This window comes from Cavia porcellus, unplaced genomic scaffold (genome assembly GCF_034190915.1).
Source record: "Cavia porcellus strain 051 isolate PalLab524CR breed Dunkin Hartley unplaced genomic scaffold, mCavPor4.1 scaffold_18, whole genome shotgun sequence".
Lineage (NCBI taxonomy): Eukaryota > Metazoa > Chordata > Mammalia > Rodentia > Caviidae > Cavia > Cavia porcellus.
Window position 1 is genome coordinate 21278399 of NW_026947501.1, and position 72089 is coordinate 21350487.

A 72089-nucleotide genomic window follows, 5' to 3' on the forward strand; every position below is an offset into this window, starting at 1 on the left:
AGGGAACATTGAGAGAGAAGACGTACAGAGAGAACAGAATAATAAACCAATTGTTCCGCCTTAGTATCTGAGCATCTCAAAAGGCGACTGTCCCACTGATATTAGCTGGATGAAAGAAATAAAGAAACATTCCCACCAGTCATGCAGTATAAAGCACTTCTTACACTTTGTCTCTCTTAGAGTAACACTAATCCCTTGTGGAACTAGCACATTGCTTTCTGTACAAACCAGACACTCAGAACATTAAATTATATTTTATGTAGAAAGGTTTCAAGTGATGTCTTTCTGGATTAGATATACTTTGGATAGTAGCAATAATGCTATATTTCTTACGTTGGAAGTAAGAGGGTCAAGGCAAATATGAACAGCCTGTTTATTTCATGTCTCATTCTTTGTGTTTAAATTCCTCATTAAATTTGAATAATTGGGGCTGGGGATTTAGCTCAGCCGCATAAGCGCCTGCCTTGCAAGCAGGCAATCGTGAGTTCGATCCCCGGTATCGATTAAAAAGCAAAACAACAACAACAAAAAATTTGAATAATTATGAACATATGTAGCAAAAAAAAGTGGGGTGAAACAGGAATCTTTTTAGTCAAAAGAGGTATTTGTGATGCAACTCAAGAGCTATAAGGATTTGAGAAATGGCTCATTTCCACATGACACTCAGATTTTTGTGATGGAGAAATAACATAACTTCTCAGGATTTCAGTGTCTTCTCTATAACGTAACACATTTGGCCCAAATAATCTCTAAGGTCAAATAGATAATCACTTTTAAAGTTTCTATTGAATTATTCACTTATTTAATTGAGATCATAGCATATGAAACACACGTATATATCGATGTATGTCAGGAAGTAGGAAGTGTTGTAAAGGGAATATATGGAGAGATGGTAGAGAAGTCCTCAGACCTACTAAAGAAACATAGTCTTAGAGGTGATCTAAATGTGGGCACAAACTAAACATTTTAATTAAAAAATCCAAAGTACCCAAAAATCTGAAACTTTATATGGGTGTCTACAATATCCTGCAAGTGAAAAATTCACACCTGACCTCATGTGGCAAGTCTCTCTCAAAACACAGGCACACTAAAATTATTGTGTCAAATTGCCTTCAAGCTATGTGCATGAGGTACACATACAATGTCATGAATTTTCTGCTTAGATATGGGTCCCATGATATCTCATTACATATACACAAATATTCCAAATTCTGAAAAAATCCCAAATCTGAAACTCTTCTGGCCTCAAGTATTTGGGATAAGAGATGCTCAATCTGTGCTTCTAAAGATTTGATATTGAGGGGCTGGAGGTTTAGTTCAGTGACGCAAGTGCCTGCCTGGCAAGTGTTCTTGCTATGGATAGACCCTGTTCACAACCCTGACATAAAATCTTGGTGGTCTTGAGTTCAATTCGCAGTATAAATAAAAAAAAAAGACTTGATATTGGACACAAATGAGAAAAATCTCATGTGGTTTTCCTTGAGTTCATACTTTCTATAGAGATTTTCCTATTCAAACATATCACTAGTTTGATTTCAATCATCTGTTAATTTTCATGTATTTTAAAAGTGCAGTATAATTTACATATAATAAAATATGCAGATCTTAATGGTCAGGTTGAATACTGACTTACACAGTTACCTGTGTAATCATCACACAAAACAGTATTTAGAACATTTCTATCGTTCAAAAAGCCTCATGGTTCTTCTTTCTAATCATCTGTTATGCCCCATTATTCATAATAATTTGTGCAACAACAATTTGTACTGCCGAGAAGTATCTCGTTGTGCAGATCATGTGATTTTTAAACAGGAGTTCTGCATCTATAAGTCTTAAAACTATGAATCAGAATTGTTGCTTAAAGAGATGCATAGAACTGCAGAAGAATTTATGTGTACTGAGACCTCATTGCTTGATTACCTATCAATTTTTTGTTTAGTGACACACTCGTGTGTGTGTGTGTGTGTATGTGTGTGTGTGCACATGTGTGCACTTCTTCCTGCCTCTGAGTAGGCAGACCTGACCTTTGACAATAGGATATCCTACTCTTGATAGCATCTTAGTCATCAAATTCGCCCTTCAGACACTGGGCTATCAGTTTCAGTTTCCTGAACTTGGGTACCAGAGCCACACTACTGTTTCCACTACTGCTAATTCAATGTCTTACACGTATCTTGGCCAACCGTTCCCTCGCAGAGTTTCTGCTCAGAGGGAGCAGGACGCTTATCTTCTCTGTCCAGGTTTTAATACCTAGCCAGGCAGCAGAGACTCCACAGGAGCAGGTGAGGTGCCCGGGATCCTCCTCTAACGCACTGCTCTTTTCTTGTGCTCAGACTTGCTAGTTTGAGGATAAAGACAAGCAGCACTGGGTCGCTGAGGACAGAAGGAAAAGTGAAAAGCTTATATTGAAACTTGTCTTTAAGAGGGAATTCATCTTCCTTTTGATCAATGACATGGTTCTTAATTGTCAACTCAACTGGCTTAAAGATGTCTGTGTTAATAAATCCCACTTTGGTATGTGTCTGAGTGTGTCACAAGGACCTGACCTGAGGTGGTATATCTGGTCCTTGGTTCCTTCCTCTTAATCCCTTACGCTCTGCTTCCTAGATGCCACGAGTCGAGTGGTTTTCTTTGCCAGGCTCTCCATCAAGGTGGTTCTATGCCAGAGCCAGCCAACCACGGCTGAAATCTCTGAAATCATAAGCTAAATAAACTTCTCTTTCTTCATGTTCAAATATCAGGTATTTTGTCCCAGCAATGCAAAAATGACTAATTCATTTACTGAGCAGAGTAAGCCTGGGTTATCCAGGGAGCTGACTATGACAGGAAAAACACATCTTCCAGGTGTTTCCAGGGTGCGAACTTCTAAATATGTATACAGTTTTATGAAATGAAGAAATAAATGCCTTCTTAGAAAGGTAGAAGTTGCATTATGAATAATGTCCAGCCGGCGATGTGTAGGTGGGGTTTGAAGGTATTCTTTGGCCTCTCTGGTGCACTGAAACGGTGTGTGACTGCCAGGAGAGGGATGGGGACTAGTCAGTGGCCCTGGGCTGTCACCACTTGTTTTTTACATACTGTTAATTCATATAACAGTTTTGCTTTATTTGTTTTTTTCAGACAGTGATCCTCAGGAGCAAAGAGGAAAGTATCAGTACAACCAAGCCGTGGTGTGGAGCCCTGATCTGTGTAAAATCACGCGTCTATCTGGCTGCTTTTTGTTTTCCTGTCTTACAAAGATTCTTTCTTCTCTTCTGAAGCAAAACATTCAGTGAATAAATGTAATTTAATTTATTTATATAATGAAATTATGTTACAGTGAGAAGTGTATAAGCTAGAGTAACATCTATCAAAATGGATATATCTAAAAATGATGGAATAAAAATTTTCGCAAATTGCATATGTATAATAGATATGATGTATGCAAAACAAAGATATGCAAAGATTTTAATACTTTGTTTCAGAAAATTTATATATGTATAAAAGTAGAGAAAAATACTTCAAGGTGCTAACTTCCAAATTCAGAATCAGGATTCTTTCTAGTAGGAGCTGGAGAGAACGTATTTTAGAGTAATATGTGGCTGAGGATTTAGCTCAGTGGTATAAGCACCTGCCTGGCAAGCGCGAGGTTGTGTTCGATCTCCGATACCAAAAACAAAAACAAAAACAAAAACAGAAACCCAGGAATATGTAAGGGACCACATCTATGCAGTTAGATTTAATTTTTAAAATATGAGTGATGACACCAAATGTATTATTTATCTTGTTATCCATTTATTTTATGGATTCAAAACATTCTATAATAAATAAAATAAAAAATAATAAAATAATTGGCTTCATTCTCTAAACCATTAAATTTTAAAATTTCAATAAATTAATTTTCATCAGTTGCCAAATTTTAGACGGAAAAGGCGATATTTTATAATTTCAAAACTTCGAAACTCAGTGAATTGCTTTTAGCAGGTGAAGCTTGATTAGAGTTTGACTCAAACAAATTCACAGCATTATGTTCACCTGATTGATGATGAGAAATACAAGATTTTACATAAATGCTGCTGTAACTCTGCCCTTTTTCTCAAGTAACTCCATGACTCGTGTATTAATTTGCAAAGTAATTATTGATGCTGTTAAACCTATTGCTATCTATTGCTGTTACACTGATCGGAACAGGTAGGGATGGAAAAAAATTTTATTTATTAAATGTGGAATACAAAATTAAGAGTAGAACAAAATTAAAAAGCCCATGGTGAATTGTAACTAGTTTCCAAGAATGAAATGCAGCAAAATCTGATGGCCATAAACCCGCTAGGAGCCCAGCACCAGACTGGGTGGGTGGGGTGGCCTTGACGCAGGCCTGAAGGGAGTGGCGCAAGCTAGCTTTGGGTCAGGGCCTGCTGTAGCTGAAATCAAACCTCTCAGAGTCAGCCTGGGCTCAAGCTGGATTCTCCTCCCTTGGATTCCTAAATTCCTTTATCTCAAATCCTGTGAGAGAGCCTAATATCCCACGAAAATCTGTAAAAGCTGCTCTGGCCCAGGGGCCCAACTGACAAGGCCCAGATCAGTGGAAACTCACATCCAGCATGTGTGAGGGTGCAAGAGGCACCTGGGAGACTGGAGATGTAAGAGCAGAGGAAGAGAAATGATGGGATTTCCTTTTCACCTAAGGAGAGGGATAGCAGAACTGAGCGAAATCTGTGAGGAAATTTGTATTAGGGATAAACAAATGAGTTCTGTGCCCGCCTCTTTACGTGTCCTCAGTGCCATGTTTATTTCTCTTTTTTGATTACCAGGTAGTGCTGTCCTCAGTCTCCTGGGGCATACGTTCTTCCCATGCAGCACAAACTACCCCTCAGGGCTTAAAGACAGGTGGATGACAGACGATCGACGTGTGCACCTCTTAATCAAGCTGCCGTATGGCTCACCTAAAAAGCTATTTAAAAAACACATCTAGCGGATCCTGGCAGCCTCCAATCGCACATCTTATTTACTCCGACTTTCACTTTTGAAAAATTTGAAGGGAATTCTTATGCCAGCTATGACAGAAGAAGGAGAACTAAAATTTTTTCTAAACAAGGAGAGGATATTTTATTTTAAATATAGTTGCTGATTTTATTAGCTGCCATCTTGACCTTCTAGCCAACTTCAGGGTTGTTAGCATGGAAAAAAGGAACACTGGATTGGCTAGAATGCTTTTCCAAAGGTGCTTTTTGGTGGTTCTTTATTTGTGGGATGATGATGACTATTGATTGTGATGGCTTTACAGCTAACGGGAAGGGCTACAGCACATTTCCCTGTAGTTTATCTTTGGGTTCCTACCAGATGTCTGGTCATAGGCTGAGTTCTTTCTTTCCAACCCAAGAGAGAAAAAAATCACATTTAAAACATGTATTTCCACATATCTAGAAGAGATACTGTGGAGAACATCAACACAAATCAATACTGTTCTGGTTTTGACTTTTGCTGAAATTTTTCTTCAGGAGAAGTGATTTGATAGTGAAATATGATGGCTATTAGTTGATAAAATTCCACAAAGAGACTGCATCCACAGATTAGCAACAAACAAAAAGCCTTATTTATCAAATTTCCAAGTAAGTTCCATTCTGGGTGGAGATGTGTGTCCTTTGGGGACTTCTCTGTCACATATTGTTCTCTGCCATATATTGCTGTCTGTTACAAAGTGCTCTCTCAGACCCATTCCTACCACCAGAAGTGATCCTAGCTACTGTTGGGTGGACCCCTTGGCTCCTGTGAAATGTTTAGCCATTCGTCCTCCATCAAAGCCCAGGAACTCTCATTTAAAGGAACAAAACTCTCATTATAAGGAACAAAATGAAAGAACTATTGGTTCATTACTCACTATTCTTTCTGTTGTAAAATTAGTTTTTTGCTGAGCTGTTCATAGTGATAAGATGCCACACTAACATGCTAGATTTCTACCTTCGTGGAATTACATATAAAGCTTTTTTTTTTTTTTTTTTTTTTTTGGTACTGGGGATCAAACTCTCAACCTTGTGGTTGTATCACTGAGTCAAATCCCTAGCTCCTGTATAAAACATCTTATTGAGTACTTCCAAGTCAAACATGCCCTGAGCTATTCATCCAGTTTTACAAAGATCTGCTGAGACCCAGACCAGAGTGATCTATTCAGTTTAAAACCTTTCCTTACCTTTGAAAGATAAAATTTATTGATTTTATACAATTTATAATAACTTCTTCTAGAGAACTTGATTTGTGTCTAGATCTTATTTTTTGTTGTTATTGTTTATTTTGCAGTAGTGGAAATTAAATCCAGGGTCTTCCTACTGAGTTGTATTCCCAGCTCTTTTCAGAGACTTTTCTTTGTTTCTTATTACATAAATATTGGATTAGCTAAGTAATCCTCAGACACAGTGAGGTTTTAATTTTTGATGTTACCAGACTTGAAAGTGTAACAATAAAATGTGTGAATGTTACCCTTAAGCCCTGCAGTAGATTCAAGGCCAGGTAAATTGCTACTCTGTGATATGAAAGGGAAGTCTAGGTACTAGTTGGAAAATGTGTATGACATAAGCCCTGACTGGGGTTGGGTTCTTGGAGGGCAAAACACCCCACTGCGCTTAGTGAGACATTTTAACCCGAGATTTATACAACCTGACATTGACATTCATTTAGCTCAAATTACAAATGAAGTAATTCACTCTTTAATGAACTGTACCCTGCATGACATATTGGCTGTGCAAGCTGACAATCATTGCTTTAAAACAGGACTAGGTTACATTTACTTTTGCCATTGAAAACAGGTTATCAGTTAATAAACTTAGAACAAGGCCTGCTGACCTGTTATTCTTCAGAAGTATTTTATTGGAGTATTGGAGAAGCATGTGCTAAAATTAACTATTGTTAGTGGCAAGAAAGAGTGAAAAAGTACATTGACTCATTGTTCAAAAGAAGACTGAACTTTCACAAGTTCTCCAGCTTCTCATTTTGAAAAATTTCAAGCCTACAGAAAAAATAGAAAATAGAGTATTGTGAACATCTGTGTGTGTTCTACTTAGGTTCACCGATTGCGACAATTTTGTCCCATTTAGGGTTTCTCATCTCATATATATATACAGCCATAAAGTAAGTTACAAATATCATGATACTTCACTTCTAAATACTTTAGGGTGAATCCCTTAAAAACTAAAATGTTATCCTATATAGTATAGCTAAAATAGCATTACCGTAACCTAAGAAAATTAGCAATTCATGTAGCCTAACACACAGTCCAAATTTTGATTTTCCCAATTGTTATTTATGTGTGTCTCAAAAGTTCTTTTATTTTGGTACCAGGAATTGAACTCACCACCTCACATTTGCCAAGCAAGCACATATGCCGCTAAGCTAAATTTCTAACCCTCAAAGTTATTTTTTTAAAAGACAGAATGAAATTAACATTTGCAATTTGCATTTGTACAGAGTGTATGAAGAGGGGAAATGGAAGCACGGGAACTTTGATTTGTAGAGATCTGAAAGGGCTCCTGACAAAGTGAGTTTCGACTTGTCCCAAAGTATTCCTAGTAAATTTCATTTATAACATATACAATCAACATTAGTGGTCATTTTTTTCCTAAAAGCTTGTTTTTTTTTTGAGACAGGGTCATGCTTTGTGGTTCAGGCTGGTCCTAAACTGTTCATGAAGCCAAAGTTGACCTCAATCTTGTGGCAATTCTTCTGCCTCAGCCTCCCAAGTGCTGAGACTACAGGCGTGTGCCACCATGTGCAGCTCCTAAGTTATTTTGATCTCTTTATTATTTTACTATATTTAAATTGGTGGGCAGGTAGAAAATGCTATTACCCCACAATAAATTTTAAGACTTCAATCTCATAGACCTATTGTGTGATTTATTCTATTTTCAAAATAAATATAGAATTAAAACTTCAATCTAGAGGGTTCATCCCAGCTTCACTCAGAAGAGAATCATAAACTTTCTTGTTTAAAGCAAAAGTTTTTGAGCAGTGTTTAAAATGAATGATAATTTTTTAAAAAACTGATTCTTCTTCTAATTTAGAATTTTACTTAGTCTCTTAAAAGTAAAATGTTATAATTAAAAATGGAAAGGAAAAATGAGTTTCAAAAAACATTTCCTGGAGAATGCATACTGGTTTTATGACTGCTGTGGACATGTGGAGATCAAGTTTAAGCGAATATGCTTGAATTCAGTGTAGCAAATGTCCTTCTCATCCGTAATTATCCATGTTTAAGGTGCTCTGAAGTGGCTGTATAATTGCTTTGGAGTTGTATTTAAAGGACATATTGAGAAACTGCATTTCATGAACTAAGTTTGCAGGCGTCTTATGTACTCAATTTTATATCATCATATTTTCATTAGCAGTGTGAAAGCAATTGCAGAAAGTAGAGAACTGTGACCTCTTATGTTCATTTTGCAGAGCACAGTAATTTTTTCTTTAAAAAGAAGCAAAACAATATTATCCTCTCTACATTAATTCATAAAAGGCTTATAATCAATGCAATATGTTTGAAAACAAAGTTGAAAATTTCTTTGTATTGGTGAATGCTATTGAATTTTACAATTAGCTAGAAGTTTTTCTCCATTCCTTTTTTAAAAATTTTACTTAAAGGGAATAAAATGGAACAGTAAAATGAAACAAAACAAAGCAGTGACAGGCCAGTAGGAAATCCACAATCCTTACTGGATAACATATTGTTATCCTCTAAGTAGTTGCTCAGACTACGGGCCCCAGGTTTGCACAGTCACTCGAACAACACAAATGTCAGGTTGCTTCTTTCCTGCTTCAGTTACTGTCTCAGCCTGCGTGGAATGCTGTTGCTCATGGGGTGTAAAGGGGTTCCTTGCTGATTCTTTCCGGCCGGCACAGAGGGAGGCCACACAGCTTCTGTGCAGGTTCTGCCCGCCACCCCGGCCCACAGGTCTCCACCAGCCTACTCCTGGGGTGGACTGCATGCTTCCTCGCTGCGTCTCCCTGTCTGACAGGGCTGCCACTCCTGGTTTTACTTTTGTTAGATTCCTAAATCATCTCTCTCCGTGAGCTTCAAGTCTCAGTTCAGATCCTTCCTGTGCCCATGGGACCCACCTCCCTCCTCCTTCTCTTCCTCATGTATTCTAGGGTCTGGACATCAAAACTTGGAGAGGTTCTTTCTCTGCGGCTCACTGCCCCACCATTTTCCTGGAAGTCTCTCTCTATTCATTTTGATAAAAGATTTATTTCTTCACTTCTGAGACACACTTTATACCTTTTATCACCTGAATCAAGGAGTATCCTAAAAGAAATGTCATGTAATATTTAAAATTCAAAGTATTTTTGGTTTTCTTAGTGTTATAGAGAAAGTGGTGATTCTTACAATTGATGGCTTCTTAGTTTTAAGGATGCATAATGCTAAACAATACAATGTTATCTTGTACTACAATATACTATTTCCATGAGCAATTTATAAAAAAACACTGTAGTTTCTTATGAGTGCTCCGGAACTAAATATTTGTCTGATTAAGAAATTAGATATGTATGTTCAAAGAGATTAAAACATAGAAGATAGATGACCTCTTGATAAATCAACAAACATTGAGCTAGACTTATTAAAATACTGGTGGCTGATTACCAAAGTGCCTTTTAAAGAAATATAATTTAATGTTTTTAATCTAGTAAGTCATTCGTATTTCTTATTTTTGCCTGATTTATTTAGAGGTCAGCTTTCCAGAATAGCTGCATTTAGGGTGTCAAACCAGTTCTACTATTATGTGGAATAATACTTTCAAATCCCAGGTAATGTGGATTTCATCATGGAAGTCAGTCTGAGAGAATTTTTTTCTGCAGAATAATAAGCCATTTTGTTACTGAGAGCAATCTTAATATTAGAAGAAATAGTTCACAGATCATTTTGAAGATACCAAAGTTTTGTAGTTACAATTTCTTTGCATTCAAGGATGTTGAAACTAGCTGCATTCACCTCTTTCAAAATCTGTAGTGGCTACAGTATAGTAATTGCTGCTACACTCTGACTAAGTCTGGATATTCTTAATGCTGTTACAGAAAGTGCTTTCCTGACCTCAGGAGGCCTCCGGAACGGGTGCAAGGTGCCTTCTGTGCACACACACATATCCTGATAACTGTACACACTTCTCATGCAATTTAGGGTTATTTTGGTCTGTTTAGGAAAATTCTGTTTGATATAAACCCTTTCAGTGTTGCATGTAGTATCACTAACGATGGGCAAAATAAATACATGCCCCAGTGAGCCAGCTGAACTGGGTTGCAACTCTTAAACAGCCATTCAGCATATGCAAAGAACCTTATTTACTTCTTGTAAAACAGACTTGTCTGCACAATTTTCTGTAATGAACCCAAGGTCCTCTTAGAAGAAAACGTTTTTCCTCAGACTCCTGAATACCGTGCCTGTACATGAGGTAATTCACTTGGGAAGAGGATTAGGATCTTTGCTCATTTAATTTTTCAGTACCTTTTCTTGACATAGATCTGTATATATAAGAAATGCACACACATGATAAGCTCACTGAGTTTTCACTAAGAAGGTCCCTGCATGAGCAGCATCCTAATACAGGAGCCAGGACATTTTCAACTCTCTTGTCCATCCCCTCGTGTCCCTTCAATCAACCACTCCAGCCGGAGCTTCAATACTTCACTCACTGTAATCTCAGCAAGTGAATTTGTTGGATATTTTGCCTAGCACCGTTAATTAACTCTTCTTTATTCTCAGACATGACTGAAATATAGGAAGGGTGACATCTTCACGCTTCTTTTTTCTTGTTATTATGGGGTTGGTAGGTGTGGTAAGTTTCATGGAAAACTCTTGGGCGATGCAAATGTGAATTTTCACCTTCATGAATTCGTAGTGACTGACACTTCATACCCCATTTTCAGAAAGCGACTAAGGAGAAGAAATAAAACAGGATCCCGGAAGGGGCAACACTCAAAAGGGTTGTGAGAGGGGCCAAGAGTGTTGCCCTGCTGGAAGTACACAGTTGTGTTGATACAGGCATTGTATTTCCATGGTGGAAAGCTGGGAGTTTCTGAGTCAAATTAAGCAGAGATTTAACTGCAGGAAATGCTGCAGAAATCTATAGCCAGAAAGAAAGCTCAAATAATTAACTCTATAAATGTCAAAAGGTAAAGTGGACCTCCTTCTGTATCCACGAATCTTATAGTTTATATGAGCCCCCAAATGTGATCAGCGCTGTGACCAGAATTGCCCTGTGAAATAGTTTGAGTTTCCTTTCTTGATATTGATGGATAGCAAGGAGTGAAGAGAGGCAGAGAGAGAGGGGAGGTCAGTACGTCCCAGCCCCCGATGCTGATGGGTTGGCATGAAAGGAAATGGCCTGGAACCATCAACTCCTTTTCAAGGGGTTGTCAACTCAAACTTTAGAAAAATAATTCGAGAGATGTTAATGTTTGACTCCAAGGCTTTCATTTGTGTATGGCACAGAAGTGGGGGTGGGGTACGCTATGTCACCGAAATCTGTAGCTAATGCCCTTATTTCTGAGACTGTATCCCTGCCTGTATGATTTAGCATGACAACCAGATTATATTTATATAATTAATTAATGTTTGCTTGACCACTTTTATCCAATTTCTTTCCATAGCACATAAAAGAGAACCTAACATAAATTTTTCTTTCAAAACAATTGACTTAGCAACTGCTGACCTTCTGTTCTGTCATTCCAAGGATTGATTGGATATTGTTGAATTGTTTCATTCTACAGTAATTAAACATAAAATTAATTATGCTAGTAACCCATTATTTCTCTGAACCAAGGACTAAGTCATTTGTTTTCGCTCGGTTACTCTGAGGATCTGCCGTTAGATGAACAGGGGAAAGAAAATAATATTGTTGTAAACAGAAAGTAAGTATTTTAAAACCAAAAACGTAATCTGAAAGCTTCTAATTTCCATATGCATAGCATATTGAATTTGTTAATGTAATTTAGGTCATAAATTTTTTTACCTTGTGATATGGTCATTTAAATATTTTCTCAGGTGGCTAATCATTTAGAAAACATGTCAAAGCAGAATATATGTTAAGAAAGAGAGATAGATGAGTAAAACTGTACGCTTCAGTAAAGCCATCATGAATCTCTAATTTGTGATTTGGTTTGCTGCTCACTCAAAATGAAATTTACTTCATAAGTCATTTTCTTTGTTAGTTTTGGATAGAAAATGCTTAGGATTACCCTGATATTATGAGCCCTGAATCTGGAACTGAGAGGCATACCAGTCTGACAGGACTAAATTATCAAAATGCATGTGCTGATAGAAACCAAAATAGGTTTTGCAGTTTTCATTAGTGCAGGTCATATTAATTTAATTAACATGATTGAAGATAACATCATTGGATGAAGCAGTAAAGAACTAGGCTCAGCCTATCACTCACCCAGAGGCTGTAAAATGTGCACCTGACAAATGGGTGTGCAATCTCAGATTTTATACATCTGAATCTGCCTTTTACTAGAGTCTTCTCTATGACTTTAGGATATGTTGTTGCCATTGAATGAAATTTTTGATGCTCTTAAAGCTTCATAGTCTTGATCAATATCTTAAATATTGAGCCAATTCTTGAATTATAGTTATACTTTGTGTAGTTTGGATGGAAAGCTATTTTTTTGGTTATAATTTTGTTGTTGATTTTTTCTAAGAATTCCATTTCTTTTTAGTTAAGACTGTGAGTTTCAATATCTCACTCTTCTGGCCATGCAGGTGAATGCAGGGACCAGGAGAACTCATAAATGTTTCTTTTCACCATGTGTCTAATTGGAAATAATAAAGAAACATGCCTGTCATGGAGAAGTTGCCTACCCAGTGTCCATTCTTTCTTTTTCCCTTATGAGAAAAGTCTTATCATTGTTGTTTTTCTTTCTAAGTGGCAGTGATTCCAGTCGGAAATATTATAACCATCTTGCTGAAGTTAAATATGACTGTGTTCTCCAATCCTGACCAAGCTTATACAAGTAGAAGTTTAAGATATGGTGCTTGGCAAGCTATCATCTTTCTAATAAAAGGATCAGACTTGATGAGTGGCTTTTGCCCTTCCTCCTTTCCCTTCTTCTACTTGAAACTTGTATACCATGGGCTGGTCTCAAGTCTACTAGGAAGTGTGGAACAGGAAATGAAATATTACCAGCTCAAGAAGTTATCTCATCATTGGTCTCCTCAATTTCTGCTGTTAGAAAAATAAAAATTATAGTTATTTTTGCTATGAGAAGAATAAGTTCTTGTCGTATTCAGTGGATGCAACTCTAAAGGCTATAATCCTTTTCCTGGTTAAGGTGGCTTTGTAGAAGTGTCAGCCTGAGAAATGAAATCAATCCACAAAAAAAAAAAAAAAGAGTCAGAAGATCAGTAAAATCGTTTGATTTTGTGCGCAGAATTTCTATACCTTGAGTTGCATTATAGGAGGCAGTGTAACCCTCATCTGCCAAAGTATCTCACAGGTAGTTTCTATCACTTGCAAATAAAAATATCCAAAAACTAGTACTTAAAAGAGGAGACCCACGTTACCGATCTGACAGAAGAGTGTGCTGGTTTAGAGGTTCTGTAGTGTTGCCTGGAATTGTTGAACTCTGTTTGTTATATAAAAAGGTGAGTAGATTAGAAGACTAACTTTAAGTGATTCCTTGTGCAAGAGAATGGGCTGGGAGGAACAGTATGTAATACATAATGCATTTATGAGAGAGTTGTACTTAAGAAATTTCCCATAAACACCTGTTTCTAGAAACTAACAACAACATTAAGAATGAGGTTGTAGCACAAGTAGGAATGTGCTACAGATATGGTCACACAATCTGTATCAATATAGGAAGGCGATGTGTGTGCATGGAAAGAAATGAAACAAGCTTTTCATGAGGATTAAATGGCTTCTAACCATTGAATTTTAGATCTGAAGACTTTCATCTTTGAATACTCAAAACCATCATCATAATAACAATAATTATGGATAACTACAAATTATGAACTCTGCTAAGTATTTTACATGCATTATCCCACTTTATCCTCACTGATGCTTTGAGATGCATAATCATAATTCCATTTATTCCCATTTTATACTTAGTTTAGTTTCTGTAGTTATGATCTGAGGAATTTCCAATTTGAAAAGAGTTGAGGCTTGGTATTTGCCTTTTTTTTGTAATAGAGCAGAGAAATTTGGATGTCAGAATCCGTATCTTGATTCCAAAGATATTTCTCTATTCTCACTCTGCATAGTGAAAGAAATGATACATTTTAAAGGAAAGGTTGATTGAGAGTTATTTGTGTAATTGTATCCAAAACAATTTATTTATTAATACACCAGTACAGAAGAGGCTTTTTCTATTTTAGGGAAAAGTAGATATTCAGAGGTACTCTCTAAAGTCAAGGTGCATGGAAGAACCTTGATATGGAAGAAGGTTTGAGATACTCAAAATCTGTGTATACAAGCACAAAACTATCCTAGTAATATTGATTTAGAGTTAAGAATCCATCAAAATGGCTTCTGTCTGGACCATCTTTTGCCTTCTGGACTGTGTTGTGAAGCACCAGAAAAGCCAACATTTGTTGACTCCCTTTCATGCAGCGGACATTGGACTAAGTCTTCATCACACCACAACTCGTTTAGTTGCTGAGGCAGCCCAGGCATGCAGGTGTAACTGTTTCCACAGTACAAAGGGGGAAGAGCGACTGCAACTGTGAACCCAGAGCTCTCAGCTGCTAGAGTCCAAGCCCCTGCAGAGGGTGGAAGCGGAGCATATCTATTTTGCAAATTGCATGATGGAAACCATGGAAAAGTTCGTACGAAGGGAAATCATCAGCTATACATTGTGTCTAGTCTTGTTTTCTAAATTGGAGCTAGCTGAGAATAAATCTTCTAATCTGAAGAAAATTCATTGTGTTGGCTACATGACTCCTTCTTACTTTCCGAAGCTGTTCTCTGGAATGCTAGACCTATCCTGAAAGCAAACATTGGGTAAGTTTTACTGCGCTGATGCATGGGCTTTTTCCTCAAAGCAGACTGATGTAAACTATTGATTTGATGCTTTTTAAGGACAGTCTGTGGAGAATAAGAAAACAAGATTCCCTGCTTGATCTCTTCTACTTTGAGTAAAGGTGTAAATGAAATTATTTTAGTTCCTTGTGAGTCTAAAACCCTGCAGGGAGGGAAAACAAAAAAAAATCTCTTATCCCTTGGAAGAGAGAACATAGACAGGTAAAATTTAGTTACTCCATCTTACTACCAGAAGTAGAATGGATTTGGGCCCAATCACAAATAACTGGTATCTCTTATGCTAACTCTATATTTTTTTCTTCCATTTAAATAAGAGCTGGAAATTCTTACAACCCCTCAGAGAGACAGATAACAAAAACTTCCTTTTAGTAACCCTGTAAGCCCATCTCAGTGTTTAATAACCCTTTGGTAAGGACATTCTCCCCTCTAGAGAAAACTTAAATCATCTTGCTACAGGTTAATTCCATTTCCTCTCTTCTCTCTAGTGAGGAGAAAGAACAGCTGCTCACCATCTTCCCAGAGTAGAATTGAACACACCTGAACCAAGAGCTATCCAATCACTGTCAGATCCACATTATTCAAGCAAAATAGCATTGGTACGTCAGTAGCTCTCAAGTGGTTCTCTTAAGAGAAGGATCAACATCCTCGAGGACCCTCTCAGAAATGCAAATTCTCAGACAAGTTTGGACTTGCAGAATCAAAAATTCTGGAGTTGGGTCAAGCCATTAGTGTTTCATGAAGCTTTGCAGATGATTTTCATACTTCCTAACGTTTGAGAACTACTGGTATTGCAGATATCTCATCAGATATGGGTGATTATTACTAACTGTCCTAATAATCCATGCATTCCTATGCTGGTACACAGCTCTGTGTAAGAGAATGTGTGGATTTGTGTATTACTTAATGTGAGCTTTCTTTGGTTATTAGGTGCATATACATTTCTGTGTAATTGAAATCTAATAGAAACAATGAAGTTATCTGGGCAAGTATTCAGAGCTGGCAGCTTGGCTGTGTTTACCTGCCGTTATGTAATAAGTGAGGGTTTTTTGTTTATTTTGTTTTGGTACCAGGGATCAAACGCACGACCTCACGCTTGCCAGGCAGGATGCACTTAGAAGTCTAAGCTATATGCCCAACCCCTGTAATAAGTGTTTAAGTTATAAAAATGGAACAGGAGGAAGAGAAAGTAATGAAAAAAGAAAAATTTTTCAACAGACAACCACTTTTAACTCTTTTTTTTTTAGATCTCTTAGGCTTCCTAAGCAAAAAAAAAAAAAAAAAGCATATATTTTCCTAAATGAAATTATACTCTGCCTTATGGCCTTGAAACCTGTATTTCCTAATTAAGAGCATCTATTAATGCCAGCAACTGATATACATAATTAACAGAAAAATTTTAATAGCTGTATAATAAATTATCTATTAATGAATCTGTGGTTTATTCTCAGGTTTTTTTTAAAAACTATTATAGAAAACTTAAGCTCCATTAATTCTTGAGTGGTCCAGGACCTTACTGTTTTATTTTACAAACTTCACAAAGAATTTGAAAGCTAGATGTTAACTGAACTTTTAATTTATTAACAAGCATTTACTTTTTACGGTTTATTTTAGCTACTATTTTGGTTTATGATTAAACATGACTGGAGAAAACTTTAAAAAACTTATATGGTGTTTTCTACAGAGAGAGAGTGCCGTTATTATTAAAGAATGTATAAAGGGAGTTTAATTGATTCATTAATTTATACTTAAGTTGATTCATTGGTACATTTTCCTTGATTGGCTGTGACTGCAACCATGTCTTTTTAGAAAGACCTAGGAACAGTTCTGCTCCAGTAATATGACAAAATAAGTGAGCACAAGAACTGCATAATGTTTGGCTTTAGCCTCATGACTGGAGAATGGATTTCAGTGGTAGAATAACCACACAGAAGAATTATAGCCCAAGGAAGGTTTTGTTCATTACAAACATTTTGAATATTGTAACTGTGCAATGACAGTACTTGTGCAATTGGTAGCACCCCATTTTAAACCTTATCCTTGGCAGAAATTTACATGCACAGTACCATGACCAGCAGGAGCTAAGCTGCCATTATCCCATACACCATCTGCACCTTCCTCTAAGTCTTCTGTAGTGCAAGACTTCTTTTTTTTTTTTTTTTTTTTTTTTTTCACTCAAGCTTGGCTTTGGGGATCTTGATTCTAATAAAGGGAGATTAATGTCTTGAAATTTACCCAGACTCCTTACCTTGAGTCTTGATTTGTCACAGATGGCATTGCTGAGGGAACATACTCGTCTTCTTATCCCTCCTGGTTATTAAGAGGTACAATTGACAAATTGTATAAATTTAAGATGTGCAATGTAATGAGTCAATGTACACCCATTTCAGGCTCCAGCCCTACATTTGAAGATTCTGAGATGATACAGTCAATCATACAAAAATGTTTTCCAATATTTTAACACAGATATACATTAGCCAGCAAGGAATTTTTGGAAACCATTTGCTTTTGGACATGAATCATATCTATACTGTTCACCACTGTATAATAGCAACTAGCACTGGGGTTGGCACTGGGCTTAGAATAGGCAGGGAGTCTGGGAATGTTTCTTGAAAGAGTGAATGAAGAAAAACATTTTTATGACTATTTCCACTGGGGCAACTAAGAATGGAGATACTGGTTTAAATGACAGCTGAGAAACACATGAAGAAGCATGTAAAATTTTCTATAGAAACTTTCCAAGCACATTTACCCAGAAGTCTATTTTATTTACTGCTTAAAATGAGCAGGTCAACTAATGAAAAGATGATGTAAAAAATATTTGCCTTGGGATACCGACTTAGATCTTTCATCTATCCTAAAACATAATATTTATTTGCTGAAGTTCAAATTTTAGTAATACATATTTGCCAAGGTAGATGTAATACAAATCTCTAAAAGTACAGTGTACAAAATAACTTGCCTCGTAGAAAAATCAAGATTTCACAAAGAACGAAAGATTGGCTATGAACTATATCATTATATTTCAAATCCTTTGAACTACTACTAAATATATATTTTTCTTTTCTTTTCTTTTTTTTTTTTTTTTTTTTTGTTGTTGTTTTTGGTCTTTTTCCTTTTTTATCGGTACCGGGGATCGAACTCATGACTGCCTGCTTGCAAAGCAGGCGCTTATGCCGCTGAGCTAAATCCCCAGCCCCTAAATATATATTTTTCATATATTACACTTAATGGTAATTTTTGTCTTGCTTATTCCTCGTTAATTTGAGCAGAAAGACTCCTTCAGCCACATCACTTCTTTCTTCCCATGTCAGCTTAACGCTCACAATGATTTTTCTTTGAAAGGAGTTGAAAAAAATCTAATTTTTTTTTTTTTTTTTTTTTGTCTTTTTATCGGTGCCAGGGATCGAACTCATGATTGCCTGCTAGCAAGGCAGGTGCTTATGTGGCTGAGCTAAATCCCCAGCCCCCAAAATCTAATTTTTAACCCAAGTTGGAATAGTATAAACTTTAAAAACTCAAACATTGACAATATATATTCAATGTCAGGTAGTGTTACATTCTCTAAATCTTATTTCATATTCATATAAAATAGGTACAATCTTTTTCCTCATTTTGCTGATGAAGTTACAAAGCACAGAAAGGTTAAGCAATTTTTCCACATTCACACAGGAAACAGGAAACTGTAGACTGACACACAGATCACTTCCCTGTATTTCATGCTCTTATATTACTATCATGAAGACTTTCTGGATTATTGAACAATTTAGCTCATCCAAATCCATTGCTTCCAATCTTTGGAGTGAAAAGATTCATTCCTGCAGGTTTATGTGTTAGTACCTATGACACTCACCCAGCTTTTGTACCTTTTTAAAATTAAAAATTGCAAATTTAAAAATCTGGTATTTAAGACTGAGGATGCAGGGGCTGGGGATTTAGCTCAGCGGCATAAGCGCCTGCCTTGCAAGCAGGCAGTCATGAGTTCGATCCCTGGTACCGATAAAAAAAAAAAAAAAAAAAAAAAAAAAAAAAAAAAAAAAAAGACGGAGGATGCAGCTCTGTTAGTAGAGCACTTGACTTGCTTGTGTGAGACTCCAGGAGACAGCTGCTGAATTACCAATAAAGGCTTTTACTAGACTCAGGATGTCTGTGTACAGTTAGAAAGTAAAAATGCTAACAAGAAAAATGAAGAGAATGATAATACTCAGTACAGCACAGATGGCTATTTTGATAGATGTCAGGGAAACTTTGCTGTCAGATTTTTCATAATCTTTACGAGGCTTTATTCTGATTTCACAGAGATACTTATATACTAAAAAAGACCAATATTAGTAGGGAAGGAGGTTTTACTCTGACTTTCAATAGGTTCGGGGGAAATTGTGGAAGTGTGGAACCTATTCCATTGGGATAGATCTTTAATTTGGCATCAGTTGAATAGAAGTTTTAGAGTAAAGAAGAAGAGTTTTCTGATTTTATTTATTTATATATTACGAAAAAAAGATAGCCACCCTGAGTTTCAGCTTCCTTAAACCAGAACTTCATGTGACAATTGCCCGAGAAATCTTCCCAAGGAAAAAATCCTTCCAATACAATTTCCAACTAAAAATTTTAAAGAAGGCTATTACAATGTGTTGAAATAATGAGAAATGCATTTTGAGGCTAAGACTTTGTGTAATTCAACTTGTAGAGTTCAACATTTTGCAAGCTAAAGCAACAAAAAATTAGAGTTTTTCAACTCTATCCCATAGAAATAACTGAAAAATAACAAATGATGGATAAGCTTTTTATCCTTAATATTTAATGAATATATGCAAATATGAAAAATATTTTCCAATTATTTATTGTTTTGCTACCTGTTAGCAAAAATTGCTCTGACAGTTTCATTCATAGATTATTTTTACTTCCATCTGTTACTTTAATAAAAAAATTTAAAATCCTTCCCCATATCTTTGGCTTTCAATTTAGAATTTACAAGTACTGTAAACAAGTAGTAAAAACCTATTTATTAAAATTTATGACACAAGCTTTTGTATGCATCTGACCTTCAAGGTTATGTGAAAAGGGTCCAGTGAATTCCTTTTTAAATTAAGTTGATAAGAAATAAAAATGTCTAGAGACCGATTTGGGCCAAGTCACCGGAATTTCTGATTTGATAATGTTCTTTTGAAGAATGAACGCTGGGGAGATACACATTTAAATGAGGAGTAGGTGGTCAGCTAGAGGGATGGGGGTAGGTGGAGTAGAAGATCTACAAAAAGAGACCATGGTGCTCTACCATGCTGCTGGTGTTTTCAGATTAAGATGGGGGATTAAAGAATTTTACTCAGCAATTTGAGATGCTTTGTTAGAGACTGAGGAGATTTGAGCTGCTTTGTTCTCAAACCACATGTTAGTGAAAAAGCAAACAGGCACTTAATCCTGACAGACAACAGAACTTGACATCAATTTGCCCCTTGGGAGGTGACCAGGAGTTCTCTGTGACGGGTTAAAATGACCAGCTCTTGTTCTCATGGAGTCTAATACCAACATTCCGTCCCAACTTGTGCTTCTCAGCAGTGTGGCCATAACTTAGACAGTTGACCTGGCCAAGAATTTTGAGCTATTAGGGACTCTTAGAGTCTTTCTTAAAAACAAAATTAAAAGCCTTTTAAATGCAAATAGCCTACAAGGTGCCAAATATTTAAATAGATTTCAACCAGGTCCAATATTTTGGTCACTCAGTCTTGAAATGAAATATAGAAATGGTTGAGTTTTTTTTGCTTTTGAGAATAATGGATGGTTTCCTCTAACAATAAAATCACAGGGCAACATATCAATTTTGAAGCCTGTGTGGGTTTGTGAAATAAACATCAATTCTTATGTAGATATTTGAGGAAGGTTCTACTGAATAACCAGTTATATTTTAAGGTCATGTCCTTCAAAGTTACTGAAGTGGGACAAAAGCAAACAAAATGAATAGGAAAGAAACTAATGGCTTCTTGAATTGGATTTTATACAATAGTAAACTCGAGAGTACAGTTATGTAGTCTGGCACTTAGGCTGATAATTGTGATGTAAACTTTCCCATCTTGAGTTTGTGCCACCCTGAATACACTGACCTACAGTGTACTTTCAGAAGCCTATTGCTTTGCTCAATGTTGGCATGTATAAGGAAACTATTTCAAAAATCAGACTAGACGCAGCAAATTTATGAGGCATATTTTAAAGCAAATCTTCTTACATTTTAAAGATTTTCTGATTAAATATTTAGCTAATCAATAGCTTCTATACTGTGTTCTGATTCAAAAAGCATACTTTACAAAGTTTCCATCATAAGGAGTAGGTTGCCTTGCTTTTGTACTGTTTTAAGAAAAAACAAACATTTACGTGATCTGAAGAGAAATCAAAGTATATGTAAACACAACTCAAAATCAAGCCATTCTGTGCTCTTCCTAGATCTATCTCCCTGTCACACAACTTAGGAAAACTTGCTTCTTCCTACCTTTGCTATAGGTGTTTTTCTCCATCTTGCTATGAACTCAACCGTTGCTTCTTAAATAACCCTAAAGTGACTCAGATAATCTTCCTTTATTTAGGATTATTTAGGATTGCTGAAATCCTTTGTATACTTCAACAACACCATGCTTGTTTTCAAACAAGCATGCACATATGCTAGTAGAATATCTTTTTTCAGAACACTAACATCATTTCACATTTCCAAAAAGACACAGTTGTCTTTGAGTTTGGGACTTTTTTAGAGGGGAAACTGTCTTTGCATTGTCTACTAGAATAAACTTAAAAACATTTTGTATATGCTTAGTTGCCAATTCTCAAGGCCAGAGACTATTTCCAATATTTTGACTTTCCTTAATTACAACAAAAAGCAGTAGGGATATATCTGAATTCAAAATATTGTTAAGAATGATTTTATTCATTGTATTTAAAACAGTCTGTGTTAACCTTTAGATGACTTTCGAGTTGTGTTGTTGCTCTCTGCTTTTATGAAGGTTTATCAGGCATATTATAAGGATCAAATACAGGGTGAACTAAAATCAGAAACACAGTATTCATTCATTTAACTCCGGTACAGTAGAGCAAATTCAGGGTGACTCAAGGGACACAATGTCTTGTAAAACATATGTACTTAATATAAGGGTCATAAAACTTATTAAATTAAAAAGCTAGGTTAAAAATAGGGAGAAAATTTATGCTGCTGTCTAAAATAGCAATAATTTCCCCTTGGCCTTTCCCTTTCTGAGTAATATGGATCTGGTCAGAAGGGGAAAAAAAAAGTCAATTTATAAAATCTTCATTTTTTAGGACCAAATGCAAATCTCCTTTAAACGCACCACGCATTTTAACAGGCAAGTGATATGGCTGAAAACAGAATTGCAAGAAGATAAGATGCAAATCTCTGAAAAGTATACTTATATCCAGGTTTCAAGGGTATAGGTGGCATTAAAATTGAGCTCAAACAATAAATCCCATTTGTATTAGCAGGTGCCAAGAAAGAATCGCTCAAATAATATGAAAATTAGGAAAAAATCATAGGGCAGGAAGTGTAGCTAGGTGGTATCTTCCTTGCAAGTCCAAGGCCTTGAGTTTGAGCCCCATGACTCCAGGGAACAAAGATAAAAAAATAAAAAAAATATCTTTTAAGTTGAACTGGGTACAGAACAGCAGTGAAGTGCACAGGGGCATGAAATGTCAGAAATTCATCACTGTTTATTCAAAACACTGTGATTCTTCCCTGAACAAAATCTTTCAACCTTGTTCACGCAAAGTTTGGGTTGTAACAAAATCTATGGAAACCAGGAAATTCAAAGTCAAGACTGACCTGTGTGCCTCACGGTGGTGCCTGTGGACCACACTGATGTGGGAAATGACACATTCCCCTCACAAAAACCTTCAAGAAGTTTGAAAATAATGTGACCTTCACTTTTTTTTAGTACTTTTATGTCTTTTAAATATATTTAGCTAAAATAGATTGTTTGCTTGAAAATTTATTCTCAATGTAATTGGTATTTTCCTAGTTCATGTTCCTAGGTATATTGGCTTAGGAATTTGAAACCAAAACACATATAAGTTTTCTTTTTTCTACTGAATTCACACAAGTTTTGTTTAGAATTTTATCTTACATGAATTTTTAAGGCTGCTGAGAATGGTCATTTTGTCTGTTTATTCTCCTATCAATTCCTCTCATTTCTTTGGTGTTTTTTTATTATAGGAAATTAAGCCCTGCAGACCTCCCCTTGCCATGTGGTTTCTACAAAGTTTTATCAAAGGGAGACACTGGCCGGGGATGATGAGGAAGCCTGGACTATACAATCTCCCTGTGGCTTGTTTTGGAGGTGATGTTGACTCTCTCTGTGTTTTCTCTGAGGCCCCAAACTGTTCTCTTCTTGTCTTTCCAGTAGAGCATGTGGTGGCTTCTTGCTATTGCCAAACTCTTGGTGACTCACCATCCCTATCAAGTTTCAGTTCTTCTGTCACCTTTCTAACTAGTTTCCTTGTTTAATTTCCTGTTGAGCTATCTGATAGTGATTTCATTTTCCTACCTTGTCCCTGATTAAAGGGTCAGTTGCATTTTTTTCTGTGTGCTATTAAGTCCAAAGATAAAATATTATGTTGGAGTTGTTCACTAGGTTTTCTTTTTCCATTGGCCATTGGGTGGGTTTCTGGGTCATAAGTAGTCCTTTGGTGTTTGGTTCTCTTTCTAGAAAAAGAGAAGCCAGTAGGTTGGAAGATGAATTGAGGAAGGTGCACCCAAAGCATTTATAGAATGGAAATTTTGGGGATACAAGAAGAGTTGCCTCGAAGGAGCAGTGTGGATATACTGCTGACCTTGGTTAGTTCCATGAGCTAGGTAACAAGACCCTCTATGACCACGGGGGGAAACACTGCTAAAAACCACATTATCCATTTCCCTTTAATCCTTTATGTAAAAAAATCTGTAACTAAATAGACTGCTAGAATAGGCATAACTTCATCTAGACTAAGGTAGGAAATGCACACATACACACTCAGCAGTGCTGCTAACTTCATGGGCTGCTGTCTAGTATCAGTTTATCTGAAAGATCTCTAAATGCTGGGTGGGGAGAATAGAATGTGATGGGACCCCAAATCTCAGCCCAGATAGCTTTGCCATCCAATGTATAATCTTTAAGTTTGGCTTTTACTGTGTGAGAACTTTCTGCCTGGTTTGCCCGTATCAGGTGGGTCTGATCCAAACAACACCACAACCATCGTCAGTGGGCAGGATGTGGCGCTTGGTGGATGAGCCATTTTTGCTTGTAGCCTGAGCCTATGGGCAGCCTTTCATCCAACACACCCCTAGTGCTCTGAGCCCTGTGTTCACCAGGCTTTCGGCAGGGCTTGGGAAACATGAAAATATAAGGTTCCTTTTTAAAAGTTTTTCTTTTGAACCTGCCAATTTTATGAAATTTAAGCACCCTGTTCATTGTGTAATTATAGATGAAATATTAGAGAAGTGGGTTAATTATACGTCATGAATTCAAGCCCAATTAAAGTAGCATCTGTGGTGAATGTAAGGATATTTTCTTTAGCTAATAAGAAATACTTTCCAAACAACAGAAAAGAAAATCATTAAATTGGATATGCTGTAGAGATTATAAATATCCTATTAGCATATAAAATGAGGATTAACCTTATTTAACCACTACACACCAGATCATCAAAAGTTGTGTAGAACCCCTGTAATGTTGCTGTAATCCATTTTGCAAAACAAGAATAAAAATTCCACTATCAATAAATACACCTCACTGGTTGATATCCCCATCTAAATTAAACTAGTAGAGAACCCAAGTATTCTGTTAGTGGCTGAAGAAAATATCAAAGATACTTTTACCTACTCACGGCGATGTTATGGTTGATTCAGAGTTGCATCATCCTAGAAGCTAGAAAGGCACATTTCCCGGGCTAGGAAAATTAGCCTACTTCACAATAAATAAAATATGCAATGGATTTCAGCTACGGCCACAGTCATTAACTGATTACAAATACCAAAGGTTTTTTCCAAAGTGAAAATATTTGTGCTTGCGTCATAGTAACACTATTGCTTCCAGAATTGGCAGACTATGAATCCAGAGATATTTGTCTTTTAATCCCAGGAATAGGACGTTCCTTTGGAAGATACGCGGGACCATTATTTTGCAATAACCAGATCCGAGCAGAGCAACTTCTTTGGTTCGGCAACAACAAAGGGGTTTGGAACTCTCCAAATTCAAGTTTCAGCTTATTAAAAACATTGATTATATGCAGTAACAAAGAGTGCAAAATAGCAAAGTTGAAACAATTTTATACATTATGTCCAATAGATTGTGGTCATTTGCAGCTGAGGGATGAAACCAGTTAACAAAAATGAGTGATTCAAGAGAACATGTTAGTTAAAAACTGAGCGAATGAACTGAAATCAATCTTTTCCCATTTTTCTTTATTGCCTGTTTCTTTCCCTTTTCTCCTCTCTTTTTTCTTTCTCCTTTCTTTTCTCCTTCCCTTTCTCCCTTCCAAAGGGTTCTCATTTATATCCCTTCCAAAAAGTTGAAGGCTGTTTTCCTTTCCTTCTTTTGAAAATTATAGTTATGCATCCCACAAGTAAAAATTGATAAAGATTAAAATATAGCTATTGCAAATTCCTGCTTCTAATTTAATACATTTACTTTTTAAAGCAACATGTATTCCTCTTTTTTAGTGGAGTGCATGCTCTTTCTTTGCCTAGTCACTTCACTAGAAAACAAGTTTAGCCAAAATCTGAAAACTCAAATGAAATTTGAAAAACATTAAGAAAAAATGACAGGTAGCCAGCCTGGGGTGGGAGATTCAGACTGTCCACACCTACAGAGAGAGAGTGCATCCAGGAATCCATACTGATGGGGGAAATTTCTGTCTGGGAAGTGAGAATTAATGAATCATCAAGGGCATGAACTAAAATGTGACCTGATCACATTGGAAATTTATGTTTCGATATCTCAGTTCATAGGATGCAAGATGTGGGCTGTGCAGAATTAAACACAGGGTGCTCCTTATTTTGTCAAAGGGACTGAAGTTGCTGAGGCAAGAAACTTTTCTTTTGGTTAAGTGTCATTGCATACTGCTTAAATTTTGGTCCAGGTTCCTTTATTCTGAAAGCCTGTGTGTGTGTGTGTGTGTGTGTGTGTGTGTGTGTGTGTGTGTGTGTCTTTTATGATTTCTGTATTCTATGAGCAATATGATGTGAATACATTGTAATAACCATAATTTTTGCCCTTATTGAACAAGCCAACAGTTAAGGGTTCCACCTTTTATTTTTATTCTCTTTAAATTCAGTTAAAAGACATCCTTGCCTTTCAGGAGCCATATTCACACTTGAAGATCTAGCTGAATTAAAAAAGACAATCCTTTGCCTTTGAGTTTGGATGAGCTTGTAGATTTGCCATGACAATATCGCTTTAAACAGAGTTTTCCCCTTGCCTTTCAGTCTAGCTTGCATAGCAATTTAATCTTGCTTCAGAACTGTTACATTCTGGGTAAAAGGTTTGGTTGTGACATGGGATCATTTTGGCTTCAGAAAAGCTGTAAGACAGTACCTAGAAGGGAAAAAAAAAAAAGTCTTTATTGAGAAGATCAAAAGGATATAAAGGCAAAACTGTCTTGCACAGAAACAGAATTGGGGACCAGGTCTCCGGTGTTTTATTTGTATTTCCTCCCTGCTTCTAAGCTCCAAGAGTTTTTCCCTATTAGACAGAGGACTTTGTTAAACTGTAAAGGAGTATTACTCCAAGCACTCTGTGGAAATATATTCTCCCCCTTCCTCCCCCATAGCCCATACATTATTTCTGCTTAGTTATAGTGGCTCACATTTCCCGTAACTATCAGAGAGAAGTTAATTCAACTCACACCACATCACTTCACAATTGTGCAGCTCTCTTAATCAACCTTTGTATCAGCCACAAATGTGCAGTATGACCTAATTTGAAAATGTCTTAAAGTGCTGACTCAAACTGTTAGTGAATAAAGGCTAGTCATTACCATTATGACACTAATGTGATGCAAAATAAAATTGAGTTGCATCAGCTGAACATTAGTTTGCAAAAATATTAGCCATTGAATCCATTTTCTCTTCATATTTTATTTATACTGATACATGTACACATATATACATATGCATATATTTATTTTTTGTTTGTTTGGAACAGCTTTGCGGCAAAATTTTGAAGTGCAGAGGAAGGAAGCCAGGGTTTTAGCACTGGGAAAATTCCTAGATTAAAGGCAGATTGTACGTATATCATCATCTCCCCTTTATATAAGGAAGACATAGTACTGTTGAATTCTTATGAGAATATTTATACACACATAAGCAGGAACATATGAAAGTTATCAACTCTCTTTTTATTTTGGTGCCAGATTCTAAGATTTTTGACAGTTCCAGAACTACTTACTCTTTTGTATCACCCAAAAGTTATCTGTTTTTGTATTTTGGAATAACAAGGATTTGAGATTATTACTTTTATGGACTCTCTTTTCTACTCTTTCTTGCAAACATTTTTTTGAGATATAAATACTCTTAGTAAACTTTAGTCATTAATATATTTATGAACAAAAGAAAGTAGGACACAGAACTACAAATTATTTAGCTTCACCCCTACCGATCATAATTTATGGAATGCAACATAAATTGTATCTTTTTCTTACAAAATTCAGCTAGTTATGAGGAAAAACTCACATGCTTATTTAAAACTTCTGTGTCTTAGAGCTAGTATTGGTTTCAGTCTTTATGTTGGTAATTAGTAATTGAAAATAAATCAGAAGGGATCTTTATTAAATTAGAGAAATTATCTTCTGGCCAATTAGAACTTCTAACCTATGTCCCACTTTGAGTCTCTTGAATTCTGAAAATTCTGAACATAAAAGTGATACATTAGTGGTTAAATTGCCTCTGATTTTGTTAATAGGTCTAACAAATTAAGCACACAAGTATGTAGAAGACATGTTGTTCCTTAAATTTTTCAAAGACAAGACGTTTGGGCTATCAACCAATCAATTAACCTATTTTAGGTCGAGAGAGTATGTGTCATCAGAATGTATCACTTCAGAAGACCGGCTGAGAATACAAGCAAACAAAGATGCTGGCAATCTTAGATCATGTACTTTTTGGACAAACAAGCAAAGTCTTGCCCTAAGATGTGTAAACATTTTCTACTATGTCTTAGCATCCATATTTTAGTCTATTTTACATTATGTAGTAGATGGCTTACACTGGATTAATGCCTTAAGCTTTACTTCATGTTAGGACAATTCAGATTTCAAAAAATTGAGTAATTTCAAAACAGGCTTGCCAAACCCAACATTCAGGAGCAAGACTGTTCACTAGCACACACATAGGCACACTTTGGATTTACCTTGAAATGAGGAACACCTTTGTAGCTAATATATAATTGTTATTTTGGGGTTATAGGGGAGAAGTTATATGGGTGTGATTTCTGGAATGAATTGCCAACCTCTTTACAGTTCATCATTCTTAAATGATAGAATTAGAGCTGTACTCTTCTCAGAAAAATCCTTCCCCTAGCTTTTACTTTGTCCATGCCAGGACAAATTGTGTGCTAAGTTGGAATAATTCTGAGGTGCAAGACACCTCCAAGACTGTCCTTGGAATCCCAAGGAACTGACATCCCTCTCTGCAAGACAGGATAGAATGCCCCCTGCCCTGTTAATTGATGATTTACCGTGCTTTCCCTCCGGGCCACAACTGATGATCTGTAAGCTTGTTGAATTTTGAAGCAAATACTAAATATAATCAATATATAAAAATAAAAAAGAGAGAAAAAATGCAATGAAAATTTATGACCTTAACATTCCTTCAGGGTCAAGCAATTTATCAAATTCTCTCACTCTCTGGTTTCAATTACACAGCCATTGTGGAAGGAACTTATTTTAGCAGGTTCATTTGCCTCAGTAGGGAATACAGGACTTTGGCCTAATGCTTCACCTTTAGTGCAGGCCATCTGAGCCTTAGAACAAATACCAATCATCACTCTTTGGGAAAAAAGAATCTGCATCGGCCTGGCCTATTGGAATGGGGTTTCTGTCAAGGTAAATGGTTGTCGGCAATGACTGTGGTAGAGTGGCGATAAATCCCATTTTATTGCTGAAAAATTCCAGCTTCTCTCCATGCCTGACAGCTCCCCACATTCTCATACCCATTTGGGCAATTTCTGCACTATGTCCATCTGGTTCTCATTACCTCCCAACCTGCCTGTGTCTGCAACCAGAAAAAGTGCAGGTCAAAAAGGGTGGGGGGGGGGTAAAGCAAGGTGATGGACAAAACAGAAAGCAGAGGGTGGGCCTGGGGGTCGGGGCAGAGGTGGGAGCAACAGGGGTAGCTGGGACGCCAGCGAAGGCTCACGATGGTCACTAGAAGGGGCCACATAGATATATTAGGGAATGATCATGACGGGGCTGGAGCCAGGAAGCTAGAGGGAACTCAGACTCAAGCCTTAAAAAAGCACCTGTTGAGAGAGGTGCGAGAGAGAGAGAAGAAGAAGAAGAAGGTGGAGAGAGAGAGAGAGAGAGAGAGAGAGAGAGAGAGAGAGAGAGAGAGAAAGAGAGAGAGCCAGCAGCCAGGCCAGCCAGAATCAGAATCCAGGGTTGTTTTGTAAGTAATTGGAACCCACATACACAATTAGCAGTCTGCTAAACATAGAGATTAATTAATTATGGCTGCAGATGCAAGTTTGGCTCACCAATGTGATCCTTTTTGAAGTTACATTATATTTATGCTTCCAAAAAATTGGCTTCCTTCTCCAAAGCTGAAATCCTTTTGATCGTAATTATTCTTATTTAAAATTACTAGAAGCAGTTTTTCTATGATGATTCTTGGGGACAACATGAGAAACATACATAGCAGGTATCTGATAATAGGTATAAACAATAAGCTTGCTTAAATAATTGGACCAGACTAAATTAAACTAAGATAAGCCTAAATATAAAATTTACTTTTTATTATCATTATGCTTTTGATGGAACAAATGGGGCTACTATAATTAATTCTACAGAAAGATTGTGGAAAGTACGTTAGGATATAAATGATGAAGATCTGAGACTTTAAAAAAATTAGAATCAGAAGATGAATAGTTATCCGATGTTGAATTTTGAATGCAAATATCCTAAAACCAGGTACAATTGTGTATTTAGTGTTGGAGAACTGTGGCATTGTTGATTTGCTGAAATCTGTGTTAGATAGGTTTGGACAGTGAACATGTCCTAGTGTAGAAATTCTGTATCTCAGGGGTACTGAGGGCATTTCTGACATTTTCTACAATCAGACCCTGCAGGCTGATATACGTGTTTGTTTTTCTCACTGATTGAATTCTAATACCAAAATTATGTTAAATTTTAGTTGCTAAGTAAGGCTCTTTAGACAAAAAATACTGGCTTCTCATATTTGAGATTTAACTTCTAAATTTGCCACTCATGAATATTCAAAGACATCCCACAAAATGTCCCTGAAATTGTCAGTGAATATCACATCAACATTTAAATGTAGAAAAAATATTTATAGGAATTTTAAGTTAAAACATCAAAATAATTTGCATTGAGGTAAATTACAAATGATGAAAAATAGAAGCTTATTATTTGTAACCTTAGATGGATATTTTAAACCAATAAATACAACTCTCAAGCAGATAATTCCATATGGACATATTAAAAGGCATAAGTCTTTAGTAATGTCACATATCCATTAAAATAATCTTAATGTACGGCATTTCTAATTTGGAAAGTAATTTCAGGTTCTTAGCCAAGAAGAATCTTAACGGAACTTTTCTGGGCTGTTCATGTATCAGAGAAATGTGATCATTTAAACGCTAAAGGATGCTTGTTTCTTTTAATAGCATAGAGGAGAATTAATGGCCGAGGAGGAGGAGGGTGGGTGACAAGTTAACTTGACACTTGATAGCTGTTTGCTGGTAAGTGTGTGCCATAGATTGCAGTGTCCTATAGAAGGAGGAAATAAAGAAACTGGCACATTCACTTAGCTTTTAGGGAACTCCAGACACAGAAAAAAGTCATTGGAAGGCCCCTGAAATATTTACAAAACTATCCCTTTGGGTTCAACTTTTGTATATGTAAAACCCGAGATAACTACAAAAAGACTGGACCAACTTTGGCTGTAAGAAATATTTCGGCATTAAAATGGTTAATAGTATTATAGCTTCAAAAGAGCCTATTGGCTCACCGTCAAGGATACCCCGCAGTAGTTGTTAAACTCATCAGATGAAGCTAGCCTTCGCTGCTAGCCTTTAGATTTGTCTGCTCACAGTAAAAATACTATAATAAATCGGTAACATATGTTGCCAAGCAAAGAAAAGTGATATAAATAAAGAAACAAGGAGACCCAAACCAAGTTCAATGTGAAAAGAATTTAACTTTCAATCTGGTTGCTAGCTAAATACCATTTGAAAAGTAATTTGAAAGTGTTACTGTTATTTGCTTATATTCCTCCTGCTTTTCTTTTTTTTTCTCTTCAGATTGCATTCTTACCCAAATACTCTACGTGATTGCCTGCTTTGCGGCTTTGGGGTAAGTCCCAGTTTTCCACAACCTTAAGGAAAAAAAATGCATAACATAAAAGATGCCATAAAGACTTATGTGTCCTGATGTGTGGGTTTTGTGAAATATACATGCGCTTGTCGGGGAGGGGGGAGATAATGAAGTAAAGGGGCTTGTTTCTGTAAGGATCAAAATGTGTATGGAAAGTCTGCATATGCAAAAGAGGCTCCCATCAGGAAACCACCTCAGCAATGGAAATGACAAAGCTTGGAACACACAATCAATTATTTTCACTAGCATTTAAAATATAGAAAACAAAATCTGCTTTGGGAATTGACTGAATATTTTATTTTGCTTTTTTATTGAGACATCCTTTGAAAAATGGCATAATATAAATAGTTTCACAAAGCAACAGTATAATCAATCTCTAAACTAGAATATAAATCAAGGATTTCATTAACTGCTGGTAGCCAGTTTAAATTGTAGTCCTGTCCATAATGTCTATCTATCTATGTAAGTCCAAGTTATATTAAAAACCTTTAAATGGCTTTGTAATATCAGCTACATCTAGCTATTATAATAATTAATGGTACTGTTTTATAAATCAATACATGTATTCTTGATAAATTCATATCCAGTTAATGGTGTAATTTAAATAAAAAATTAATGTAATAAAGGACACACAGAAACAGGCAGGAAATCTTTAAAGGTTAAGAGCCAAATTTGTCTAAATTCATTTTTAACCTGTTTTGGAAAAGTTTGTACTTAAAGTCAGCTGAGATTTACCTTGTTTCTGTGTAAACGACTCTTGCAATTTCTGGGGTGGTATCTAGTATTGCATTTGTAAGGTATTTTCTTTTTTAACCATTAAGTTTTAATTACATAGCTGTGACACTATGGGATATTTTACAGCTATACAATTTTGTGGTTATTGAATATTCTTTAGAAAAATAGATTGGAACAAACTAAAACCTCACACCAATCATTTATTTTTAACATATGAGTCAAATGTAAGGGTTTTTTTTTTTTTTTAATATAATGAACTGTCTGTAAACCTCCAGCTATGTACACATTTTATTTAAGGGAAAAAGAACTGATTAGTTCAATAAATTTGTATGGGTAAAAGCCTAGCATTTCTCTGCGTTAGCCTACTAAATATTCCAGGAATTTTAGAAAGAAAAAAGAAATACATGGAAGAATTTGAAATGTATTTTCACTCTGCACAGCACTAAGAAACATTCCAAAGGAAGAAGAGTATATTATTGCTCTAATTTTAAAAATATACACACCAAAGTCATATTAAAGAATAACAAGATTTAGAAAAATAGCTGAAGATTGTATGTTACCCAAATACAATATCAAATCTTTCCAAATAAAATCTCCTTTCGCATATAAGGCATTTTACAAAGAAAGAAAAACTCTTTGAGAATTATGCAGACTGGTCTGCCCTGCCATCCTCCTGACATGGTGCAGGAATGTTCCTTTAATCCACTCAGCTTTTTCTGACATTTTTCTTAACATTGCTGAGCTTTATTTAGAGCAGCAAAGGGGATGTGTTCAGTTTCCTTTGACACTGATGGGTGTTTCAAAATGTTACACTAGAGACACAGGGGGGGAAAAAAAGGAAAAGCCAGGAAAAGATTTGCTCCCAGTTACTTCATCAATAGGGCTGCAGGAACAATTATTATTTGTTACAAGTTTACAGTTCAAATGAAGCTAAATTTTAAAGAAGGTTTTGTTTTCTTTTTTCTTTTCTTTCTTTTTTTTAAAGCTGGTGATTGGAAGAAGAAAGAAGATACACATTAGTGATACCATGTTAAAGTGCACTCCGGTTCTGGAACCTTTTAAAATGTATTGTGTTTTTAGGTGAAACCTGCAAAACCACTCCTAAGAGGCTTAATTTAGGTTTTAGAGGAAGAACATAAAAAAGACCAGGTTACAGCAACACATTGAAATATGGAGTACATTTTAAATATCTTCATTTAAAAACGTATGTTTATTTTCCCTCCTGGGATCACTAACGTGTGTCTCGACAGGGAAAGAAGAACGTGAGACATTCTTAAAAATTATTTGTTGAAGGGATCATATTCCAAGACAGGTTTGAGCGTTTTTATTACTGCAGATAACCTCTTAATTATGTCACTGCCTTCTACTTGTTAATCAAGGACATTCAACATAGTTAACTGTGGAGTGGTTGCCTTTAGAAGAATATATTATTATTAAGAATCAAATACACTTTATTTCTATCGTATGATCACAGGTACTGTAGGGTTTTAGCACTGGGAAAAACCTATTTATTTGCTATGTACATAACAACTAAGAAACAGTCTGGATGCCTGTAACAGTGTTGCTCATTACCACAAACTGCAGTCCATGAAAAGCTTTTAAGGTCCGGATCATTTTCCTTCTCCTGCCTCCTGCCTGTGCCACACTATCCCTATTTAAAGCAATTTTAGGTTTCTTCTGAAGTCACCAGCATCAGAGATATTCATATACTCTTTCAGAGAGCCAGGTGTAAATGGAGTAAATAAAATCACGTTTCTCTGTTGCTTTATCAATCCTCCTAGGTAGTTTTTTCTGCCAGCCAACCTGCACTGTTAAGACCCATAAAATTATGCAATAGCGACTTCTTTGGAGCTTCTCTAATCAGATAATGGCAGGTGTTAGGAGAGCAGGGCCCAAGGCAGTGTTGCTAGCACTTAACACTGTGGTTGGTCATTACTTGTCTGGTAGAGACCAATAAACAACTGATTACTATCCTATAAGGAGCCAGTATTTTACATCTATCCTAGTTACTTTTTCCTTTTCTTTTTGACTTCTTATAACAGCAAGTATTTGTCAAGAAGATCTATGAGAAATAGCCTCACAGGCATCTTAAAAATAAGAAATTTCCTAGCACAAAATGATGACTTTTGTGGAAAGCTGAGAATGATCCTGATTTTTACAAGGAAGGTTTAATTAGCTTAAAGTTCATTTGTTTCAGACATAGACACTTCTGGACACCATCCCCCACTGCTCCTCTCACCCTAGTCCCTTCTTGCCTCTATGGCAGGTTCACAGGCTGCAACCAAGGAGTTTTAAAATGCAAATATTTATATTTGAGCTCTGGCAATAACAGGGCTATTTTGCTTCCTCAGTAAACCTGTGATAATTGATGCTTCATATCTGGAGCTCGGTTTCATTTATCTCTTTACATGTGAAGATAGTATGTAAATAAAAGGTAATTTATGGAAAGGAACCGACCATTTGAAATAATAATCCTAAATTTGACGGGGTAATCTCTTAGGGGTGGAAGAATCAAGGCAGCAGAATTCTAAACTTTTAAAGAAAACTTGATTGCAAGTGGAAAACTTGGAATCTGAAAGCCTGCACTGGCTTAAAGGAGAGAGAGAGAGAGAGAGAGAGAGAGAGAGAGAGAGAGAGAGAGTAAGCAGAGAAAATGTGTGAATTTTACATCCATTTTAAACTAATGCTTTCAGTCGTGTGTTTAGGGTTCTTGCTATAATGTTATCGATTTTATATTTGAATATAATGTTTTTACTAACAAAAGCAACAGCAAGTCTTCTGACATGCTCTTCCTCCCCAGGGCTCCTCCGCTTAGCATGAACAGAGGCACACCCATAGGAACGAGCCTGGATTTCACAGCCTCATACCAGCCAGGCAATTCTTGAGCCAAACAAACAAAGGGGGGTGTAAGTGATTTCATTTATTTTGATAATCCTCCTCCTGCACAGGAGCATTTTGCTGTCTTTGTCAAAGTGAATGACAACAATTTGGCCAACTCTCTCTGAGCTGCACTCAACAGTGACAGGCAAATTATCAGAGGCCCTGCACTTCTTATTATCAGCGGAGAAGCCATCAGGGGGACGCATGGAGGATACTTCTCCCTTGTCACTATTTGTCAGTGGGACAAGGGCCACTGCTATGGGTAGCTGACAGGTAATTTCAACAATAACAATTACTCCTATTACTGGTGTCATAAACAATTCGCCCAAGGCATGACAATAGCAAAGCTTTATAATTCAATGCCATATAAATAAATGCCAGCAGGTAACAAGTAATTTAGTTCCAATCAAGCTTTCACCTTGGCATTAATATTGTTATTGCAAGAAAATGGAAAATTGAAAAAACACAATATGTTAATGAATTAAGAGAGGTGAAAGGGCTCGACAAGAAGGGTTCAAAAAAGAAAATCCAAATTTTTATGGTATCATATTTGGTGACGAACCCGGGAGCAAATAGCAGAATAATTACTTTAAGACAAGAATGGTGAGCCTGGAGGGCTGCTGCCTTAGATTCAGACCTGGGAAAAATGTGACACGACCTTTGAGAAAAATCTGCCTCTTTCCAATTTCTGAAGACTATATGTTGAAATACAAGAATGTCTACATAACGTAGCATTTCACTTGCTCTTTTTCCCGCCTGAAATATTTCATGACGCAGAGACATACGTAGAACAGGAACATTTCCATCTGTTTAAGGAACCCTCATCAGCACCTGCTTCCTTTACCTGAAGCTTTATAATGCAACTATTTTAATTAGCCTTTTGCTTGTATCTGGGGAGGAGGTAAAGCTAACAGTCATCTTTGCTCTCTAGATTTCTCCCGATGGAAGTCGTTCAGGGCATACAGTCCGATCTTTGCATGCAAAACTTCCTGATCAAACCCATTTGTGATTTTAGTGTTTGTCCAGCAAGACAATGTGCCATCACGGTGACAGCAGTAAAAGAATTTGAAAATCTTTAATTAGGAGAACTGCCGAGCAATTAACGCATGTCAAATTTCACTTCATCAAGTGCCACTCTAATTTTCCCTCTAAAAATTAATGGATTTTTTTTCTTTTGGTATGTGTGTGTGTGTGTCCCCTTAAGGCAATGTTGATTCAAATCTGCTCAAGATTCAGTGTTGCACAGCTAAGCATCTTCTTGATTACACTCCGCCACACTCCTAACTGGCTCATTCTCACTGCCATGGATACTTTGTCAACAGTCAAATTACACCACGCTGATAACAATGCATAATGGTGTTCCTCCTCCGGGGCCCCTGTCAGGAGATGGGGTTCATAAAAACGTGATGTTTTCTCCCCGACTGTTTCGAAAGGAAGTTTGTATGACCAGGTCTCCCAACCAGGTGCTGTTTTTTTTTTTTTTTTTAATTAATTTTTTAATTTCAAGAAAGGAACAAAATGTGGCAGATGAACATTCCTTATGGGGGGAAAAAAAATCAGAGGAAGAATGAATCCAGAGTATTTGTAGCCAAACTTTGGCTTAAACACTTTGTTCAGAGACATTTTCAAGAGCACCATTCTTGGTCAAATACCAGATTTTTTTCTTTACTTACGGACTGTGAACATTGGAAGCGTCTCTTAAATAGACAGTATTTAGATTGTGTGAGAAGTTTGTTTAACTGCCATATTTGCCAGAATCCTCAAAACATCTCAGAACACAGAAGACAAATTACTTTTTAGGGAGAGTGAGGTGAGGAGGGGTCAGGACTGTGTATTCCAGATAAATGTTGATTCCCTTTAACTATTTTTTATCCTGTTTGTCTGATGCAGATTTGTATGTCCGAGTCATCAGCACATGTGAGGTGTATTTCTCACTAAAAATTGAAAGGAAGACAGTGCAGAGATTAGAACATAATTTTACACTGTCTTTTAGAGATTTTTATTTTGTTTTGTTTTTTTTAAAGATCTAATCCAGAACAAAAATGAAGAAATTAAACCAAATGGTAGATGTATCTCTTTACACATTCTTCAGAGTGGAGAACATTCACTTGGATTGATACCTTAGTTTTTTTTAGCATGCAAGTATATTTTTGATTATGTTTTCTTTAATCGTGTATATTCAGTAAAAGAATCTAGATTCATGGAATATTTCATTCTTTTTAATGTTCAGGTGAAGTCCAGTTTTACATTCACTGACAACTAACTCAAAAATTAAAACTTTGTATTTTGAAATTTGTGTTTCTAAACATTAAACCTCTTTTCCTTCCTCTTATGGCCCTATCCCAGCATGTTCTTAAGTGGTCTGTTTCAAACAAAGGAAAATGATAACACTTTCCTAGTAGCCACAAGGTTAGATACCGTCAAAGCCAATTAGGAGCTCACTAGAAGTTTTACAGGTTAGATTCACAAAAACAAAATTAACTTCTTTTTTTCCCAAACACCCTTCTTAAACTTTAGAAATAGAACAATACTGGGCTTACACTTTCATATAACTCACTGACAAGTAAACCTATTTTGATAAAATCAAGCCCTGCGTCTTTTGAAAAAAACTGGAACAATCTTGTATTAAAACATTACAAGAAGATTGTAAAGGGAAATTTAAGGAGAGAAAACTTGATTATATAATGCAATCCAGCAGTAATCAATTTTACCTTCAATATCTTGCTTTTGTTTTCAAAATGCTAAATAAACAATACATAATGCATCCCTCATCAGCCAAACCATGGAGGCTCTGCGCTCAAATAACAGGAAACATATTCAATTTTCCTAACAGAAGACAGTTCATTAAGCTGTGCCACATCAAATAAAACTTTAATTTCTCCAGCATCAGAGTCGCAATGAAAGCAATTGAAGAAGATGAGCCATATGGTACTTCTATCAGCAAACACATATTGCTCATTCCCCCAAAGTTTTCTAATTCTGCTCCCCAGACCTGTGTAATATAGATAATGTGCTCCGAGAGCAGCAACCATGAGCTATCTAGTGTACACTTCTAATACTGTATTTAATGGGAAATAATGAATCATAAAAGCCTGGAGAAGACGGCTTTTGCTAACCTAAATCTCAACTGTAATTTCATTGTTCTGTGCCTAAGATGCTGTTTGCCCTTTCAAACAACAGCAGTTGAACATAATTATGCTGCTCCAAACCTGGGCTTGAAAACGCAGCCTTAATATAACCAAGTTTCTATTAACTCCTGAAATTCTGAATTTAGTGATTCACTGATACAGACATTGAGATAGCTGAGCACGTGTGTTTCTAAGCCCGAATAAGCATTTTTCTCTTTGGTCACACCGCTCGATGCTTTTATGCTCCCTCCGCCCCCTGCTTGGCCCCCCCAACCCCCACCCCATCCCATGCAACAGGAGTGGTATGATTAAAAATGAGCTTTTCTTGTTATTAGCAAATTTGACATTTGCCTGATGAAATGCACATAAAGTGTGAAAGCTATACAGTGCTCAGAAGAAATGTCCCCACTCTAATCCTTGCCACCAAGATGAAATAATTTAGGTAAAGGAAATGTAAAGATCCTCATACATCTCAGCTCAGAAGGCTAGGATTGTGTTATAAATGAAAGAACCAAATATTGCTGAGCTTTAGAGGGATAGTGTTTTGCCACATGTGAAGTGCATAATGTTTCTTTTAGACCTTAGCTGCTTTGCCTAGTCACCCAAACAAAATGCATGGCTCCGAAGTGACACTTTGTGTGTACCGAGCCCAGTCATTTTCTGGTAAGATCTTTAGATGAAGGCTTTGTTCATTTCTAGCAAATAGGGTTCGTTCACCCCCCCCCCATAGGTTGCTGATTTCAACTTTTCCATTTTTAAAGCTCATCAAATCAATATTTTACCAACATGATGCTAATTTAAAACATCATCAAATAATACTGTGGATACATATTGAAAACATATTTTAATGGTTTTGTTTGTTTTGGAATCATATGAACCAAGGACGATTAAATTAAAAAGAGACTTTTAAAAGTTAGAGATTGCCTTTTTAAAGCTTATTAAAATCAGCATGTTACATGCCTGTCTCTGAATTAGCTCTGCACACTTGATTGCCATCATTAAAACTAGTTGTTTGGGTGCTGCATGAAGCCGACTCTTACTAATTATTAACTTGAAATCTCTCTCCATTGAAATTGGAAAAAAAAAAATAAGTCCAACCAGTGGAAGAAACCGTCACCGAAATGTGAAGCAGCTCAGGAAGACAGCAACGTTAAACCACCAAAAGACCAACAGGTAAAATGGTTACAGTAACATCTAAAACACACTCAGGAAAAAAAAATCACAACAACAACAAAGAAGCAGTCCATTGATTATATTTCATGAATGCCTTAAAACAAATGTTTAAACAGTTTTCTGAAACAGTGCAAAAAGCCTCTGCATGTTCCACTGGGTCGCAATGACAATGCTCTATTGCAATGTAAAACACGCTGGAGGATAAAAAGGTGCTTTTTGTTACCATTTTATCAAAGCTGTTCATCTTCGAGCTGCAGGCAGCATTTTGCTGGAATTGCAGATATTTCCCTGTCCAGGCTCCTTTGTTTGTGCATCTCATTTGCATATATTTATCTCCAGCTGAGGGTGCTTTCTGCTCATTAAGGCCTCCCTTCAGATTATTTCATAAGCCAGCTGCTAAGAGGGATTTCACCTGTGGTGACTGAGAAAAGAGGGGTGAAAAACTAAATTCTTCATAAAAAGGAAATCTTCGGAGTCTCTTCCCCTATAAATGGGCACCGTTTGTGTTAAACAGCCTCTTGTCATGATAGATGTCTCTGGAGGTCAGGGGTTAAAGTTGATTTGAAGGTCAGCAGTAAAACAAAAGATAAACCAGACGCCAAACTGGTTCCTTAGCTGTCGGTGAGAGCCGTGGTACAACCAGGTCCTGAACCTTTTTCAACCTCAAATAAAACAGGGGATGAATCTGAAGTGGATCAACCAGGCCCCTGAGGAAGCGGCACAGAAAAACACAAATAATATCAATATCAGGCAGCCACAGGAAACAATGGGGCATTTCACCCTGCTGCATGCATGCTGCTATTGTTTCAAGGGCTGGAGAATTAATTCCACTTATTTATTTAAGGCGTGTCAACTCACTGCCTAAACCTGTTTCAGTGTCAAGATGAATAAAACTTTTATGGCTCATAAAATAGAGCCATTCATCTCAATGTTCTTTGTGGTGCGTGCATTTTTTTCCTGGCACACTGAGCTGGGTCTCTGCTCCGAAATGGTTACATCCGAACCCACTGTTGCCATGATCCACACCATAGTGGAGGAAAAAAAGATCATTTCATTGGCAAATGAATCTGAACAGAACTGACACAGGGAAGCATTTTAGCTGCGATGCAATTGCCCCCCCCCCCATTCTCCTAAATACTCCAGGCAGTTGCATCTGTTTTAAGCATGCATTATTTAAAAAGCAGAAGTTTCATTATTTTAGAGGAAAGTTCAAAAATGATAGCAATAGAAAAATTAGTTTCCTAGAATATTATGTATTTCATTTCACTTTAGAAAGGCAGCCTTATTAGGACAGCTCCTTGCTATTCATCATTCTGTGCACCAGTTTTCACCATTATGCAGTCAGCCTGGCCGACGTAATCACCAAATGCCTTCCTTAACTCTGCTACTTTGAATTTTATGTTTGATTGTAAGCACAAAATGGCACCCATAAATGGAAAAGAAAATGCGTTTATGTGAAATTCATATTATACATTTTTTTCAAAATTCAGTTGTAATACTAATTTTTCTTTTGGTTTTCTGACAAATGATCTCAATAATAATATACTGATAAACAACTTAGCATCTATAAAGTACCACACACAGTGGTAAGCCATATATGATTTCTCATGCAATTACTAGTAATAATTCAATCAAAGACACATTAGCTATCATATATGTTAAGCAAAATATAGTCAATTGCAAAATGTAATTACAAAGTATAGATAAAACAAAAAATTCCGATCCAACAATATCAGCATTGTAGCAGATCATGTTAGCTTTAAGTGATAATGTCATGGGAACATGATCATTTTAGATTAAGATAGGTAAAAGAAACAATTTGATGATATTTTACAAATTCCCCAATCACGTTCTTAATCATGTGCATCCCTGTTGCTTTACTGCACTGTGAATTGATTTGTGGAAGATATCATCAGACGGCTTCTTTCTACCCATTTTGGTATAAAGCCATCATGTTCTCCTTGCTATGTTGTCCTGTTGCTTCGCTGATGTTCTCCAATAAAACCGCATCTGTTACTTACAGTACTGACTGGATTATTTCTGATTTGGTTGGTTGGTAGGTCAGAGCTTTACCCCATGAACTCAATGTTTTCCAGCAAGCAAATTATTTGAGAAAGGTCCCAAATAGAAGTTAAGCTTTTATCTTTTGCCTGGGCACAGAGATACAGCCTCGGTCAACAGAGATCTACTTTTGGGATGCCAAGCCTTGCTGAAGATTCAGTTGCTCGCTACTTTTTATTTCAATGGATTCATGCACTTCTCAGAGGTAGAAGTTGCTTCCCATGTGAGTGGCCCATTTATGAAGCAGTCCTATTTGAAAATGCAGTTGCTTTTAAGTGAGCCACTAGGCTCTAAGAAAAATATTTCAGCTCATAATTGATTGCATTTTGGTAATCTATAGCAACATGTTCTCATTTAAGCATGAAGCAGGAGATTTTTCTTCTATAACCAATTACAGTTTAAAAAATGCAGCTAGTCTTGCTTCACACAAGAGCTCAACTTGTGGTTGGAGAAATTTTCTGACTTATTAAATGTTGTTTATATCCTCATCTTTGCAGACCTTCTGCTTTCCCAAAGCATTTTATAGCTCCCTCTGTAACTGACTTATCAATTTTCTTTCTGACCTTCTACATTAAATGTAATCCCACCCCACCCCCAGACCCAGAACCTCCAAGCAACTAGACTGGAGCAAAAATATACAGTTTACTCTCTCCAAGTCTGCATTCACATCTCTCATTTTCCCTTTGCTCTAATCTAATCACCAATTCTTAAGCTTGGCCCATAGTTAAAAATGTTAAGTGCTAGCAAAGCCTTCTGCCTCCCCCTCATATTTGGCTCTGTTTATGGAATGGGTCCCAGGTTCCTCCTCTTCTCCTTCAGTCCGGGGTCTTCAGGTCAGAACACTGTAAATACACACAGCTCTGACTGGACCCATAAATCTGAGCAAAGGGCAGGCTTATATATTCAGATAAGCACAGGCAGGGATAAGGGCATGGAAGGAGGGAGAGCCAGTGGGATCTGAGGCCCTGCAGCCATGTTCTGAGAAAACAGCAGAAGATGCCAAGAATCCTTAGTGGGAAGGAAGAAAGAAAGAAAGCAGTTTGTCTGGAAATGTCTCTCCTATTTCTAATGGATGAAGTTGGCACTGCCTCCCCTTCCATGTATTTTATTTTTTCCACATTGCTGTATTCGCATCCTTAGCAAACCTATTATCTTAGAGGCAATCGAATTAAACAATAAATTTCATTTATCTCCAATGTCCTTTTTTCTTTTCAAGTGTATTTGTTTGTTTTGACCTTTGGGCGTGCCCAAATATGTGTGTGTGTGTGTGTGTGTGTGTGTGTGTGTGTGTGTGCGCACATCAAAAATGATGTGTCATTTTTACCAGAAATTCATCTGCACAGTAATTTTTCAATCTCAAGGTCTCTGACTAAATAGCTGTGTTGTTAGTTACCGCATTGCATTCCAAAGAAAATATGTCCGAAGGAGTTCTGAATGACAAAGTGATGAATAGATATCCTTCAATCGTCAAGGCTTTGCACATTATTGCTATGTCCAAGTACTTTCTGCTGGATTGTTTAGATCTCAAGATTTTCTGTAATTCCTGAAAGATTGACCTTCTAAAGGAACACATTCTTTGGAAACGTGGATATTGTCACAGTTGAAAATTCTGACTGAGCAAAATGGCCCTGGCTGGGGAAATGCCATGTATCATGCTCCTGCCATGATTCTGTTTTAGATGAAGTGAATCACACTACAGATTTGCTTTGGATATTTAAGGCTTCTGGAAGATGTGATGCAGTTTATTTCTAGTTGGTGTATTTTATCAAAGAATTTTGTAATACTCACTTGTATATAATTTTTATACAATTTTTATATGATCTCAATGTTGTTCTTTTGGCTAACAAGATTTTTTTTACAATCTAATTTATGTTCCCCAAAAGGAGCTTTTGTTGTTGTTTTTTGGTACCGGAGATTGAACTCATGACCTTGCACTTCCCAGGCAAGCACTTGAGCCACTAAGCTATCCCCAGCGGGAGTTACTTTTTTTGAATTGAAAAATCGCTGAAAATTTTATGTACTTTTGAGAATGTATGGGAAACAACTGCCCAGACAGTAATTGGGCCAGGAGCCTGGAGTGCTTCCTATCCTCTGTCCTCACCTTCAACAAATCCCTTAAGTGGTGATGGTGATAATTATCATTATTACCATTTATTGAGCACTTACTTTGGAAAGCAATGTACTAGGTGCTTTAGATAGATATTCATGTTTGTCTTTTCAACAAGTAGTAAATAAAGGGTTACAGTCTCTGCTTTATACTGAAAATCTAAACCTCTGACTTGAGAGGGAAAGAAACTTGTCTTCAAATACACATAAACTGATCATTGGAAAGTGGGTTTATCTCTAGACCTGTCACCTCTAGTCTTAGGTTCTTAATCTTCAGGATGAGACATGGTGGATGGAATGATGTCTGTTTAACAATCAGATTTCATGTCCAGGTTATTCTCCTCCCACTGTACTCTCCTGAGTACCCTGTTTGCATTTTCAACAGCTGTCTGGCACGCCGGCCTGGTTCTCGAAGACCTCTCTGTCCGTATGTCTGGAACTGAACCTGATTTTCTACCTGGTCTGCTTCTCCTCTTGACCGCATGGTGTTTCCGGGGATGTTCCACACTGCAGCTCAAGCTGAAGGCTCTCTGCTGCTGTCCTCTGTGCTTCTGTTTAGCTGCTGAGGAATAAGGTAGGCCTTACACAGATGAAAGGGCCTTCATTCAGCCTGCTGAGCTCCTGGTTCATCAACAGTGCAGTCCTGGACTTGTGACTTTAGTCTGAGTCGTGATTATCTCATCTGTAAAATGATTCTTAAATATAACTTCTTTTATAAGGTAGCCCAATTCAGTTTGATTAAACTATTAAAATAGCCTTCATGCTGTTCTTTTAAAAAATTTCCTGTTGCCCTCTAGTGTATCTAAGGAGTCAGGCAAAAACTTTCATTATTTCTCTCCAACTGGACTCTTTAGGGTCATTTTCCCCCTATGTCCCTTAAAGTTTCATACTCTAGTAGCAAAAAAACATATCTGTGATATTCTTTTACGCATTTTGACTCTTCCGTGCCCTCTCCCAGGCGTGGGTACCCTCCAGTTTCATTCTGTGGGCATCCAAGTGCCTTGTACAGCTCAGTGTAAAAGTCATTTGTTTTTTTAAGGTAGCGTAAGTTTCATTAGGAGCGTCTGGTTTAAATTCTAACATGTTCTGGGGGATTCATTTCATTGTTATTATTTGTTTGCCACTAGACTGTGGTTGCTCCATGGGCAGTGAATGTCTGTTTCAGCTTGATATCTTTGTTCTAAGACCTCATAGATAGTGGGAATCCTACACATTTTCATTAATATGTCAGTAGCATTTCTCCTAAAAATGACTGAGGGCACTTGTGAATCAAGTGACTCAACTCCTGTTAACTGACGATGAAATAAAGACAGCGAAATTATAACAAAATTAAATTAGAAAGTTGAAGGCATTTCTGCTGTTCTTACCTTCCTGGGATGAAGCCATGATACTTTCTCCTAGCGCATTTGTTCTTTTCATTTTCTAACAGTATAAACATTTGAGAATGGAAATCTTCTAAAGTATTCTCTTTGATAAGTATGGATAGTTAATACAACGTTTTATTCAAAATATGAGACTTTTCCCCCCTGTCTACCCTTTCTGGAAGCGTGGCATTTTGTGGCAGGGAAGAAGCCACTGAGATCATAGGCTGGGAAGTACGCCTGGGTTTAAACACTGCTGCTTCTCTTACTTAAGCAGAAGTGTGACTTCCAGAAGTCATTTTCTCAGAGCTGCTTCTCTCATCTGGGGATGGGTACCTCTGCCTCATCCGGAGCAGACAATGCTTGTGAAGCTCAAATGAGTTGACATGCTTGATTTATGATAGGTGCTTTATAAACAGGCTTGATTATGCCAAGAGGCTCTTGGACTCTTGGTAGAAAGGCGAGGAGCATTTTATCCTCAGAGAATCACGTGGAAAGATGGGGGAGCCTCATAACCCTGTAAGAATTGGCCCATTCATCTGTGTAAGGCATACCTTATTCCTTTTGCAATGACACCATCACCTTAGCAATTGTATTTCATTTTGGCATTGATGCAAGGAGCCAAATCTGGGAGCAAGCTCTAGGACAGCCACCTCCAGAACTGTTCTGCCTGGGTTTAGATCCCAGTTGGAGTGACAGATTGGCTGCTTGACTTTGGACAAATATTTTCATTTCTCAGTTTAAATTTTATCATCTTTAAAATGAAGAAAAAGAATAGTTTTTACCTTCCACCTATTTTGAGAATTAAATAACAAAATCACCCGATATGTTCATTACACAGTACCTATAAGAGAAGGGCTTAATGTGTGTTGATTACTATTTTTGTGATAGAAGTCTTGTTGAAATATTTTCTTCTACATGTTGTGATTTTTCATATACTTTATTGTACAATATATTGTATCTACAAAAGAATATTAAAATAATGGGATAATGCAGTTATAGCTTAGTAGTAGAGCATACACTTAGCTTGCAAGAGGCCTTAGATTTAATTCCCAGCACCAGTAAATTAGTGAGTTAAGGTAAAATAATAAGATGAACCCCATCCCAAGTTAAAAAACACATGACTGCTGGTTCCTTTGAGAACCCGCATGCTCTCTTTTGCATGGTCCCATGGCTCCTCAGGGTGTTAGTATCTTCCCCACTTTGGATCACTAGACAGGTACATAACATCATAATTGTAGTTACAGCAAATGTACCACTAAAACGTATTTATTTACTTTCATCTTTTGTGACTATTATATTAATGGGACTGTAACATAAACATACATTTATATGTATCTTCTAGGTTTTGTTTTCTGCGCTTAATGGATGCAGCTGGTCTGATGCAGGTTTATTTAGTGTCACTGCTGGATAACATTTCATTTTACTGACACCATAGAGTTTGGTTTTTTTTCTCTTAATGGGCACCTGGACTGTTTGCTTGTTTATTTGTTTTTGTTACTGCAAACACAGAACATTCTTGTGTTTATGTTTTGGTGCACGTACGAAAGACAAAAATCTCTTTATAAAGTTAAGACTGGAGGTAGAGTTCCTCTTCTGCAATATATATATGAGGAAATGTTTTGTTTGTTTCTTTTTTTCTTTTGGTTTTTATTTTTTGGTCCTAATGACTGAACTCAGGATCTCACCTGTACTGCATTAAGCCCTCCATCACTGAACCAATTTCTGAAGAGCTTTTTGATAAAAGCTTATTATGTATGTATTTAGGGAACCTTTCATGATACCACTACACCAGTAGCACTATATTTTGGGTCTTCATAAAAGTTACTATATATGAAAGTCTCCGACCTTTCATAGGTTTAATATAATATCTAAATCCCTTCTCTTGGTGTTTATACTGTCATGTGGTCCCCTCTCACACTGTTCCAAAACTGATCCCTGTGGTTAATAGAATATGCTGAAAGTGATGTCATGATTAAGTTAAAAAATTATTTTTTTCTGTTTTCAGCATCTTCTCTTTTTATGTCTCCTTTACATCTTTCACAGTGAAGGAAGCAGCCACCAAACTGTGAGCAGTTCTCCAGAGAGGACCAGAAAGGGACAAAAGGGCCTCTAGCCAACAGCCAGTGAGGAACCATAGTCTGCCAGCGGTCCAGCTCCTGGTCTGTGACCTGCTAAAAATGTCGGCTGAGCAGTACCGAACCCATACAAACTGAAGAGATGAAAAATTGTCATTGTTTTAAGTTCAGGTCTGGGATTACTTGTTATGCAGCAAAGATAATTACTACACACTGTTTTAAAGAGGTGAGAACTTTCTTTCCTAAGAATTTGTGCAGGGCATTAAGTATATTAGAAAAAGTACCATAAAATGTTGCTGCACCAATAAATCTAGGTATTGTTCAGTTGATGATATGGCACCATAAATTATATTTGCTATATAGCTGATCATGTAAAAAGAATAAGGATAATTTGTGATTGTTAACTTATAGAAATGTGTCTTCAATTTTAAAATTGCTGTTGATTTATAGATATGAATCCTTTTGATGTCTGTATATGTTATTCTAAAAAGATATTCACTATAACACAGTAATATAAAGTAGAATCCATGAAAACAAGCTCTTTAGAGTTTTAGAAATCTAAGAAAACACTTTGAAAAAAGTATGATGAAAGATCCTGAGTACCAGGCTTAGTAAAAAGTGCAAAATGTCCTGTAAAAATAGTTTACAGTAACTTCAGGTGAATGTGGATATATTCATATTTGTGATTGTGGAATTATATGGATATTTTCTTTGCTGTTTAAACTTTTTCTGATCTTTTCAAAGCTTACTGTATGTGTGGTATGACTTTTAGTATTGGGAAAATGTATGGAACACTTGAAGAAGTTATTGTTAATGTGTCTTTAGGACTACAAAGAAGTGAGGACCATGATCTTTAACCTTCAGACCAGGGCGACACCTCTGAAGTAGATGCCAGCAATGGAGCACGCGTAGAGGTGCTTGTCATGCTTTTAGGCAGGCTTTCTTCCACATCATCATGGTGTTTGGAAATCACCATGGCCCTTTATCTTGCCATCATCGACTAATCCTATTGTTTTATCGAAAAGAACATAGTTCGTTTATTTATTTTACACGAGAGCTGCTGAATTAAAGGGTAAATTCTAAAATCTTATGTGGGCTAACAGCTTACATTCTGTGGTAGAGGCTCATGCGATTGGAAAAGGAAAAGTCCAGTGGTGTGTCATGGAGTGGCAGTGTGGCGGTGAGGGCTGCCGGCCACCTTCCTAACTGGAAGGGTATTTATCTAGTGATGCTGTAATTTAAGTGAGAGCTTAGTCAGGGGGAATGTGATGTAGAGTCAATGTCTGAAAAATGCTACGTGTGGTCAAATTAGTATGAAAAACTTAGCTATTAATAAAAATGAAAAAGCAAAACCTTAAAGCAGTCTAAAATATATTTTAAAAATGTGTTTGTGAACATATTTTTGTTCGTTAAGTGAAAGTTGGAAAAGACCTTAAATTGAGTATTTAATTAGAAAGAATTAACCAAAGTGCCATGCTCAAGGCCTATTTCAACAGATCAGCGCATTTCCCCTGATACTTACATTCTTTTTGCACATTACACAACACTGAATGTTGTGGTTTTACCTTTCATGCTTTATTGTTATTAGAACTTTCCTTCTAGTTTATCAGTTCTTTCTGGCCTGTACTCCCTTCTTCAGTTCTTGGAACATGATAGGTGTTGAATGACTCAGTTGTATGGACAATACATGCAAAAGAGAAAATCCATGAGTGGAGAAATTAGATAAAGTCAAGTTTTATGGCAATTTGAAACATCATTGTCCAGCTGCCAAAGAAGGCAATGACACCAAAGATGGAAAGCATGTGTCACCTGAGTACTCCAACTCTGGTGTTGTCACACGTAGCTGTGTCAATTTGAGTAAGAAATGCTCAACTACATTGGATTTACTGAAGACAGAAAAGTCAACCTGGGCATGAGTGGCACCACCCAGTAGGCTTGTAGCCTCAGTAGAATAAAAGGGAGATGAAGGAGGAAGCCTTGTTCTGTTTCTTCCCAGGAGCTCCAGTCTTCACGTCCACCTTGGACATCGTCTGCTGATTTTCAGCACACTCTGCAGCTACCTAATGCAGTCGCTTTGGGCTCTTGATATGGAATCGCCTGGCACACTTCAGGCAAGTGAGCTGCAGGCCTTCGACCTCTGACTGGATCCTGTGGGTCGCCAGTGCATAAAGAGCCTTCTCTGCTCTTCCTCACCTGACTCTGCAAGCGGCCATTGTAAACCTATCTTGTAAATTCTGACATTTTACATATCTTGCATTAAATCCTCTTTGCTAGTGTGCACTGACTGATACAGGTGTCAAGTAGGAATACAAAAATGCCTTCTGTGAGAATATTCAGTGATTACAAAAGACAGAGCTTGGAATTAACTTTCTGAACTTTCAAAGAGCAAATGAAAAATAGGAGCTTACAATGGAAGCTTTTAGGATTTGGAAAAAAATATGGTTTTTAGCCTTTATTTGAATTGTGATAAAATATGCTGAACTTTTCAATTAAAATATTACAATAAAAGCCATATGGCCATTAACTCCCCCTCAAAATATTCATCCCTTTTGCTTTGAATACATTTATATCTCTATACATGTCACTTTCTGAGCAGTTCTAGAACTCCTCTTCTGTGAGGGTCTTTAGTTGTGTCGTCATGGCTATGAATGGATTCAAAATGTTTGCCTTTCATAGTTAGTTTCACAGAAGAGCCAGAAGTCACATGGTACCAGATCCAGTGAATAAATTAGTTTAGGAAACAGTGTAATTTTTTGACAGAAATAGCAATAAACATTTTACTAATGAGTTCCAAAATCATGGCAAATATTTAATTAAAAACATTTATATAGCGAAAGATACATTTCCTTTAATTCTCTCATAATATTAAAAATACCCTCCCTTGCTTAGAAATACACTCATTTCATTGTTCTTGGCAATGTGTCTATTGCTATCATAAGTGTTTTAAAATTTAAACATTCAAATATTATTTGATCACCTCTTGTGTTTCTCAATAAGATTTGCTTCTCAAAATAAGAATATTTTGTTTTATTATGTACAATATATTCATCCCAAATATTTCAGGCAATAAAAATATTGCTGGTTATATCAAACACTGAAATGTATACTTTGACGACTTCATAAAGATTTGATCTTTCCAACAACACATTTCCAAGCATTAAACATTGCATTGATACAGATTTGCATGCCAGAGTTTCTTGTTTGTTTAGAATTTTCCAATGCACTTATCACTGAAGTCTCTGCTTGTATAGATAGAAGATTAAGAGACGCACTATTCTAGGAAGTAAAAACCAAGTGACACACACTAGACCTAGGCCAAACCAAATAAATATGCCTACTTGTAAATCCTGGAGCTCAACGAAAACAGAAACAAATTCTTGTATGTAAAATAAATGAAATTTTTGTAAGCAAGAGATTGCAGCCTTAATTTGATCTGTGTTGCCTAAATTAAGCAGATGTTTATACAAAATCCAGTATTCATGACTATTTTATATCTTCCAGTCATGCTTTTGACAATAATATTGGCTACAGGAAAGCACAATCAAGAAATTAAAAGTAAAGTCCCCCAAGGTGTGAATTAAGGACAACTTGATTCCACTGACAGCAACTAAAACAAATGATTTAATATCCTGTTTGAATTTGCTATGAGTAAAATCTACAAGAACAAAATACAGCTAAGAGCAGTTCTTCTTGGCATCACGTTGAAAGCCAACTACCTCAGTTTTAGTTTCCAGTTGTATGGTGGTGGGTGAATTGTTCACTTCTTCATGTCTCCTTTTTTTCCTCTGTAAAACAGGAAAAATAATAGTATCCATTGCACAGGGTTGCTGTAGCTTGTGAGTTAATATGTGTTAAGTTCTGAGAATGACTGGCATGTCAGAGATGTTAAACACATAGCTGTAATGTTTGTTAAACAATGAAATAAAGCATTTCCTATTGTTACGCATCATCTTATCTCCTGTTTTTCTTGACAAGAGAATGCATCTGTCCATCTTTACAGCTTTTATCTTTCACATCATTCATAACCTACGCTCTTCATTTCTTCCTTTGCAAAAACAATGCTTTCCTTGTTCTTCAGCTGACAAATCTGACTTTTGACTTGCCCCTAATAAGGTAGGATGCTACAGTATGCTGGAGCTAAACATGGCTCAAAGGCTGATGATTCCTTTGGAAGTTAGTCTGTGATTCTGGGCATGCTAGAATTAGCCAGAACTCTTCAGAAGACCTGATATTCTTTAGGAATCTAGGAGAAAATAAGAGCAACCTTTTGCCTTGCTTCCGTTCTCAATATAAATCTCTTAAAATTTTGCTATTATTTTAAAATAAAGAATATAAAACATGTTATGGAGTAAGACCATTGTTGGTAAGACTGTGGTAGTATGTAGCTTTATATTCCTTAGTTTCCTCTCATGAAATAAAGGAGAGGAAGAATACGGTAGATGTGATCTTGCAGAGTGTTTTAAAACCTAAACATTCAAAATATTTTTGGTTATCCCTTGTGACTCAGAATAACATTTGCCTCCTAAAATAAGAAGTTATTTTATATCATGTATAATATACTCATCACAAATATTTCAGACAGTAAGAGAAAAATATTACTGATTATATCAAACACTGGAATGTGATTTGATGACCCACAAAGATCTAATCATTCCAACATTACATTCCCAGGCATTAGTTTGTTAAGCACTTTTTAACTTAGAAGAAGGATTTATGGAAGAGAGCTAGTGGGAGTATTATCAAGAAATGGAATGCAGGGCTTCCTTTCTGGGGACCTGAAGTGAAAAACCAGGTGTCTGTTCCATGGCTCTTCACTCTGAAGTCTCCTCCATTTGGAGAGAGTCTCCATTCCCGGCAGAGCAGGCACCTCTTCCCTGATGCTCTGCCCACTGTTGGGGTCTCTACTACTGGACTGGTTGCTTCAGCTGTGTTGGCCACACAGTCAGACCTCCACATCTGTAAACTTCATATTTGTGGATTCAACCAGCTGTGGATAGAAATTGAATTTAAGCCTCTGATGGTTATATCTGTATTGAACACATATAGACTTCTTTTCTTTTCATTATTCTTAATAAAATACAACATTTCTTACATTTATGCTGTGTTAAGTATTGTGAGTAATTTAAAGTACACAGGAGGATGTGTGTAACTTACATGCAAACACTACATCATTTTCCATAATGGGCTGAGTATGTGCAGATTTTGGGATCCACTGCATCCTGGAATCAGTCACCTGAGGACAACGAGAAATGGCTGTATCATGTGATTGGTACAGCCAGTTCCCACATCAAAGCTGGGACTAGATCCAATGGCACTGTGAGGTCCCACCCAACTCTTAAATCCATGTCTCTGTGTATTTGTTTTACTAGGAAACCATTGTAACTTCTACTTTTGTAATATCTTTACAATGTAGCCCTTAGAACAAAAAGTCTTATGCTGTGGACTTTCCTTAGGATTATTTGCTTTTAGCTATAGGACTAGGGATCCTCTTCAACAAGAGTATTTCTCTCCTCTCACCCAAGGCTATAGTGATCTTTTTGAATTTAGCTCACGTCAATGAAATGTTCTACGGTGTATAATTCTTCGAATACTCTTTCTTGAGTGTGGAGAAAGACACTCCTATTTGCATGACATTCCTGGTCCTTTAGGTGCATATGCTGTAAATTAGGTTACTTAGATCTGACCAAAAGCTTGACACTTCCCCTCATTTGATGTCTGTATTCTTCTTCATGCTGTGCCTTTGGATGGGTTATTTCTCCTGTCATTAAGACATTGCTTTCTTTATTTGGTAAAACTTCTTCCTGTGTATCTTCCTGTACTTACTTAAGTTTCTTATCTTTAGGGTAGGCTATCCTGACTTTGATCCCATTGGTACCTGACACTCATGGCTTCCCACTGCAACATTAGCCACGCTGTATTATACCTGCTGTTTGGTGATCATGTGGTCACATTGGTCTCGAAGTTTAGAGGACAAAGACTTTTATTTTGGCAACTCCTTAATCCAGTGCAGAGCTTTCTCTATAAGAATAAGGTCAATAAATGCCAACTGAATAAACAAATAAGAAAAAGCTAAATAAGACAAAATCTCCAATGTGACATTTAGGGACACACAGAATACATTATAATTTTAGGGAGATTTGTAGCTAATGGGAAAAAAAAAACCCTCTTCCCAAGAAATTTAGAGAATCAAAATCAGACAGTAAATGTGACTTACAAGAATTAAAAAGAATGTGAAGTAACATGCAGTCAGTACAGAATTTGGAAAGGCAAATTCAGGAAGTAGCACACCTAAATGATTCATCTTGGAACCGATGAAGTCTAACATTCACATTTAGGATAAAGAAGCTTATTAAATGAACATAAATTAAAGGAGACCCTGCCTGAAAGTTTAACATGAGCCATGACTATAGCAGATGTCTGAAACTTTGTTACAATTGTTACCTGTTTATTGAATACCTAGCTAGTATCTACTAGAATTTTCATTAGATGCCTTAGATTCATAACCTCATTCAATTTAACCTTTGCAACATCTCTATAACATAGGTGATATTAGCCTTATTTTGTGAATGGGGAGCCTAAGACTAGCAAAGATTAATGCATGTTCAAAGTCACATAACTTAGAAGAGACAGCATGGACTGGTGACTCTGAGGGTCACAGAGAGAAGAAGGGGTCCCTTCCTTTCATTCTGCAATATGAGAGGATGAAAGGAGACTGGATCCTGTTAGTATGTCCATTTCTAAGATGTTATGGATACACTATGAAGAGGGAGGCTAATATGGATTTAGGGATAACAACTGCTTCTGTGCCTCCTCCTCAGATTGTTGAACTAAATGAGGAATACTCAAAATAGGCAGAAATCCAAATGTCAGCTTTTCCAGAAGAAACTTGTGTCATGGTTTAATAGCCATGATAATCCCGTGTCCTACTCTTACCTCAGAGCTCAGAAGTGCAGGTCCTCCTGTGAGGAATCAAGCCTGGCCAGTAAGTAAGCCATGTGCCTGGAGAAAGTCAGTGCCTGCAGAGCTCCCAAGCAGAGCCCTGCAGGCCTGTTTGGACCCCTCTCTTCCTCTCCTACATACTCAGCGACGTCTCCTGGATTTACTAATCAGGCAGACTTGGCCATCTCCCACGAAAAGGAATGAGTCAAAGACAGGCTCAAAATGTGACTTAGGGACAAATAAAGCCAAGAAAGGAGGCCTTTGTTCTTGGCCATAGCCAAGATGTTAACTGACATAACGGTAGGGCAGGTTTGGAAGGATTACATATGTGTATCAGACTGACTAGGCTATGGTGCCCCGATGTTTAGTTCAACACCAATTGGAATAGGGTTGTGAAGGTGTCTTTTAGAAGTGATGAAATTCACATCAACAGACTGAGTAAAGCAGATAACCTTTGACAATATGAATGGTCCACATCCAAATAGGGCAAACACTGAGGTTTCTTGAAGAGGAAGAAATACTCATTGGAACTGAAATATCAGTTCTTACTCAGATTTCCAGCATGTTTACTTATCCCCTAAATTTTAAACTTGTGATCTCCAAAATTCTGTGATGCAATTACTTAAAACCGATCTCTGTCTGTCTGTCTGTCTGTCTGTCTCTGTCTTTCTGTTTCTTTACACACACACACACATACACGATCTTCCATTGGTTCTTCTCTGGAAACCTCTAACGAAGCCAGGACTGGGGACCTGCAGCTGAGGAGTTAGAGCGGAGACGATGGCAGGTGTGTCTCTTTTTATTGGTTTCCCATTGTGCCTGCTGTTGGCCTTAATCGATGTGTTCCATCAGTGTGCAATGCCTTCACATGTTTTTAGCATTAGAAATGGTTTAAGTGGAGCATGATGACTCTCAGCAGCATGACTGCAGAAGAAATGCTCATGTGATTATAATGTTGATTCAGATGGCTGTTAGAGTCACATCAAACTCTTCCAAGAATAATGACATCATTTTACACTTCTGTTCATTAATTACAATGGCATTTTTCACATTTTGATGCTTATGCAGTTCTTTCATGTTTATTGGTTTATTGGGTTTCCCACAGTGTCTAAAACACATCTAGGCAATCATGAAATTGAGTTGAGAGTATAATAATGGCAAATTAGGAACCAAATTTCATCTTTAAATTAACATGTATTTCAATAATTTCTTCATATTTTATGTCCCTATACATTATACTTTTCTTTTAAACTACTCATTTTTATGACAAGCATATTAGTAATGTCCTATTATTACTTGGTTATTTAATTATAAATTAAAATGCATAGCTTATAGAATTTGTGACCAGAGCTAAGCAAAAAATTAAAATACAAATGGGAAAATAAACTAATTTGTAAATAACAGTTCTCTGAAACCAATTATCTTATTTTCATAGGAAACACAATTAGAAGGAGAAATCTGTCTGTTAAATTCAGCCAAAAGAATAAAAGAGTTATGGGAATATTAAAAAAGTACTGCCTCTTTAAAAGGTAATTTATCATTTCTAAAGAAAAGGGTTTTGCCTTTATACTTTTCTCTTCTAGTGAAAATTTTTACTGACTCCTGCTGAGTTTGAATTTGAGATTTGAGGCCATAGAAATGGCTGATCTAGAAAGTTCAAGCTGGTTCTGCTCTCTTTCCTTTAAGCATAGTTACCTGTGCTCTGCTTTCCTGCTCGAAGTATCTGTCAGCATCCTTAGTTTTGCCAGTGTTGGTAAAGCCATCGTGTCAGACCAGTTGCTTAACTTTATACCCAGAAGAATAGGGGAATCTTTCTGGAGCCCTGACACTATCTTTTGTTCAGATCATCTTTCAGGACAGAGAACAAGCGCCTGTGTAGAAGTTATCACAGGAAAGCAGAAGCAAAGGCTATTTCCAAGCCTTGTTGTTCTTGATATTCATGCTGAAGACAACCCTGGCAAAGTCTAATGGAGCATCCAGGTGACAGTCTTCTCTGTGTAAAGAGCCTTCAGCCCTGTAACACTCCAAAAGCTATGCCTGGGGGAGCCAAAGTCCCTTCACGTAGAATATACGGCAAAGGCTGTCAAAACACAGTCTCTTGAGCTGGCTGCACTGGTATCCTTTGGAAACTTGTCAGAAATGAAGAATTCTCTCGCCCCATCCTAGACCGCTGAATCAGAATCCCAGGGACAGGGATGGGAGTCATTAATAGCCTGTTTAGCAAGGCTCTAGATTATTCTGACGCAGTAGTTTCTAGCATGTCAGCTCCTCAGAAATTCAGAAACACCAATATTTGGGGTTCTTGAGATGACAATCATGTTTTTATGGAACATTTCTTCAATGTAGAAAACTGACACAACACTGACTATATACTGATTTGTGTACCTTTGTGGCTGTGACGCTGGCTGTAGAAGTGATTGTTAGCGTTGACTGTGATAACCCAGGCAGGAGCTGTGTCTTAGAACCGCTTCAGACAGAGTGTGGACCCACATTCCTGAAAAACTTTCACCACATATCCTCGAATTTTCAAAGATGGCCTTACTCGGGCAATGACACAAGATGGCCTCGGGGTATCTAGGTGAGGAGAAGGCAGATGGTTCACTTCTACTTCTCTGGAACGGGGGACCCTGGTATATTTCTCACACCTCTCTATTTGGGAGGCTAGGCTAGATGGGAAGGTCTACACTTACACACTAAGTCCACTCTAAACTGTGTGAGTTTAGAACGTCCCACGTTCTCTGGGCCACCTGTGATTAGTCAGTCATACCAGCAGCCACTGTAGGCAGGCAGTCAGTGGTAGTGTCAACTGCACAAACTTCCTTTACTCCTCTTTAAAGTCCTCTCCCCCTGGAAAAATAGCACCAGCCAAGCAAAAGTGAATGATTTCTAAATTGACTTTCAGCTCTAAAACATGCCTGGTAAGCTCTGGCTGGGTGTCCTAATTTGGCAGCCCTGTGGTGATAGGCTTTATGCCTTCTTTCAAAGGGTTACATCCCTCTGAAGATTTGTTTTTTGGTGGTGAGCTTAGCAGCTCTATTTTTTTTCTTAATCTATTTTCTTGCAACAAAGAACAAATGCCCCCAAGTACAATTGCACCCAGATTACTAGTCTCAACTTAAACATTACCAAAAGCTATAATTTTGAAATTCTTTTATCTATTCCAAGCTAATAGCAGTTTTGCATGTCTTTATATTGTTTTCATCTGTTTCCTTAGCCCCCACCTCTCCTTCAGTTATTGTCTGGAATATGTGCGGGCTTGTTTAATTTTAGTGCTGAATTTGGGATATGGAAAAGATTACTCTTAATTATGTTACTTATTTATTGAAACATAATATATTTATATGGACCTTCTGTGCTACAGAAGCAGTGTGCTCTTTTGTGAAGATGTTGCGGGAAAGTTGCCCAAGCCAGGATCTGAATTAAACAGTATCTGAATTTAAACCAATCCAGGAATCTAGGAATGATGTATCCTTCAGGGTCCCTACACTGACTTCTCCAATGTTTCCTCTCACATGAAACATACCCCGGCCTGTGGCCGACCAGTTCAGTGCTTTCTTTTCTTTCTTTCTTTTTTTTTTCTGCAAGGCAATGAACTCATTAGACTCCTTCTAAAACCACCATTACAGCAGGACTTTGGGTTGTAATAAAAGTTTCCCTGTCAGAAGGATTAATTCATACCAAATCAAGCTGGTCAATGAGGTATTTTGTCTCTTGTTAGCCTGGAGATCACAACTCTGTCTCTTTAAACTGTACCATGTTGCAGCCTAATGGAGTTTTTAAAAAGATACAATGTTGCTGAAAAATAGAAAATAAATCCTTGGTCAAATTGTCTCCAAGGAGTCTAGGGGGTAGCTCAGCTGCTGGACATCTACCTGACCAGACCCTGAGTTTGACTTCCAGTACCAAAACCAAGCAGCCAAACAAACAACCTCTTTCTAAGAGGAGAATAATCCTATCTCCTTGAATTTCTCACTTTATCATGAAAGCCTTCAGTTTCCTTCATGTTTCTCTGTGCTCTGCTGGTGACAAATCAAAAGTGCCCTGCCTTGGGCGTTGTCATAGGGTCCCGACAGCACAGCTGACTGTGTCACAAGAGTACGACCAGCAATGTCATCTACTGGGTCTAATGCAAAATGAAAATGTGAGATTCCATGCTCAGAATACTTTTAGGATTTCAAGATGGTGACAGAAGGCATTAAAGCAGCAGCCGAGCCGCTCCAAGTTGGTGCCACCTACAAGTACAGGTTACATGGCCAGGAAGTGGCCCTCGTTCAAGGAGAGACTCCGTTGAGTTTTTTTTTTTTTTTAGCCCAAGCCATTTAGGTTTGTCTCAGAGGTCTGGATTCAATTCTCGAGTGCTGTCTTTCTCCTCTTCACATTTGCTCCACATTTGAGGCTGTCTCTATGTAACTTATGCACTGTGGTGACAAGTAAGTCACATTGTTGAGGGACCCTCAAAGGTCTGACCGAATGGTGAGGTCGGCTCCCCATCACGGCAGCTCTGCCTGTGTTAACCGCTCTGCAGATTCTCAGCCACGGCTCCAACTAACTATGGAGTCTTTCTCCCTTTGAGTCTTTCAAAATCCTTTATAATTCCCTTTAAATGTTCCAGAGTTTTTTTTCCCCTCCATTTTTTCAAATACTCTTTGTCAATGCCTGCCAATGCCTTAGATCTTAGATCTTTGTCTTTACAGTAAATACTTTCCTGACTCCAGCACCAGTATTAAGGCTAAACATAGTAACAGAGCCTTTATAGTTATCTGAGTTTCTTATCCTGTGTTGTCAAAGAATTCAAAGCCTTGTTCCATGGAGGTTTAATTGTTGTAAGATGATGAATTTTGTTAAAGCAAGCTTGATAACTATCCATAATCTCCCCTATAAAACTCTACCTGCTATCTCCAATCCCTACTGTATAACTGATTTCTGATAATTAAAGACAAGATTATTTCTGTGATGAACTAAACTGCAACTCAACATTGTCTCAGGGATGACTGGACCAAAAACTGAGAGAATTTGGAAATTGTTGTCTGTAAAAGCAGGTCTGAAATCCTGGTGAACTGGAGAACACAAGAGTAGGAGGAGGAGGAGGAGGAGAACATAGGAGGAGGAGGAGGAGAGTAGGAAGAGGAGGAGGAGGAGGAGGAGAGAGGATCTGTTTGTTTTGTTTTGCTTTGAACAAGAGATCCTTGCTGATAGTGTTCCCCACGAGGTAACTAAATTCACAAACATTAGCAAACATAGTAGTAGTTTAATTGACAGACTTCCTAAATCCAGCTCAGGACTTTTAAACTATTTCACTACAGAAAAAGGGACAGAGGGATTGAAAGTGTAAATGAAGTGCAGATCTCTTCTGTACATTCTGTTTTACTCCTTGTTTGTGGGGTCCACTTGGAATTTCCCTCTCTCAGAGTGGGGCCCATCGAGAGCCTATTACCTCTTGATGACAGGCTTAGTGGTTACAAGCCAGGCAGAAAATCTGAAAGAAGACACAAGTCGGCTTTCTTAGTTTTTCTTTGCCTATTAATGCCTCTGTGATTTTGGTCAAGTTGGAGTCCTTGATGTCACATTTTAAAAATGATAATTGCATCTAATCATGGGTTATTTTTGTTTGTAAGGAAATGAAGGACTGGAGGAAATACCTACTATAGCATTTAGAAATATTTTAAAGAAATATGTTCCTTAAAATGTGACCGTCTCGCTACGTGTCATCTGATTCCCCTTCATTCAGTTCCTCTTTCCTCTCCTCTTTGCTCTCCTCTTTCTCCTCCTCCTTTTCTTCCTTTTCTTCTGGTTATTCTGAAGGAAAATCTGCTGCTTTTCATAGCTTTCAGCATTTTCTAAATGAATAAGTTAATATAAACTTAGATTTTTGCATCTGTGGCTTCTTGAAAGTTCTCTGGAGTCTCCGGGGCGAGTTGTTAGTCTGTTCACCCGTATCTTTGGTAACAGTTCTGAAATAAGAATCTGGATAGCTCTCTGATTTACATCTTTTGAGGAACGTGATTCTTTTCTTTCTTGCTATGTGGGCCTGTGTGCTTGTTTAAAAAGCTGAAACCACTTTATGTCTTTATTTTTTCTTTCCTGATTGTTGGCTGTACAACTTCTCTTCTGATAACTCTATTATTTCAGTAATGAAGTGATTTGGAAGAGATGCCCATGGAGTTCTGCAGAGCCCTGTTGAGCTGGTCTCCTTCTGCCAACCTTTTCCTTTTCTTCCCTCAAGCCATCACTTTGGCTAAAGAGGAGCAGTTTCAGGTTGTTTTTACCAGAAAATATATCTTTACTTTAAAACTTTACAGCTTTTATTCCTTTGTATTCAAATTCATGGCTCATTCAGTAATTTCTTACAGACCCTTTCTTTGCTATGAGAAAGTTTTCTGCTTGTCTTCTTTCACACATCTCTCTTTAATTCTTTTTTGATTTATCTAAATCCTGATTTTCTGGGAGAAAGATCTTAGTAGTGAAAATAGTATCCATGGCATTCAGTCTTTAGATGTAGTGTTAGCCAACTCAGCAACACACTAACTGAAAACAAGCAGCCTCTCACTCACAATTGAGAGTGATGGTATTTCCTTCCCAGAGTAATCTGTGAAGATTACATGCAAAAAGTAGTTGGTTGATATTTTAGAAAGTGAGACTCATTATTATTCCAGTAGGTTGGTTTTCTTCTAATTTAAACTTTGGTAGATTGCCCTAATTCATGCAAATAATACATTCATGCAAATAATACAATACATTGCCCTTTAAATTTAATTGTTAATTCTGAAAACATTCATTTATTCTCTTCCAGTATTAATTATTGGTAGTAAAACAGTTCTGACCTCCTTTTGCTCAAGAAATTTAAGGTAGAAATAAGAGCCAATATTATAAAGAGAGACTGAAATATAGTTCAAGTCCTGAGGTGTGCTGATTAACATGTTTGTTTGTCTTTGGAACATCTGGAAAGGCAACTACATACTATTTCTCTTAAAAATGATTTATTTAAACATTTGTGGAAATTCAGGTGTGTGATTTTAATTGCATAATTAATTAATTATTGGCAAGTTCTTTTTACTCAACCTAATAAAACATTGTGGGATAAATTATGGCAGGAAAGACAATTAAGAAATGTAATTGCAGTTTTCATATTTATTCTGAAAATATGTTTAGAGAATTTATTTCTGATGTTGATTTTATCATATTCTTTTTCTGCCTTCCTCCGTTTTTCCTTCCTTGCTCCTGTTTATGTGGACAAAGTATAATAATAATTAGAAAGATGTTAGATGGAAGGACTTAACCTAAAAGTAGTTAAGCTGTGGGAAGATTAACAACAAGAAAATGCTAATCTGAGCATTTTCTAAGAATCAATCAGATAAGCAAGGGGAGAAGGATTGTTGGCATTATATATATGTGATACCTACATATGTGCTCTTGTACATATTATGTGTGGATGGTGGTTTTTTGTTTTTTTTTTTTTTTTTTTTTTTTTTTTCCGGTACCAGGGATTGAACTCAGGAACTTGCGCTTGCTAGGCAGTGCTTATGCCATTGAGCTAAGTCCCAGCCCCACGTGTGGATGGTTGTTTATAAACAATCTAGCAAATTCATGTTTGAGAAGGGTAAATTACTTCTGACTTGCTAATGGAAATATAATTCTGCTATTAATTATTTCATATCTTAGTAGGCTATAGATTTTCTTCTAGATTTTGCCATACTTCGAGTGAACTTACCAACTTTCATTTTATGAAGTGTGAAATTGATATGTCTTGTTTGATTTGATTTTATTATGCCTGATGGTAAGGATAGCTACTGTGAAGAAACCCAGACATTCTAATAACCATTGTTGATTTCCTGTTACCTTGTTTTAAAGTCCTGTGTTGCTTTCATTTTTCTGTTTTGATTAGCTTAATACTGTTGGGTTTGGTTTGGTTTTATTCGCTTTATTAATTTTTTTTATTTTAAAGATAGTAAAATGCCACAAAGCAAGACAGAACAAAGCCAATCACAATGCAGCAAAACTGGTACAGAACTTCAGAGCAGGATACTGGGAAAACAATAATAGCTACCATGGTGTATCTTGTTGTCTTCACAATAGTTGTCCATTCCATCAGGTAGAGCAAAATCAAACCAAAAATAAAACACGATAAAACCAGTCAAGACAGAGTACTGAATAAAGCAATTAATCAGAACAAAGCAAAACAGTGAAAACATTATTGGACTTCAAAGACAAGGTAGAAGGAAATCCCCTATATTTGAATATTGCATACTGTCATCCTCCAGATGATGCTCACACTGCTGGCCCAGGCCTGCGTAATCAACCAAACAATACAAGCGCTGAGTCACTGTGCCTTATTGCTATCAACTCAGGTTGTCCTCAGAACCATCCAGTTGTTAAGGGGCTGGGCAGTGGGTGTTGATTCTGAGCCTGTGGCTTGTATGCTTGCCAGGAAGGGTGGATCAAGTCCCAGCATGGTGGATTCTTGGGAGATACTAACTTTTCTTTTCCTGGCTCGCGCCTAGCTTGTGCTGCTTACTGGTTTTATTCTCTTTAAAATTAAAAAAAAAATACCTACCAATAAAACATGGTAAAAATTCATTTACAAATTAATAAAACCAATTTTTTAGTTTCATATGTGAGGGGAATCTAGGTAAATGTTCATCAACTCTCAGAAAGGCATTTTTAGAGAAGCATGGATACTATGCCCTTGCTTTTGTGTAAATATATACTTGTATATACACTTAACTTTCTTTAAAAATACTAAAATAACTGTAGATGGTAGTTACTTTGGGGAAGAAAACAGGCATTGGGTTGAGATGAAGGTATCTTAAAACTATCAAACATATTACACTGTCATAAATAGTGCTATGTAAATCAGAACTTTATTTTTTAGTTTTAGAACTTGAGTATTATTCCAGAGTATTATTTATCAGCTTTGTGATCTCAGGCACTTTTATCTGAGCCTCAGTTTTCTCATGAGTAAAATGAAGATACTGATGTGTATTGCACATGATTGTCCCATAGAGCAACAGATAAAAGATCTATGAAAGTGCTTTCCAAACACTTGAGGGGCTATCTATTGGACAGTTATTATTATTTAGGGTTTTTTTTTTTTGACAACCCTCACCTCCCTTCATTGCCTTAGAGAAGATGACCTTGACACTAAAAGGTTGAAGATCTCCTTGGACATCTTTTGGCCAGCCAGGGGCACTGAGAAACAAGAATGAAGAATTCAGGAAATGTCTGAGCTGCAGCTTACCTATCTTTCCTCACAAAGTCATGCTTTAGCTGTGTACCAACTGAGCTTGAAACTCAACTATGGAGCTGGTGTTCTAGATCCTATGTTGTATCCTAACCTGTCCAGAAATGATGGAAAGCTCTAATTCCAGTTCAATTCTATTATGTTCAACCAGTAGTTATTGTGCATCAACTACTTACCTGATGTAGGACTAGGTGCTCTGTGTAATGAGTTCACAGTGAAAAAGATTCCACAAAATAATTGTTAACTAACTAGTATGCATCCTAACTCATATTTATATTAAGTAAAGACTGCTGGTGAACAGAAAATCGATAGCCACTTGTTCCTGTGGTTGCAGTAACAGTCTTTGAAGTCTAGTTTCTGGCTCTTCACTGTTAATATAAAAACATATGGCAATTTCTTGATTGCCCAGAATTTGAGTCTATGTGCGTATACATTCATGAATATGTTTTCTTCAAAATGCAACAATGGTCTGGGGCCAGTTGGAGCCAGATGTGAGAGCTTTTCAAAGATTTCATCATGTTTCCTATACTGAGTTTATGAATTTGATCCTTGTGTTTAGAAGAATCTCCAGTATAAAAGATTAATTCAAGAAGCAAAATACAGAGCCCCAGAGATAAGACATTTTTCAGGACTCAGCAGTGTGGACAGGAACTTGGTGGGAGCAATGACAAATCATGAACCAACTTTGATTCTCCTTTCACAAGGAGACAGTGATTAATTTGCCGCACCGTCCTTCCCTTAACAGCCTTCCCTGAACTTTCCTATTCATAACAGAATCCCACTGCTAGGGAACTTGAGTTCAAATCATTCCTGTCTGAAAAGCCGTCTCTTGTTAGAACACAGACATCACCAATAATTAGACAGGACCCTGAGGAGAAGAAAGCGGCCCAGGCAAGGTAAGTACTTTCGTGTTTATATAGTATGTCATGTGTTTTGAAGTTCCCTCCAAGGAGAAAGGCTCTCTCTCCTACTTCAAAAGCCATTTTCATGTTTTTGAAATTACTAGAAATTATGGGCTAAGCCCCCTTCATACATAATTTATTTCACCACGTATCTCATATTTTGTGATAACATGCAAATACCATATGGTGTGCTTTCTCTTTATGGGTGGAGGAGGGAAGGGAGGAGAACTGGCAGAATTATCACTAGGCACTGCAAAACCTTCCATTGAAATCCACATTTACCATGGTGACATTTACTAGTTGTGGCAGAGCTGATCAACTGCAGATTTTCCTGCTGCTGAGGCTAAATTGCAAGCTGCTCATAATGGCATCAGATGCTGCAGAGTTTGCAGCCAATGAGAACTTTGGGAATGTTTTCCTTCCTTGCTTTTTTCTATTGTCGTGGAGCCCCCTGCCACTGTGCATGCAAAATTGACACGCACTGTACTCTATTTGAACTTGATTGACCTCATACAGTACTTTCTTGGAATGAATTCATCTCCCCTGGTCTTAGGGGTTCCAACTACTCAAACTAGAAATTGCAGTCTATTCCCAGGGCCTTCATTTTTGTTTCCTCTAATAGGCATTTGTTTTTCTAAATGAAATGATCAATACTTAGGCATATATATTATTTATAAGACTGAAGGAGAAAAAAATAAAAGAACCCACATCATGTATTTTGCTAGTCTATTTCTTCTAAGGTAAACGGTTTTATGCCAGGCCAACTGACTCAGAAATACAAAGCTGTTATTCAACCCATGGCTTCTTCAATCATTTCTCTACCAACAATGTTGAAAAGATGTGATTTTACAAGCAAACAGGAAGAAAAAGCTTGAACCCACCCTGGGAACGTGTTTAAGAAGTTGATTTATGTTGTATGCTGTGTCTTACACCTGCAGTTCAAGCAAAACCCAACTTGGCTGCCCCACAGAGTCTGGTTTATTAGGTATCAAGGAGTCGCAAGAAGCCATGTAATTAAAACTGTAATTAACTGGAAAAGGAAAGTGCCACCTGAGTTTTGAGAGGCTGTCAATTTTATTTCTATTACGGCTCTCCTTTTGACTTTTTATTTTCCTTTGCTCTATAGGAAAACAATCTATACATACACATGCCATACAGATTATTTTTAAGTATTAAAAAGTATGAATGACCACTTATGGAAAAGGTCGCAAGGGCTGTTACCTACTTCAGTTTTTCTAGATCGGCTTGTTCAGAAGCGAAGCATTCTACCAGGACATGGCAGTCACCAGCCGTATGTAGCTGTGGAACACTGGGAATAAGGCATTCTGAGCAGAGCTGTGCTCAAAGTGCCAGGTACAGGTTTTAAAGGCATAATAAAAAAATGTAAAAAAAATCTATGATACTTTGATGTTCATTGAGGGTTTTTTAAAAAATATACATGTATGTATATTGGTTTGTGTACAACATTTTCTTCCTGTCTTTTTTTCCTTCTTCCTCATGGATACTAGAAAGCAGAAATGAATATATAGTTCATATTATCTTTTTATTGGGCAATACTGGCTAAGGGTGTGGTACCATGTTTCCTGCTAAGTTGCTAAAGGGCACACTAGGAATGTCGCTTTTTGTCTTTTCTGTCACCCAAAGAACTGCAAGAGCTGGCCGGCATGGAGAAACAGGAGGAGCTTTTGGTGGCCATGTGTAAGGTGCTGGAAAGGGTTACCACGGCACATGTTTGCGATTGCTGGACTGTTCAATTTAATTTCTCAATAAAGGCCTCAAAGGGAGATGTCTGAGCCGTGAAACTGGGGTTTCAAGGGTCCTTCTCTCTCTAACTGCCTCTTGGCCAACGAAGGTTCAAAGGTATCATGAAATGTGTTAGCACCAAAACAAGGAGACCTACATTCTTCCAATAAAGGCACGGAAAGCAAGTTCAAAACCAGCACATGTGCCTTAATTTGAGATTAAAGTCCCAAAACAATAATCTTTGGAAAAGGTCAGTCCATTTATATTCAATTCTGTAAACATCCATCTCACATTATTATGCCATCCAAAAGAACCACACACTTTGAAGTTACAAAGACAATTTGTAAGAGAGACACATTTATAGAACAGCTTTGAAGGTAGCTAAAGATGAAGGGGACTTTATATTTGAAAGAGATATTAAAAATAGAGCCTTCTTCTTTCCCTTTTAAGGATCCTTTTGGAGGGGTGTGTAGCAGAGATCCACTGTTTATACACATTCAAAAGGAAATGTATCATTTTGTTCTTCTATTACCAATACAATATGACAAACCAATCATTTAACACTACCCAAAGGAAGTTAACACACTGAGAACACCCTTCTTTGGGCAGAGGAGGGAAAATCATGTGTCTTGCTAGCCTAAATATTTTCCCAATTCTCTATAGTTTCACACTTTAAAGTTGTGTTTATAACATCGTAAGGGTGTCTGGTATCTACTAGTTAAGAGCAGAAATATGTCGGTGCGTAATTTTGGGAAGTGAGCCTGAGGTACCCAGAGCAGATGACACACAGGGCTTAGGTCCTGATTCAGCTACAAGTCAGCGGGGCTCCCCAGGACCATCTGCGTCCTATAAATTACAGGAACGCCGGCACATGCAGCTTGTAAATCACCCATGAACAGGCTTCACCTTGTGACTCACGACATGAACCCTGTTGTATATTCCAATAAACTCCCATAAACCATCTGATATAAACTCTGGATTATGTTTCTTTAAGGGCTGGAATACTTTCCTTTGCTTCACATGTGAAATGAATACACATGGTATTTCCCTTCCCCATACACTAGGCATTTTGCTGTTTTTCAAGTGTAGAATTTTATTTAATGGTTGACATGTGCAATTTGATGAACTTTAAAAGACCACTCTTTTTTTTTTCCTTTCTTCTTTAATAAACTTGTTTCTTTCAACACTACTATGAATGTCAACAATTTGTGGTTACTATACATGGAAAATACGATTTATAAACAGGAAATTAATGGCCAAATTGTCAGTAACCTACTTCACTGAATATAAATAAATGTCTATTCTAAAGGCTCATATCATTAATATGGCTTTGCTGGGTTTCTGGCAACCTATGTACATGATTGTCTTCTATGGTAGTTTGTGTTCATGGCTGGGTTGGAGATAACATTCAATTCCATTTATGGATCATTTATGAATGGTTCCAAGCAACTATTTTTGCTTGGAACATACTGTGACCCTATTCCAGGATTTGGTCCTTCCTCCATTTTTAGGGAAATCCCTGCTGAGATTCCTTTCTTTAGGTTCCTCATAGCTGACTTGCTGACTCACATGCCAGAGAAAATGCCAGAAAAAAATCCCCACATGTAAGTTCAATAAGACCTCAAGCTTCACTTCTATTAGGAAAGGACATACTTTTTTTCTTTTCTCTCTCCTATTTTTAAAAAAATAATAATGACAAAATCTCTATCATTTGTTTTTCATTATTAAAGTGCTGTGTCTCATTAGAAAATTATTTCAGATCAGTATATTTTGATACAAGCATTAAACTATTCACTTTATATCTTTCATTTTATAGATGCACAGGTATAAATAAAAATGAGAGATCATTATTATTTTGTGTGAAATTTAAACTAAGACAAAATAATTGTGATAAAACTCAATAAGGACTACAGAATAATTCACAGTTAATTTTATTGAACTGAATTACTATTCTCATGTTTAGTTGAAAGCCATGTTAACTTTGCACATTGTTTGCTGAAAATATTGGTTATTTTCAATAGTAGCTGTCAAGTCTAAATGAAGAAAACAACATGGTATTTTTATGATTGATTTATGATTTCTAGAGTATTCATGTACTCAATAGAAGTTAGATAATTTTTGTCAGTTATGGTAGTGTTTTGAGATATAAACATATTAATGTTCATAAACTTAATGTTCAAGCTCTGCTTGTTCTCTTCTCCCACAGTCTGTGAATGGCACTGGTTCATGGGGAGAGGCTGGTGTCTAGTCCCCATAGTGGCCTGCACATGGTGCCGATTTGCAGGGAGGGCTTGCTTCTTATTCAAACTCTGCTTGAAAATACCCCTGAGCTAAATGTGATAATCTTAGCATAAAAGAAATAAAAACTAAATCTTACTCAAATGCACAGGAACACTACTGTGAACTCAAAAACACAGTACCTAGGAAATTCTAAATGCATAGTACCATTTTTAATTAATGCAATTTACCCTGTAATTTTAGGGATTTATTGATACTGACAAAAATATTTTCCAATAACTTAGACAATTTCATGACATATATTTCAAAGGGTTTCATTCTTTTCTTTTTCAACTATAATCAATAATTTTAAAATGAGATAGTATGCTGAGATATTAGTGTAGGGAAATAAAGTGTAGTCAAGAGATCATTTGAAGAAAGGACTAAAATATGAAAACCGATGAATTTTATAGTGTTATATTATTTTCTTTCATTCACATAATTTTTGAACAAGTTCAATCTCTGTTTCCTATTACACCTAAATAGTTCTCATTTTTATTCAACATCAAGAGATATTAATGTGGGTGCATCAAATCAGAGCTTGAATTCTTTGAACCTATCAAACTACTTTTCCCCAAATATTTGGGGTTTGATAAATCCTGAAATGCATGCTAGAAGCACTTTTTCCATTAATTATTAAACCCATGTGTATTTTGAGGAAAATTTGATCCATATGGGTTCTGGTTCATTTATGCTTTACTCATCAAAACCCTTTTTCTTAAAGTCCATGTCCAAGAAATCTTTTGAGCCCTGTTAAGGTTTTTGAGCTTTGCCAAGAATAAACAAAGTTGAACACCAAAAGATTCAAGTCAGTTTGTAACCCTATACCTATGGAGTATTCGTGGGTTCTGAACTTGGATTAAATACATATTCTCATTCTTAATAAGTAGTTGAGTGTACCTCTGGAGGACAACTTGGGGTCTGGGATAGAAAGCAAAAGTCAGATATACCAGAAAATCTCAGAATGCCTCTTAATTCATTAAAAATTACATTGATTATGTTTTATCTTGAATGTAAATGCAAAGAGATGTTCCATCAAATTAGAACCAGAAGGTTAGAAGGCATACTAAGTAGATAACCTCTGGAAAACATTGTTATCTAAAATGTTAAAATCCAAGTACTTGATAACAATTCTTAAGTATTGGGATATGGCTAACAATAACTAATTATGGGAAACATTCAATTTCTTTTGAGAGGGAAAATGGGAATATGGGCCTTGACACTTTGTTTTTTCTTTATCTTTCTTTTAAAGTATCTAACTAAGAAAGCTATTTTTATTTGCTTTTTCATATTCCTCATTTTTGTCTATTTTCAGAGCCCAGAGTGACTAAAATTTTTTAGCCCACCATCATTGGGATTATGCTAAAAAACAGAAAGAGTCCTCGTATTGTAGAGATCTCAGGTGAAATATGCGTATATAATTGCCAAGATAATGATGGATGCCGGTCACATCAGTGTTCATCGTATTACTGTTTCCTTTACTTCAGGCAGAGATAACTCCTGTTCTTACTGTGTATGCTTTGGGACTACTTCAGACAATGCTGTGTTGACACCTTGCTGCCATGATTTCTATGTCCTGCAACATAGATCAGTCCTGTTCCATGGTGTCTCTGTAGGCTCCTCTCACTTCATTCCAGTGTACAAACAAATTTGAAAGTATGATGAAATTAGCGTTCCTTGAGACAGTCCCTGACTAATAGGAGACAGAGCAGCTGGACCATTCTGAAGCTTGTCTTATATGGCGCCACAGTGGGTCTCTAGTGGAACTGTACCCTTAGCTCCCGTGGTAGGGGAAAACACACTGTCACATGAGCATTGCTCCTACATATCTTGCTTATCTTGTTTCTTACATTGCTTCATAAAATGTACTACCTATGCTATACCCTAAGAATAATTTCTAAACCTGTATAGTTTTAGCCCAAACCTTTGTCTTAGGCTAAGGGTATCTATATTTAGAATTTTTCATAAGAAAAAAATCCCTTTTTCCTGTCTTTATTCTCTCCCGTGAATACTTAAAACACACACACACACACACACACACACACACACACACACACACACACTTTTAAAATGTAGAAATAGAGTCACTAGCTCTTTTTTAAGAAGAGTTAGAATTTCTTGTCACCACAATTCTATTAGAATTCATATCTGTATTTTTCCATAAAGAATTTTATACTACTGTAATGTTTTATATTTTATACCTTATATCATAATATTCTCTATCACAAAAATATTCATATAAATTTAAAGATATTTTAAAATTTTCTGTAACCATAAACATTGAGACATCAAAATATTTATTCTGCAATGACTTAACATTATAAATAACTGTTTCGCTTAACTGGAACAAAAACAATAGACTTCTATTTCAAAGTTTGAAATAGTACTACTAAACATAAAGAGTAAAATTTATTGGAAATACATCTGTTAATGAAATGCATGGAGTTGTTTTTCCAATTAGTTCATGTATTGTGGAAGAACATCATTAGTAGAGTGGATATGAATTGAGAATTAATTTTAATTAATATCTATTGTTATAGATATAAAATTTAAGAAGACTTTCCACATAAGTAAGTAGGTAAGAACTAATGGAATTTCATAATGATAGTGTGACTCTATCTCATTGTTTCTCTGGTGTGAGATATCAAAAGTATAAATACCGACCAAAGGCACACCAGATATTATGAAATAGTAGGAAAAGTCTCCATTGGGATAGGGGAACTAAGGAAGGAGAAGGGGAAATGAAGAAATGGAAACAAATGAGAGAAACAAAGCTTTTGTAAGTAAGGAGGGAAGAGAGATTGAAGGGAGGATAAAGGAATGGAGATAACTCATGCAGAGATACAAAGTCCCTGTGATAAAAATGATCACCAATTATATTTAAAATATTTGAATAACCTTAGTTAATTAAAATTAAAAAACACTTCCTTGAAATTATTTTGAATTATTTAAAAAATCACATTGCGGTTTATCATAAAATTATTTTTATATACTCTGACAACTTAATTATTTCTTTCTGCTAGTTAATGATAGCAAGTAGCTGGAATCTAACGTTACCATGATGCTGATAGTTTGAATCATTCCTCTGTTTAGTGGGTGTTTCAGAAAATATACCTTAAAAGCAAGATGAACAAGAGAAAAGTGTCATTCTTTTATAAAGTAGCAGATAAGTAACTGTAAAAGGGAGTTCGTTATATTTTTTCCTATAAGTCTTACTTGAAGTGAGATATAACTCACTTATTATAAACTATAGACTTTAAATTGTACATTTTTGTGAGCTTTGGTGGTTTTACAAAGTGTACAATTATTACTATGCAATTCCAGATTATTTTCATTCTCAAGCCAAGAAACTCTAAACACATTAGTAGTTGTACATAGTCCCTCTCTGTCAATCCCATGGTAAAACTAATCTACTCCTCACGTCTATTGGTTGCTTATTCTGGACATTTCATTTGAATTGGGTTATTTGATTGTTATCGTTGAGTGTGTCTCTTATATTTTAAATATGAGTTCTTTATTAATTATATAATTTTCAAATATTTCTCCTTACTCTAAAGAGTTAGCTTTTCAGTTTTTCATTCTTTTGATGCACAAAATCTTTAATGTCATAATTTATTATTTTTTTGTTGTTATTGCTTATATTTTAAGGTCACATCTAAGATACCTTAACCAAATCCAAGGTCACAAAGAGCTATGCCTATATATTTCTAGAAGAGTTGGCTAGTTTTAGCTCTTTTATTTTGGCCTATAATCCACATATCTTGAGGTATAGGATGGAAGACAAGGATCTAATTTTATCAATTGACTATAAATGTATGAATGTCTAAATTTTCAATTCTACGTCATTTATCACCATGTTAACCTTATTTTGATAACACACAATCTTAATTGCTAGAGTGC

General features: G+C 36.7%; 1 long non-coding RNA gene across 1 annotated transcript; it reads left to right on the top strand.

The window, feature by feature from the left end:
- Positions 1-23195: 23195 nt before the first annotated feature.
- Positions 23196-34754, top strand: LOC134471487 (uncharacterized). The gene is made up of 3 exons (XR_010040934.1): positions 23196-23320; positions 31496-31547; positions 33289-34754. It is a non-coding gene; the product is annotated as an uncharacterized LOC134471487 (long non-coding RNA).
- The last annotated feature ends 37335 nt before the right edge of the window (positions 34755-72089 follow it).